This window comes from Thermobia domestica, chromosome 4, assembly GCF_964235325.1.
Source record: "Thermobia domestica chromosome 4, izTheDome1.hap1.1, whole genome shotgun sequence".
Taxonomy (NCBI): Eukaryota; Metazoa; Arthropoda; class Insecta; order Zygentoma; family Lepismatidae; genus Thermobia; species Thermobia domestica.
Genome location: NC_137457.1, coordinates 56,763,121 through 56,835,209, shown reverse-complemented (window position 1 = coordinate 56,835,209; position 72,089 = coordinate 56,763,121).

The following is a 72,089-nucleotide window of genomic DNA, read 5'->3' as shown; positions in this document are numbered from 1 at the left end:
GTACAATACACATTTTAATTTAATAAACAATACTCTTTTCGGATACAGTTCTATAAAGGTCTCGTGTAAGTCTTCAAACTCGTTTACAAGTGTTTCTTCCTTATGTCGTAAGTTTAATGTTTTTTGATCGGTAACGTGATAGTGTATTAAATAGACATCATTATAATATTTTGTGTATTTGTTTTTCTTAAGTACTTCTAGAACATCTTTTTTTGATAGTAAATCTTTTGGTATATCTCTAAATTCATCAATTAACAACTTGAACACATATTCGGGAATAATTTTATCCTGTAAGGCTTGCAAACGAGATAACTGTAACTTAAATCTTTTTGTAGTATCATACCATGGTTTTCTTGCACAACCAGCTTTCATTTCTTCATTAGTACTGTAAACCCAACCTCTCTCTACAGAACAATCATCACAAATGTATCTGCTCATACCTTTTGTTAAAGATTTACTACCACAATTACTGCAATTTTAATGGTGTAGAGCTATAAATTAACAACAACTCCTTTAAGGTAATTATTGGACGTAACTTTTCCAACTCTTCAACCGTGTACAAAAATTTAGGTATTAACTTTTTCGATAACTCAATAACATTATATACGTTGTTTTTATCTTTTAAGTCTATCTTACTAACATAGTTAAAATATTGAAAAAAAATATAACTATCTAGTGGATCTAGATCATTTCCATGCTCCTCAAAATAATCTAAAAATCTATTTTGTATAGCTTCCATATTTATCTTAGACAACCTTAAACCTTAAACAAACCTCTTAAATAAACCTTAAACAAAACTTTTATGGATATAAACCATAAAAGTACTTAAAGTTAATCATTTTTAATCATATACATAACGTTACTAAAAGAATACTCTTGATTTAGAAGATTTAAAACCTTAACACAAAGATGACCACATATAACTAAATTAGTCTTGTATTCGTTCGTCATTGTAAAATAAGTTTTTGGTACCAAAATATTGTACTAGTAGTTTAGGTGGAACACCACCATAAGAATCGAACACGTACTTTATGTTGTTATCTTTCCAATAGCACATCCAATGAGTACCAATGTTTTCTGATTTATCGAAGTTAAGTATACCGCACTCATTTTCATAGTGTTTTTGTGGAAGTTCGTCACTCATAAATACACCTCTAAATCGTTTTATTTTTAATTCTTTAACTAACCTCTCTATATCGAAGTTGGTCAATGGTTTTAGTTTTTGACTTCTTTGGTTTACCTGCTCCCTGCTTTTCTTCTATAGCAATATTGTGGCTTTTTTGTTCTTCAAGTTCTCGTTTATTTTTCTTAGCTTCAGGTATAGTTTTAGTAATCGCTGCTGCACCACCTGCTAATGAGTCAACTGTCCCTAAAGCTGCTAAAAAGGCCGGAATTGTAAAAATAAAACCACCCATACGCTCTTTCTTAATATTTTTCATTTGTTTAGTAGATAAAGTTAAATCCATTCCTTTACCTTCTTTAATTTTCTTAGATTTATCGCTAAGTTGTTTCTTTGTTAATACACGATCAATATTTAAATCCTTTAGTTCGTTGCAAGGAACACTAAACATACAACCTTTAATAGAACACGTCTTCCTATTTATTTAAGAGAAAATCTTGGTTTGTAAAAGTACAGTTGTTGTAGCTCCACCAAAATCAATTAAGAAATCATTCTGATCTGTTATCCTTATCTCAAAATTATCAACCATGTCTTTGGATATTGGAAAAATAATGGATAAGTAGGCTCGTAAATAATACTATGTTTAAACTCAGCATCTGTTTTAAATGATGCTATAATTTCTGTTTTTCTATGTGTATACTCAGTATCTTTAACAAACATACCATCTGCTATATTACAATGAACATTAATTGTATCGAACGGATGAAACTTTGGTATCTCATCTCCAACATGTTCTCTGTTTTTAGCCAAGTTTTTATCACTAAAACCTAACACAGTATTAATGGTATCTAAGGTTATATCACACGGTCCGCTAAATATTTTAACTCTATTTTTCTCTCTGTCCTCAGTAAATTTAATATTTTTAAAAGCATCGGCGGAGTATGCAAGAATTGATTTAATATGTTCTTCTAACTCTTTCAAACTAAATTGACCAGGTTGATCTATGAGTTGTTTTGTGAGATTAGGAAGAAGGTCACTGCAAAATGTTAATTTATTATTTTTTTCTGTAATGTTTGGTGTTAAGTATGTTGTGTAAAACCCGACTAGATCTATATTTAAATAGTTGATACTGTTGTCTAATTCGCAATGGAGTTTCTTCTTTAAAACAGAAGTATCACTCGTTAACTTAAATACCTTAGCCATTTATTATATAATAAATGAACGAGTTTGATTTACCTAAAGATATTCCAATAGAGAAAGTAATCAAGTTAATAGAAGATCTCATTCGAAAGTTAAAATACAGTTTAAAGAAGAAAAAGAGAAAACTACGAATTGTTAAATATGCATACCACACTTTGATTACGTTATCGGTTATAATTTCTGCAACAACTGGGTTTATTAATATTTTTATACCTGTAACAATTTAGTCAATATTAACAACATCTCTTGCAACTGGATGTGCTATTATAACAGGTTTGTCTTCTAAGTTAAACATAAGCCAAAGAAAAGATGAATATAAAACCATTGTCACTTGTATTAATTCATTTGAAGAACAGTAAGAGATGATAATAACATTAAATGGTGAAATGGATAACGCATATATAAAAGACACGTTGAATGAGATCAGACAACAACTTAAAGATATAAGGACCTAGCGATTTATTGAGTATGAATAAAAATTTTCTGTATAATAAATGAGTAAGAAAACTATTAATTGCGATGTAAAAGAGATGATAAAAGAAACAACAGTTAAGAAAAGAAATGGAGAACTTATACCTGATGATATCCGATGACTTATTGTGGGTCCATCTGGGTGTGGTAAACTTTTTTGTTATTTAACTTCTTATTACAGCCAGGTTGGTTAAACAATAATTAGTTTTACATATATTCTAAAAGCATGAATCAGCCAAAGTATGAGCAATTAAAATATCGAATTGAAAAAGCAGAAGTAAAATATGCCTTATAATAAATTTAAAGAGATATGTTCAAAATGTTGGCAAGAAGATTATAGTAATTGATATGAAGGGGAAAGTAAACAATGGTAAGTATAGGAACAAGATAAAACACTTTATAAACTTTTGATGTTTTTTTCACGTTTTTTCACGTTTTAACGTATGACATTGTTCGTTTTTCTATATAATAAATGGATGAGAAAGAAATTAATAAGAATGTCAAATTAAAGGAGTTCTTGATAAAGGGCTTCAAATCTTGGAAGAAAGAAAGAGCAGTTATATACGATAAATTTAAGACGCAAGAACAACCTGTAATTGATGCTAGTCAGAATTTAGGAAATGAGATCAAAGAAGTAGCAGAACAAAATAAAAATCTAATAACTGAACTTGTTCCACCTGTACATAACACGGCTTCAAAAGATCCTAGTCTACTAGGAACACCTAAAAAGATAACTTATGATAGTTCTCCAAATAGTAGTGATACGCCTATAACAGGAGAAATAAAACAAATGATAAAACAAATTAAAGACAAAGTCGAAGGAATAGAGCCTTTAACAACAGCACAATCATTTGGTAAGGTTGCAAGGAAATATTATAGTAAAATTAATGATAGTGTATTTGGAAAAAGAACTGTGCAAGATGGAAAAATAATAAATAAGATAGGAAATTCTGAAGTTAAAGTGAGTGGTGATGATTTGATAATTAATGGTAAAACTTATCAAGGAACAGAAGGTCTATGGGAATTGTTAACGACGAATACTAATAAAACCATTGAAGATTATGATGATGACGATTTTGAACAGTACAAGAAAATAATAATAGAATCAGATACTGCCTTCCAAAAATATAGTCGAGATAAAAAGTAGCATCTAAAAGAGGTTCTAAATACATTAATATTATCAAGCCTATTTGGGTTAATTATATTAAACCATCTTTACCTGCAACTCCTAAAAAGAACACGACACCTAAGAGGACTGATTAAGGAATTAAACAATATACCGTGATACCTAAAGAATATATATAGATGGATGATGTGACAAAGCTCATAGATAGGCTAATAGTTATAGATGGAGAAGAAAAGGCTGGTATTAATATCTTTTATAATGAGAAAGTAGTTATAGTGAGTATGATAAATAATAAGTTTTCACAATTTATTCCTCATAATCGGAAAGGTATAGGTAATTGATTAAGATCTTAAATACATTACCACCACGATTCTGGAATGATGAGAAGCTTGGGAAATGATTAGTAAATGATTTGATTAATAAACTCCAATTTCAATTACATTTTCCAGGATTTTCGTATTGTGGTCCGCGAACTAAGCTACAAGAAAGATTAGAAAGAGTTGATAAAGGTATTAACCCATTAGATGAGGCTTGTAAAGAACACGATATATACTACAGAGACAATAAAGATACAGAGTCAAGACATATTGCAGATAAGGAATTAGAAACTAAAGTATGGAAAAAAGCATTTAGTAGTGATGCATCAATTGGTGAACGATTAGTTGCTTTTGGGATTGTTACTTCTATGAATGCTAAGGTTAAGTTAGGATGAAGATTATAAGTTTTTAAATGTTATTATGTATGGTCTTTTATGGGTATATCCCATAGAAGCATTGCTTCAAGATTTTCTTAATAATAAATGGATAGTATTGAGAGTTACGAGTTACAAAGTTTTAAACCTAACACAAGAACATTTAATAATTTGAATGAAGTTAAAAAGATATTGAGTTTGATTTCGATGTGGGGGATGGGTTCATACATCCACACAAAGGAGATTGTCATATGACTTTTGAAGTTGTTGGTGCATCAGTTGCAGGAACATTTGGTGCAAATGATACTATAAAACTTGTAGATAACTTCTAACCATTTTTCTTTTCTCAAATTGAGGTTAGAAAGCATAGAGTTGTTATAGATAAGATTGAACTACCAAGAATAAGATCTACAGCTATCGGAACATTAAAGATTTACAAGCCAGAAGTTGAATATCTAAAACAAGCAGGATTTGAAACAGATGTTAAACTTCGTCTACGAAAAGACTTTAGTGTTTTGTATCCATTAAGATTAATTCCAGGCTTTTTAAGTCATTATAAAGAGGTTATGTGGAAAGGTGGATTGAGAATAACATTTACGAAAGCTAATAACAATAACGATGTCTTGTACAAATGGGCTGGAACAGAAACAGGTGCAACAGCTCCTCATGATTGAAAAATGACAATAAAGATAATGGAGATAAGAATGCCTATTGTTTTAATACGAATCTAATTAGGAAAACAAGTTAAAGTTGAATATTCTTAAAGAACCGAAAATCATGTTTTCATTCCGTACTTATCAGTGTGTTCAGAAGAGTGTTGTAGCCTCTTTCTTGGAGTTCGATGTTACTACACAATTTAATAGTAGACAATTTGATATGCCTGATTTCGTAGTTGTAATGTTCCAAACTGATAGAAGTGGCAAACAAACAGCAGATGCAAGTAAGTTCGATCATTGTAAGGTAAAGAATATCTATCTTAACAATGGAAGGAACGAGGCATTTCCAAAAAGAATCAAGAAACTTAGATATTGCTAACAGGGATTATTTTAAGATGTACGAAGATTATACTGCATTTAAGAGAATAACATTTGGCAACACTGAAACGTACTATAATCCTAAAGAGTTTATAGATAACAGACCCATGTATGTGATTAATTGTAGTAAGAGGAAGAATGTATCGGTAAATAAGAGAACAAACATAAAGATTGTAGTAGACTTTGCAGAAGCTGTGGCTGATAATACTATATGCTATGCGATTTTAATTGGTCAAAGGAACTTTACATATGATCCTAAGAATGAGAAAGTAGTAGAAGAGTTTTAGATAGTTACATGTATTTTTTTAATGTTTATGGAGAACCTCCATAAACGAAATTGACAAAAATAATTAGTAAGTTTATAGTTAAAGATAAGAAATTGAAGAGCGATTATTGATTTTCTATATAATAAATACGATGGCGAGTCATATTGAGGTTTTAAATAAACTTGGAAGTCTTGAGTAAAAACAAGTTACTGGATTAAGAGAATTAGAATTAAATACAGAATATAAGATTTTGAAAATGGAAAGGATTAAAACTAAGTTTGGGAAAAGCATTTTAGTTGAGTGCGAGGAGTTTAAGGTCTTTCTTCCACCTAGATTTCCAAAACACTTAACGGATAAAATGATTGATGGGATCGTTAAAGATGGAATAAAAATCAAATACACTGGTCTAAAAGATAATTATCGAACTGTTTAGTTCTGTATGTAAATTTCAAATGAGGATCGGTTTTGTGAATTTTTTTCATAAAACGAACATTTTCCTTATAACAAATAAGAAGTTACGGCTAATTATTTGAATAAGAAAATGACTTTAAAGCATTGAGATTCCTTTGCATAGATGTGTTAGAGAAAATAAAGCGTACGAGATAAAATTATGGAAATTGATTCAAACACAACGTTATGGACAAAGAGTTTTAGTACATTTAGATGAGAAGTATAAGACGTTATTACCACAAAGATATAATGATACTGAGCAAGTGTTCAAAAATATGAAAAAGTATAAGCTGTTTGTTAAGTACGAGAGTTTGAAAGATTTAGATAATTGTTATAAAATACATCAGTTTTACTTTAGAAAGGAATCCCAAAAATAACAAAAATGTTTAAAATATGTCTTCAGAAGTACAAAATGGGGTGGTTATTAGGAATCCTCAAAAGAAGTTTATTCTTACTAATAATTTCAATGTAATTGTGAAAAATGTGCAAACCGAAGTCAAGTAGTTTTTGAAAATAATGGCTGTCTATTCAGCTTGAATTATGATCAGTGGACAGACTTTAAGAAATCTTTGTTTCCCATAGAGAACGAAGTTAGCAGAAGATTCCATTATCAGTATCCGAACTTTTAATTTTAAGTATGTTGTAAGTGTTATAATTGTTTTTATGATTTCTAGATTATAAAAGCTAAGACCTTTGACTATACAGAACGCAATGTCATTTGAATTTTAAAGACACATGTATAAATAAGGGATTTATTTGAGTATTTTATAATTATATCCTTTGAGTTATGCAACCTGCATGACATTCGATAGATAGTAAATTTATTTCTCTATTGACTGCCGTTTCAATTTTAAAAATCTGTTTATATTTGACGGAGTTATAGCAAAATTTAAAAATTCGGGAATTTTACGGTTTTTTTGAGTTTTCGGGAAAAATGTTATTCTTTAAAAAAAGGTCTTAGAATTAAATGTAGAGTACGTTAATATTTTAATTTTTTCGATTTGCTGAAATTTTGTGGAGATATTGAAAAAGGGAGAAATATCCAGAGGGTGATACAACCATTTATGCACTTTATAAAATTGTTTATGTTATTAGTATTCATTTGTAGTTTTAATTTTTTTTAAATACGTTAATTAGGGACCGATCTATTTTATTTTAAAGTTAGTTTGGGGGTGAGGGATAGGGTGTTGCCAACTCACTTTTAATAATTATCATATTTATTAGTAATGGGGTGAATTCATCCCTATGTTTTAAAGCGATATCTTGAAAAATTAAAATCCTGGAACTATGCGAGAAAATATTGAGTTGGAAACACTGCATGGTAAAAACATTAGTTTTGTTTACGGTTTATATAAACAGTTTCTCGTTCATGCTAGCTAAGCAACACGGAAAGTTGTTTTTTAATTTGCATAGTTGAAGTTGTCCGATCAGAAATTTGTATGAACAACGATAGTCAATCAAGAAACGAAAGACAGATGCTCCGCCAAGAAAAGTGTCTGTAATAGTTCTTTCTCAAACTGACAGGAAGAGAAGCGTGAGATACATTTGGCTGAAGTCCAAGACTGCGGCTAAAAAGGAAGAATTAAAACATTTATGCAAAACACGTACATTTACAAGAAGCAATTCAACTGACGTACATATATGTAAGTGGGAGCTGGTTGCTTCGTATGTGTGTGTTTTCATTCGTAGCATATGGAGAGAGAAAAGAAATCGTCTTTATGTTTTAGTTAATAGCTTCAAAAGTATTTAACTTAGAAAGATATGTTAAAAAAACTTTTTAAAGAGCAAAAAATGGGCTTTCTAATGCACTATGAGCTGAACAATAGTTTATAGTGATTAGTTTTAGATGTAAGTTTTTTATGATTTAAAATGTCATAAAAGCATATTCAATCTCACTTTAGCATTGTAGTTAATGGGATACTTTGCGCTGTGTAACTTTGTATGATTAGCTATATCCTTCTGCGCATAATACAACTTCCTTAAGTTTTATGCCTAAATAATCTGATCACAAAAAATTCAAAATTGCGCTCGTAGTAACCATGTCCTACTACTATCATCAAAACTTACGAAAGACTCAAATGGCTCAAATGAGATACACAATACTTCTGCCCTGATGGAGAATAATTCAAACTTGTAAGAAGAAAAGGTATATACCAGTATTATATGTTAGTGTCTAGGATAAGTTTTGACAGAGAAGCATTCTTCTATAAACTTACCAACACATATATAAATTATGGGTTTTATGAACACGCAAAATAATAATCTAAAAAATAATCTAATATAATAATCTAAAGAATAATAATATAAAGTAAATTATCTCGGAAAATAATATGACCTATAATTAAAATCCGATGTGTTGTTATTAGCAGATGCGTTTGAGAACTATAGAGAGACAGGACTTAAAGCATATGGTCTTGATCTAGCATATTATATGACAGCACCCGGATTACCTTGGGATACAATGTTAAAGACGACAGATATAAAACTAAAGTTAGTTACAGATTACGGTATGGTCGTGATGATAGAGTAAGGTATAAGAGGTGGTATTAGTCAATGCTCGAGAAGATATGTAAAAGCAAACAATAAGTATATCGTAGATTACAATGAGAATGAAGAATATTCTTATATCATGTACTTAGATGTCAAAAATCTTTACATTGGGGCTATGAGTCAATATCTACCGTATATGGAATTAGATGGTGAAGAGAAATAATTTCTGAAATGTACCTGATAATTCCTATATTTCTTATATATTAGAAGTCGATCTTGAGTATCCAAAAGAAATACATGACTGTCCCAAAGACTATCCATTAGCTCCTGAAAATATGTGTACACCTGGCTCAAAACAATCAAAGCTATTAAGAAACTTATACGAAAAAATGATCCCCTATCGAAAGCTAAAATAATGTACATTACTTAGATTGAAACTTAGAATAATACATAAGGTAATAGAGTTTGAGCAGTAAGATTTGATAAAGAATTACATAGATTTAAACACACAGATGAGAACTAACAAATGATTTTGAGAAAGACTTTTTTAAGCTACTTAATAACTCAGTATTCAGGAAGATAAAGCAAAATACTAAAAAGAAATGCAAGCCTATAAAACTAGAATGCGACGCAGCAAGACTAGAAAAACTAATTTCTAAACCGAATTTTAAATATCCAACCATTTATACAGAGAATCTATGTGCAAAAATAATTAATATAACCTATTGACTTTCAATAAACAGATATATGTTAGAATGAGTAAATTAGACCTATCAAAGTATTTTATGTATGACTTCCATTATACTGTGATGAAGCCATAATATAAAAACAAATGTTATACAGTTACCAATAGCTACATTTACTATATTCAAAAAGATGTGAACGAAGACATGGAAAACTATATTGATTACTTCAGCACAAATGATTACTGTAATGATATCAAATTTAAAATACACCAGATCAATAACAAAATACATGGTATGATGAAGAACGTGATTAATGCTACCGTTATAGAGGAGCGAGTAGTCGTAAGGCCTCAAATATGCTCTATAAAAGCACCTCCAATAAACCTTTAAAAACGGTAAAGGTAAGTTCGATAAGGAAAATGTAAAAAGGCCAAAGATTTAAAAAAACGTTGTTTACATTTAAAGTTCGCTTGTCCAATCAAAGGGACTACTATAAAATGGATTAATTATAATTGGAGTTATAAATATGATATATAAAGTATAAAAGCAAATAAGTTTGCTTTAAATTGTGTAGATGATAAGACACGTGTTTAAGAAATGGGATAATTGCCCTACCATGGGGATATTACAAGATAGAAGAGTTGTAGATGTAGTTCTTGGATATAAGTTAGTTGGAGTAGTAGATATAAGTATACTTGATGGATTGTAACTATAAAGTACTGCAGATGCTGTATAACTTAACTAAAGTATTGAGATAAATAATATTGCTAGTGGCGGGGTCAGTCATTGGTTGTGGAGTCGCCCCGTAGTTAGTTAGTATGCTATTAATCTCAATTATTTTAAACATTCCTCGTTATCAAATATTACATTTACAATTATGATAAAAAAACACGAGGTCTGCAATTTTCCTTCTAGGAATTAAGTTATCACATTTAAACTCATTAATCATATTTTGGAGTGAAGTATTTTCTTTCTACGAGGACTTTTCCTACTTCTTATAATAGAGATGTGGTAAGAACTTGGTTTAAATTTCTCGATTTTCTTGATATAATGCTGGCAAAAGGGGTTCAATACTACAGAAACGTTCTAAAACTTACTTCTAATAACCACATTAAATAATGCTACTAAAGTCGTGTATTTTGTTAGATCTTTTGAATTCCTCAGAATAACAGAATTGTGTGTGATTCATTAACGCTTTTTCTATACGTGATTTCAAACTATGTTTATTATCTATTAATATGCCTATGTCTTTTATATAAGCTCTTGTGGTAAATAGTGTATTATTAACCTTATCCTCTTATTATGAACTTATCTTTTAGCTTTGCATTTTGATTTATGATGGAAAAATAGATAGCTTTTTTCCTATGGTTGAATTTAGTGTCATTTCGTTTTGTTGATATTCCATTGGATAATTAAAACATTGCTTCAAAAACGACCCGGGGGCAAACATATAAGCTTCGGCAAGAACAAAATACCTAAGTGGCTCGCTTAGACCCGGGGGATTATTGGCTTTAATTATATATTCAAAATTTTCAGTAGTACAGTATTAGATTACAAAACATTCATCAATATTGAAACTTAGCTTATTTCTTAAAGAACATTCTTAAATATTTATTGAAATCATTCTATAAATCTAAAAAACCAGATTAATTAGTTGTTTTCTTGTATAGGTTAAAGCCATAGGTAAACGAAGGACACATTGAAAACTTAAAAGCACTTGGAAAATCATTTCTAAGGAATACAAATATTAATATCCCTAAATTTACAGCCTTGAGATGTTACAGATTTTACTTTAGAAACAAGTGGTCTTATGTGTTTATATGAGACACATTGTTTAGAACCATTCAGACAAGAAGATATTAGCTTTAATAATCGATAAGTTATAACAATATTTGATACCTTTTGAAGCAAAATTGCATGACATATTTTATCAAACGCTTTACTAAATTCCCTATAAATTATATCCACGTAAAGACTATCATTAAATGAAACAGGTAGGTACTGAGTAAAAGTATGGACAATTTTGAGTTTTTAATACGAGGATGCATAAGTAACAATGATATGTGCAAACCACTCAGCGGAACCTTCAGATACATATGAACATAACTCATCAAAACCCGTGGAATTACTTGATTTTACCTTTCTTAGTGATTCATTACACTAATTTTTAATTCTTTTCCTAATATATAAACATTATGAATAAGAAAGTTAAAATCATTCTTTACAGATATTTCCAAGCACCTCATCAGATAAAAGCGAGAAATATACACGTTTAAAATGTTGGAAATTTGTCGGCAAATGTCTTATTAGAGTGAATTATATGGTCTTCATGTATCACTTAGTGTTTTATCGTATTGTTTATTTTTTTTTCATTAATGAAATTCTAAAATGATGTGGAATCTGCCCGGATATATTTCTGTATTGTATATACAAGTTATTTGTACGATGTTATGTACAATTTTTTTGAAAGTACATAAAGATCATAATACTTTTCAAGTTCCTACTTAATTCAACAAATTGTCTCTAACTGTAAAGCGAAATTTCTCTTCTTTTCTATAATTTTTTTCTCCTTTATAAGCTTCGCTCTTTCACAATATGGATAAGATCGTTTAAAATACAATTTATATTTAAGAACATTAATTTTGATTGCCTCTTTAAGCATTTTATTAAAGTAACTTACAACACCATTTTGGTTTTCGAAGACAAATATTTGCATTATATGAATCTTTGTATTAATTTCGAAAAGCAGATTTACAATAATTATACACTGAAATAACTTAGCATTATACTTAACATGGTATTCTAATAAAGTAGTAGAAAAATAGCGATTTTGCGCCACTGACGCTCTACCCACTTTCAGTCCCGCCTGAAGCAGACAACGAATTTCCCAGTGCCGCCTGACACACTATGCCGGGGGACATATGGTGGATACGAGAAATTGAACACCTTATACCGTGAACCCACGACCTTACACGACCTCCATTTTAGGGGTGAATTTATTCCCTTTTATGAGCACTCTTTAGGGGGTGTAGTCGTTCCCTATTATGACCTCCATTTTAGGGGTGTAATCGTTCCCTTTTATGAGCATATTTTTCAACCAATACGTAACATAACAGAAGATCAGATAACAGATAAGAATATGAAACATAGAAGGGGTGTATTCATTCTCTTTTATGAGCCTATTTTCCAACCCCTATTTTAACATAGCAGAAAGAGCATCAGACTACGTAACATAACAAAGGTGTACTCGTTCCCTTTTATGAGCATATTTTCCAACCCCTATGTTAATACGAACACATTGAAGAGCAGATAACACATAAGACTATGTAGCACACAGCAGAACAGATAACACATAAGAGTACGTAACATAACAAGGGTGTACTCGTTTCAACCCCTATTTTAACATAGGAGATAACACATAAAATTACGAACACATAGAAGAGCAGATAACACATAAGACTATGTAACACACAGCAGAACAGATAACACATAAGAGTACGTAACATAACAAGGGTGTACTCGTTTCAACCCTATTTTAACATAGGAGATAACACATAAGATTACGAACACATAGAAGAGCACATAAGACTACGTAACATCGCAAGGGTGTACTCGTTTCCTTTTATGAGCATATTTTTCAACCCCTATTTTAACATAGGAGATAACACATAAGATTACGAACACATAGAAGAGCACATAAGACTACGTAACATAGCAAGGGTGTACTCGTTTCCTTTTATGAGCATATTTTCCAATCCCTATTTTAACATAGCAGAACTAGTAAAAGAGTATGACTTAGTTTTCAACCCTTAATTGAACATAGCGCATCAGACATAGACTACAAAACATAGTGAAGATTAAAGGGTGAACTCGTTCCCTTTTATGAGCACTTTTTCAACCCCTATTTTAACATAGCAGATAATACAAAAGACTGCGTACTTTTTCCACCCCATATGTTACCACAGCAGAGAATACATGGACACTACGAACACATAAGAGAACAGATAATCTTTTAAGATCACATTTCCACCCCTGTTTTTACCATGGCAGATAATACATAAGACTACGTAACATAGCAGGGGTGTACTCGTTCCAACCCTTCTTTAACATAGACAATGAGCACATTATAGCAAAGATTACTGAACCGTCCACCCACGGTCTACAGATAGTCATTTTAAGGGGTGTATTCATTCTCTTTGATGATCACTTTTCCACCCTTATTTGAACGTAGCAAATTCATTCCACCCCTAATTGAACATAGTCCATAATCTTCACTATGTTTTGTAGTCTCTGTCTGATGCGCTATGTTCAATTAAGGGTTGAAAACTAAGTCATACTCTTTTACTAGTGCTGCTATGTTAAAATAGGGATTGGAAAATATGCTCATAAAAGGAAACGAGTACACCCTTGCGATGTTACGTAGTCTTATGTGCTCTTCTATGTGTTCGTAATCTTATGTGTTATATCCTATGTTAAAATAGGGGTTGAAACGAGTACACCCTTGTTATGTTACGTACTCTTATGTGTTATCTGTTCTGATGTGTGTCACATAGTCTTATGTGTTATCTGCTCTTCTATGTGTTCGTAATTTTATGTGTTATCTCCTATGTTAAAATAGGGGTTGAAACGAGTACACCCTTGTTATGTTACGTACTCTTATGTGTTATCTGTTCTGCTGTGTTACATAGTCTTATTTGTTGTTTGCTCTTCTATGTGTTCGTATTAACATAGGGGTTGGAAAATAGGCTCATAAAAGAGAATGAATACACCCCTTCTATGTTTCATATTCTTATCTGTTATCTGATCTTCTGTTATGTGTTCGTAATCTCCATGTATTATCTGCTGTGTTAAAATAGGGGTTGGAAAATAAGTCATAGCGGGTTGGAGTAGTTTTATGTATTCTCTGCAAAGTTCGAATAGTGGTTGGAAAATATGCTCATAAAAGAGAACGAGTACACCCCTAAAATGGACTATGTTCAAATAGGGGTGGAAAAGTATATCATGCTCTTTTACTACTTCTGCTATGTTACAATAGGGTTTGAAAAACGAGTACACCCCTAAAAGGTAACGAGTTCAAATAGGGGTGGAATACACCCCCGTAGTCTTATGTAATTTGTACTATGTTCAAATAGGGGTTGGAAAAGTGAACGAGTTCAAATAGGGTTTGGAAAATGTGATCATAAATGGACTATGCTTAATCTTCACTATATTTCTGCTATCTTCAATTAGGGATTGAAAAACAAGCCATACTCTTTTACTAGTTCTGCTATATTAAAATAGGGGTTGAAAACGAGTATACCCTTGTTATGTTATGTGTTCGTAGGGGTTGGAAAATATGCTCATAAAAGAAAATGTATACACCCTCATATTCTTATCTGTTATCTGATGTTCTGCTATGTGTTTGTAATCTCCATGTGTTATCTGCTATGTTAAAATAGGGGTTGAAAAATATGCTCATAAAAGGGAACGAGTATACCCCTAAAATGGAGGTCATAAAAGGGAACGAGTACAACCCCTAAAAGTGCTCATAAAGGGGAATGAATTCACCCCTAAAATGGAGGTTGTAAAAGACCGTGGGTGGACGGTTCAAGGTGCTCGATTTCTCGTATCCCCCTGTTTCCCCCGGCATAGTGTGTTAGGCGGCATTGGGAAATTCGTTGTCTGCTTCAGGCGGGACTGAGAAAGTGGGTAGAGGGTCAGTGGGTCAGAACCGCTATTTTTCTACTACTTAATAAGAATAAGTAACTCAAACAATAATGGGGGCTGATGTATATCTTTAGTAACTAGAGTAATCAAGTAGATAGTTATTAGGTAATAGTTTATTAAGTAAAGTGTTCTTTCAATTTTATTTTTTGGATTACTAACTGGTTGTAAGTTGATCAGATTAAAAAGAAAATGCATAGAGCTCCACACATAAGATCTCCTTTCATGTTACGTTGAACTTACTCCGTTATTACTATGTTTTAGATTGAAAATGTAGAACATCCTCGAAACTTTTTAAAAATGTAGTATGTGTCAATTTTAGGTTGTGTTCGGAAGTATACTCTAATTATAATGTATGAACTCATGCTAAAACTATGTTAACACGAACAGTTTGTGCATGCTATACGTTTATCTTAATTTATTCTATTTTATATTTTTGGACACTGCAATTAGCGACCCGTCACCATTCATTTGGATTAAGTTGCCTAAAACTTTTACACGTATAATCAAAAAAGTCGTTGTCGTATAGCCACTTAGCCAGGTTTCTGTTAATAACATGAAATCATAATTTGTAGCAAGAGTGATGTTAAACAATTCACGTAATTTCGTATTTATACCTTTTACATTCGGGTAATAAATTGAAATGCAATAATCGAAAATACTTATATCTTTATAATAAAGCTCTAACATCATTTGTAGTACTAACACTATTCACAATAATATCACCAACTTGCTCCTTTCCTTATTCTTGTATTACTTGACTAGTGAATCCATAAGTATTATTTATTCCCTTTTAATCTTTCGGGCCTTATTACACAATTGTTTTCTTTGTACCGAAAGGCTCTGATTGACATAAATGGTACCACGAAAGGAAAACACAACATCTAAAAGTTTCAAATTACGGTTCACCTTTCTCTTTTTCAAAACTGTATATTTGTCTACTCTTATTACAAACTTTGTAATTATACCTGATGAATTTGAATCTTGGTATATTTAATCTATTATTTGCATCTATCATTTGACTTAGATGTTTATGCAGTGCACATCCTACATATTTTACAGTAGGTAGGTAGTCTTCATTTGGTATTTCGGATTATCATAGAGTTATATACGTATTATGTCTACTATATTGGTCCAAATAATCTTTGTTCTTTGCTTCGTATTTTGTTTTCTGTAATTTTGCATTTTCATCCTTAAATTATAAATTGTTTCCATAGAAGATTGTAGATATTACAGTACTTTTCAATTGCCATTTAACTTTTCATGGCATACATTCAATGATTTCCCTTCTTCTTTCTCAGTTTGTTTATTCGATTTTTTAAGATTATTTAATCATTCCTTTATAGACATTAATATTTTTTACACATCACTTAGAGCAATACTGTGGATATGGGTGAATAGCTTTCTCAATACCCATATTTCGTCGTCGTACTTTCTCATAATTCTTAGAACGTTAAGTTTGATTGATTGAGAGAAGATACTTTACATAATCTTCCTTTAAATCTTCGCAAGTAGTATTATATATACTGTGCCATATTTTACATTGAAGTTTCTGATTAATTTCCTCCCAGGCTACTGGTGTAGAGAATTTAATACAATTTCCAATTTCGTGATTTAAAAACGGAAGAAGTAAGAACAGTGTGGTGAATATGTACCCTCAAATATTACATTTTAATATCACTGAATGATATATTAATGCATATATATTAAGATATTGCACTTTTTTTCGTTCTATTTGAAGCGTAAAATGACTTGACTAACAATTAGCAGCACCATCAGTAATCTATTCGATGGACGGTGATGTGATTCAGAATATTATGCACTATCAATAGTTTAACTAAAATTTCCAACACTGACTGCTAAATTTGTTTACATTTGTTGATACTGCACATCCAAGTAAAATTGCAGTTTAATGGAGATACATTCTATATGTTTATATATAAATTAAACCATGTCGTTCCAAAGTAAATACAATTTATTATACGTCAGTGAAACTCCACCAGTAATATCAAGAATCTAATTAAAGAGCAGTATTGATTAACACGTAAAGTACAGCACACTACACTAGATACATGGTTGGAACTCCACGAGATACGTGCTTGTTGAGGACTGCTTCATGTACAATTTGTTCCAAACAAGGCTAAAAGCAGTGATAGCAGCGCATTAGTTCAGCGCTATTTTGAGACAAAACTTCAGACAAAATCCAACTTCAGGTGTCATCGCAAAAGCACTAAATCAAAGATGCGAGGTTATAATCTCCTAGCCAACCTTCGTAATAGGGATAAGTAGTACAGATATTCCTTTAGAATAGTAAGACCTATTACTAATTTTAGAAAAAGTAAAGTTGATCGAGATGCTTAATGTTTCAACATTTCGAAACTACATTAATGTCGTCACATGCTCGTTTGTCATTAGGATTTTATAAGTAAAACAACATTTCATGATTCAAACGAACGTTTCCAATTAAAAAGAAAACAGCAAACGAAGTTCTCTCATCCGTAGTAAAATAAAGGAAGAAAGAGGAATCAAAAGAGAATTTGTTAAAATATGAATGTCATTCTCTTGGAGATCCGTTACACCTTTTAGAATAAACTCCCACGTTAAATCACATATGAACCATCGAGATTTAATTTGGTTCCCGTTTGCTTGAAACTTTTTTCTGATATTCTCCTTTCGTCATTGCATTGGTTATGTAAAAGATTTACTTTAAATTACATCAATTGTATGTATATCAAATAATCATTTCAGGACATTACAAGTTACTATATTCATAATAAATCATCTGAGATGCAGCAGGTGTTTATAGAACGACAATATATTATATGAGAATATTAAATAGAAGTTAAGAAAATCCTGTAAAAGCAAGTAATTATTGTATTTATCTGTAGGTATTTGCCATATGCAGGTAACGTCTCCATATTTGCAATGCAACATCTGATTTACGTTTTCGTAATGTAGAGAGAGACATAGAAAACATCCAAGGCCGACCGTGGTTCCAGACAAAAATCTCTCTAGCCCCAAACCGTCATAATAAATTCACTGCCCCAATTGTCACGTGAAGAGAATGAACTTGCGCTTTAGAAAGCAAGCCAGAACTGAACTTCTTTACACAGTGCTTCAATTCTATATTCTGACATGATTTTGTATATGGAAGTGGTGATGCCTTGAACTCTTTCGCTCTCTCTCTTTCTCTTATTTCTATTTATATATATGGAGACGTTATAAATCAGCATGTATGAAAGTGTGAGTGTGTGTTCCATCATAATTCTGGTATCTGTAGACTAATTTTCTAGAAATTCCTCACAGTCCGGAAAAGATATATGTACGCTTAGCTGTGGCGAATGCTAGGAGGATATATATAAAAATGATAGAAGAAGATCGATATTAGTGACGAATCTATAGTTTCTGGGGTCGCTTAGAAATAATTGCCACCACCAATTGAGTTTAACTATAATTAAGCTCCCATTATACCGAAGGGTTCATAGTGAATTACAAGATAGCTAAGTTAATTACAAGATAGCGACTAATATCAGTTTCAAATCGTAAGTTATCAGCGTCGCTTAATTGACAACAGTTGCAAATCCGTCTAAGTCGAAATTCAGCGGTGGTAATAACCTTAATTTTCCTAGGGAGAGGCTAACATAAAAGGCTAAATAAACATCGATTTTATTGCCAAATCCAAAAGTTTACGGGTCGCTTAGATAATGTTACCACACTCCTGCTGCAATTTAGGTTCAGCCACCATTAGCACTCTAGAGATGTGTGTGAAATTGTATCATGAAAAATATAGTATTGGAAATTATCAATGTTGTTGTATGCAAACATTTCAGGGTCCCTGAGTTTATTGCGAACATTCCTTAAGAAATTTATGCGATATAATATTTGTATAATGTTACGGACTAGAGTTCATTTGTTAATCCTATGACTGCAGCCCTTTATGGTATACCTTAATGCCAACATAGGGCTTAAGCCAAGTAATAATATTGTTAGAAGGTACATTCCAGCTTCCAATTCTTTATATATGTAAATATTGTTAATTACTTTTATTTAATATAATATAGTTCAAGAAAGTACATTTTATACTTATATATACATATACATACATACAAACAAACACACACATATATACATGCACACACACACACACACACACACACACATATATATATATATATATATATATATATATATATATATATATATATATATATATATACTACAATGGATGAAAAGAAAAATTAAAGTGTATTACTAAGAAAATTTCACATGAACACATCGCAGTACGCAAATGTCTCATTATATATATATATATATATATATATATATATATATATATATATATATATATATATATAGCCCTATATAATGAGACATTTGTGTACTGCGATGTGTTAATGTGAAATTTTCTTTGTGATACACTTTAATTGTTCTTTACATCCATTGTAGTATAACACTTTACTTCAGAATTCATATATTGCACAAGCAATATATTACACAGATTTCTCAGATAGTTCAGCAAAGCTGGATTATCGCAATTGGTACATCGTCGTCTCTGTTTTTCCTCGTGGACTGTTTCATAGCATCATTTAATGTCTTTCAAGATACCAATCGCAATAATAGATGTGCGACTTTAGTTTGTATTGACTGTGGATTTTGAAGATGCCTCTGGATTTCATCTACAAATTGACGACCATGATTCTTCAGGAATATTCTTATCTTTTGAGTCATGGTAGCATCGTATTGGCACATATGTCATCGTGTTGGAACCGTAGGCAAATATTTCACTTTTCAAATTTCCCATCTATAGAATCTCCAGAGGCTGTCGAGTGTATGCACACCCGACCTAGTCTAATTATATGTCACGATGATGACATCCGGTTTGCTTTTTTGGGACCTATAGTCTTATCATGATACACTAAAGACTACAACAGGATCGATCTGTTCTTCGAGACATAGATCACATTGGTCAACTTTTCATCAAATCAGAAGAGTGACGTATCATTTTATCGCTCGCGGATTTTAATAATTTTCCTAAGGATTCCCTGCCTTTTTTATTTTCTCATTGTAAGACAACTGTTGCTGTCTGAAGAAACCACTCTTCTGTAAGCTCCGTGCTGGTGAAATATTTGTCCATTTTTATATTTCTTACTTTGTTTAACCATGAATTTGCAAATCACTTCACCAGATCTTCGGTTATGTTCTACTTACTAACCAACATATATTCTTTTTTCATATATTTAACCGTCAGCGTCATATAAGAGCACGTAAAAACGTGGGGTCGACAAGAACCCCAAGTGTGCTAAATACTTTTTGGTTCTTAAATCTTTTTATCATTTCTAAACGAATTAAAATACAAGAAGTTAACTGTTAAGAATGGATTGAAGATATCCTAACAAGAGATGCCCTGAGTCGTAGACAAGCCTGAAGTTCCACGAACTACAGGTGATCATCATAAGGTTAACTTGTGCAGGACTCCTTAAAAGTTCTTCGTTCGGGAGCAATTTTGTGTAAGGATAACGTCGATGTGTAATTATATATAGTAATCCTTAAATCAAAATTGCTTCAAAATGTTGATTAACCAGAAGAGAAAGAGATAGAAAAATAGTTTAAAATGCGACAATTAATAATGAGTTTTGTGCTGATTATTCAAGGTTTTATGTTGATTCCTGTAGTTTACTTGTCGTTCTTGCAAAGGATCTTTATTGATTCCTGTTACAAGGGGATAGTATACTATATATAAAGATATAACGGATTAGAACACCAAATTAGAAAAGGGTATGTAAGTTATACTTATATATATGTTAGGTAGTTATAATATATTCAACATTAATTGTACCACATGAAGTAGTACTTATTTAAGTGTTTAATGGCCTATAATAATGACAGAGATAACAAAATAGTGTACAAACAGATAACGAAACAATCATTATACAACGTTTTAGTCAAGATTGTGTAATACTCCTGCACGGGTCAAAATCTAGTGTCCTACTTGTAAAGTGCAGACGCAAATGCTTTCGTGTCGTATTTTCTGGATTCATCGGCTCTGCAAACTACTCATAACTTAGACATCTTCAGGTGCCTTTCTTGAAGGTTTCGCGCAACTATGTCAAAATTGTAAATATCCTACAGTACTTCGGGTTCGATCTCCTCCAGGAACAACAGTGCATACGCCGCCTAGTTTTTCTAAAACGAGGAAAATTTCCAAAATTCATGGTAATATTGGGAATTGAAGCAAACAAACAACCGACAACAATGGTGTGAGTATTCAATGAAACCTTACATAATATATATTTTTCCAATTTTCTAATTAAATATATTAAAATTATATAAAACACATTTGATATCAGGATCATATTTGTACAGAATATTCAATATTTACAAAACCTTTATCATACATACGGAAACAATGAAAGTTATAAAAACATACCAAACGCAAGTAAGATTATTAGTTACAAATATATCTTGTTAGTGATTTCAAAGTGAAAGCTTGTATATTTACTTGCTTGCTGAAATATGCATTCTCAACTCAATTCAAGATTACTGAGGAGAGTTTAACTTCTGTTCTCAAGTTTACTTTTACAGTAAACTTCATTTAACTTTAGATTAGGCCTCAAATAATAATAATAACTTAGTTACTATTATTCTTTATTCTTTATTATTATTATTACTAACTAAGTTTCCATGTAATATGTGTGTTTTCAAATCATTATTAGTGTGTATTATTTTTTTCACAATGTTTCGCAGCAACTGATCTTCTATTCCTACACAGATAAGTACTATGTCTCATCTTTATAAAGTAATTAATTATACATTATACATTTGTACCGTTACTACTCTTTTCCTGTTCCTTTTCACCTCCATTTTTCTATGATATTACTATTCATATTTAATTTATTTCTTTACTGTTAATTTCTTTTCATTATATCATACTAATAAAATATTTTCTTCCTTCTTGCAGAATCGTAACAGAAATACCAACACAGAGAAACTCTTGATTACGACTGATTATGACTCATTGTTCCATCCTGACCAAAATGACAGTCTATGTCACATTATATTACAACAGATAGTAATCGAAAAACACATGTACAAGTATACTTTTGTTCCAGAATATCTCATTTACTTCTTTAGGTTTATTTTCTCTTGCCTAGCACGTACAAAATTTAAATTTGAAAGTAACTGCATTCTGGATGCATTTTTCACGTAATAAAACTTGTAATTTACAAGACGTACATTTTGTTATATAATGGAATTTTTGTTATTCCATAATTTATAATGGTGGCAGAAGAACCTGGGAGAGAGCAGTAGATTTCTCCCAATCTGAAGTTGCCTAATGATTCATGTTTTATATAATTGGTTATATATTACGTACCTGGTGTAGTACTTCCCCGTAGGTAGAAGCCCACTTTTTGCTTTATGTTTATAGTGTCGATATAATATCAACGGTAATGATGATTGTAAATTATCTATAACTAACTTTAAATTTAATTTAAAAATTAGAAAAGATCTTGCGTAGTAACATTTGACGAATGGACGCCATGTTGATTTCCTTTTACGTTGTACTGGGTATGTGCGCACAAAAGTAGCGGAAGTTGTATTTCTCGAGTGTGGCGGAACACTTAAAATGGTAAATAGTTCGTTCCATCATGCAGAAAATTAGAAAGCATTGATTACGTTTTGTTGAATTTTAAATATTAAATCGTTGTGCGTGTTGTGAAGTATAAGATCCTGATTTCTTTAAAATTATTTTATAACGTGTAATTGCATTCAGTACTTTGAGTGGCCTTGTCGTATGCATTTATTATTTTCTGAAAAGTTATGCAGCATTGTTGTATGCTGGATGTATAATTCTTCACTGAACTAGTTAGTATCACGCATGTAATTGGTGAACTGTGTCTTAGGTTCAATTCCCTTTCAAGTAGAATTGTACATTCTACAGAGATACCTGGCGGTTTTATGATTTTTTTAACAAACTAACACTTCCCTTCAACAAAAGTATATGAGGCTAGCCCTAGAGCTTAAATGGGATTTGAATCACATGTACATGAATCGAATTTTTGTGTCTTGCACCAAACGCGACAAGGTTAACCATTTAGTGATAAGAGATTATTATTATTATTTATGATCATTATTATTGTTGTGTAACAATTCATTTCTTATTTGTGTGGTGTATGTGTGAACCTCGTGGATATCTCGTACAGTTTCAGTCATATGTTGGACGAGATGTAAATACACTTAAAGACACTGGCTTGGGAGAATGTGCTGCAATGCAGTTGACAAATTGCCTTTCAAAATATATGTATTTCAACATATACGCCGATAGACTATTTTCATCACTTTCATTAGCAAGTGAGTTAGCCGAATTGGGTATTGGTGTCACTGGAACTCTTGTGAAGAGACGAATAGAGAATTGCCCACTGAAAGATCCACAGGAAGGAAAGAAAGAAGTAGGGGACATTTGATCAAAAAACCGACGCAGCTAGCAAATGCGTGGTGGTGGAATGGAATGAGAATTGCGTAGTTCATTTGTTAACTACATGCAACGCTGTGGAGCCTGTTGGTACTGCAAAGAGATCGATTGCTAGGGAGAAAAAATACCAGATCCACAACCTAATACTGTTTCAAAGTATAACAAATTCATGGGAAGAATGGATATGTTGAATGGAAACATTGAAAGTTACAGAATTTCAAGCATATCCTGAAAACGGTAGTGGCCTGCTTTTGCGATCTGTATGGATACCACTTTCCACAATGGTTGGCAAATCTACAGGAAAACAGAAACCAACCCATCATTAGATTATCTCGGCTTCAGAAGAAGTATGTTCCAAACATATTTTGAAAAATATAATTTTCCACCATCTTCAAGCGGAAGGGCGAAAAAAGCAAGTAATTTCTGTCACGCATCAGTAGAGGTCTAAGAAATGACATTTGTGATCACTGGATAACTACAGCTTCAAAGTTTAACACACTCAAATGCAATTCCTGTTCTTGAATTGGTCAGATTTAGCGGAAAGAAAGTCAAACGTTATTTCCTAAATATCAATCTATATTGACTACGCACAAACCTGAAAATTAAACGTGTTATTTAAGGCAGCCCCCACCCTTTTCAAAGTCAATCGGAAATGGTCTCAATCGTTTGTACAGAAATGTGCCAACCCAATTTTCGTTTGTACACAATTAGAGGCGTCGCCAGAACGAAAAATGTGTGGGGGGTTAATGGTCCCCCCACCATGTCTAATTCAAGTACAAATTCTCGCAATCGTTTGCACATCATTTGTAGAGAAATGTGGAGGCAAAATTTTCGTTTGACATAATTAGGGGCGACGCCAGAACAAAAACAAAGTATGGGCTATCTAATTGGTAGCCCCTCACCATCTCCAATTCAATCACAAACTGTCGCAATCGTTTGTACATCGTTTGTACAGAAATGTGCAGGCCGAACTGTTGTTTGTACACAATTAGAGGCGCCGCCAGAACGAAAACAAAGTGGGGGCTGTGTAAGTGAGTCCCACCATGTCCAATTGAATCACAGATTGTCGCAATCATTTGTACATCGTTTGTACAGAAATGTGAAAGCAAAATTTTCGTTTGTGCACAATAAGGGGCGCAGCCAGAATACAAAAATTGGGGCTTTTTAAATGGTAGCCCCTCCAACATGTCCAATGCATGTCCAAGTGTATCCATCACAGCACAGACATTATTACAATACACTAAATCATTTTCTTGAGAATAGTATAAATAGTTTCAAAAAATACACACTTTAGTGTGACGATGGAGCAGATTCCAGCCTTCAAGTCTACAAGCAAGAAGTTCTGTCTGTATTTTGGAGAGTTTTCAATCCCGTACGAAGTCAATTAGTTCACCCTGAGTTATCAGATGGGGATCCAATGTGGATGTGCTTCCTACATAAGTAGGATCATCTTCATTTAGAAGTTAAGTAGTTGCCTCAAGCACGTAATCCTCATTTACCGTAAGATGAGGAGGAGGTACTGGTGCAGGTAATTCTGCACTGTGTGGAACTGGCCTAAGTGCTGATGGCAAATTAGGGTACTTTACTGTGTGGTTAGATTTTCTGGTTATTTCTTTTATCTGTGTCATACAAAATTAGCAGTCTGAAAAATTATCTTTTGGTTTTCTCCAGTTCATGTTTCGTTCACTATTTGCCCACCCAGTCAGACGTTTCCCGCAAGTACAGCCAATGAAGTGATGATCGAAATTCTTACCTTGGACTCCTACACAGCAACCAAAATATAACTGATAACACTTCCCCACAAGTGGAGTAAAACATCGTCGTTGCGATTTAAATGTCAGCTCCCCACATACATAACAGAAATTGTCCGGTTTGTTTACACACTTAACCGGCATCGTGTATCCTATAAGGTATCACACACACATACACATATGAATCTACACTCCATCAAAATTCTCACAAAATCCCTCTAGAAACTCCCCCATACAAAAATGGTGACATGGTGTACACATGATTGAAAATATTTTATTGGAAGTCCAATGAGGTATAAACCGTGATATATATTTAATTTTCGTGAAAATTATATGTGTTTAACACCGACCCGATGCGACCCGTGACCCGAGTTGACTGACCCGACACGAATAACCCGACCCGATTGACTCGACCCGACAACACAACCCGAGCTGGCCCGATTGGCTCGAACCAAAGTGACTCGACCCGACAATCGACCCGAGCTGATCCGACCCGAAGTGGCCCTAGTGACCCGACCCGAGGTGACTTAACCCGACAACCGACCCGAGTGACCCGACCTTACAATCTAACCAGTTAGAGAGCTAGAACCTTACAAAGCTGCCGTCAGAAAAAATGCTGGCCAATTCGTATGCATAAACCATTGTTTCGGCTTTTTTATTTGAAGTAAAATTATCCTCCTCCTACTGCTCCTCCTCAGTGTTATGCCATTAATGACAGGCCAGTTTCCGTGAACTAGGTAAGAAGCTTCCATTTTTGCGATTTCCCGCAAATATCTTCCTCGCAACCCAACATATTGTTTCACCCTCCTTATTACAATCTATCAATTGCAACCTTCTTACACACTCTCGCTCTCCTGATTCACCCCCTTTACTGCATCTCTCAGAATGCAATCCCTTAGCAAGATCGAACCTTCTGATCAGTGCGTTTCTTCGCTTCCTTATATCTTCCAATATTGCTCTCGTCTTTTGCATTTTTCAGCATTTTCTAATTTCATTTTCCTCTCTACCCTGCTAACCTTCTCTATTTTCCTCCACATAAAAATTTCCAAGGTTAAAATTTAGGCAATCAACTTCTAAAGTAAAATAAAATTTGAAGTTCTGAAGACAACATGATTTTCTAGTAAGGAATGTATATAGAACTTATTTTAATATTTTTTGCTGTGTAATAAAAAAAATCATCACGTGAACATTCCGATTTTTCCATTTAAAAACAGCGTAAAAAAATCGAACGCCCTAACGACCTCTAGTTTAGGGGGTGTATTCGTTTTCTATTTTAACATAACAGAAATCGCAAAGACTACCAACATAATAAGGGGATGTACTCGTTTCCAACAGCACAGCTAATTAAAAGAGTATGGGTTATTGTTTTTCAACCCCTATTTGAACATAATAGAGATTATTTTCTTTTACGGGGGTAGCAACCCCCAAGGTATAAGTTTGTACTAACCAGAAAAAAGCGAAGGAGAACAATTTTAACTAAAATAGAATTTTATACCTTTTGTAGTACTCAAATAAACGAAGGAATAAATTTGTGTGATCTATTCAGTTTTGTAACAAGCAGAAAAAAGAAGGAAGTACCATTTTGTACTAATCAATTAAACGAAGGAATTAATTTGCGTGTCTCATTTAGTTTTGTACCAATCCCGAAAAAAAGCGAAAAGGCCCATTTAAACACTAGAGTGCTCGCGCGTATTACTATTGTAGTCCAGTGGGTTTCAGTTTTCTAGCATCTGAGGGTTGGCAACACTTATGACCTTGAGCGGTCGTCTACCTTCCTCCCCTATTTGTATAACACCATTAGTCGAGTGTTACCTCCCAAAGCATTGTTGTTATGCGGATTGTTATTTTCTCATGGACTACTATTGTAATCCGTACGAGTACTGACGTGACAGTTTGTTTTCTGCCTAAAGTTTTAACTGTTCTTGTTTTGAACGTATTATTTCATATTATTCGCTCAAATATATGTGATATATGTTAGTTTAAAATGTCCGAGCAAGAACGAGAACAGATACGACAGTGGCTAAGAAAAACTGAGAGTGACGACGAAAGTGTTTTGGGTATAGAAGTCAAAGACGAAATAGAGGAAGATGTTGTCGAAGGACATCATAGTGACTCTGAAGAAAGTGGTAGTGACGTTCTGGAAGAAATAGAAGATGAAGAAAGGAACGAGGTTACCCAGGAAGACAGGTTTCACGATGAATTTTATATTGGCAAGGACAGAATTACCAGATTGTATATAGATCCAGTGCAACCAAGAAATACGCGAACACAGCGTCATAATATCATACCTACACTGCATAGACCTGGTTCTCGAAATGAAGGTAAAACTGCAAATACTCACCTAAAAGCGCTTGAATGCTTTCTGGACACTGAAATAATACAGAAAATAGTCGACAGCACTAACATTTACATAGATAAAATAAGCCAAAAGTATTTGCGTGACAGAGACGCAAATCCACATGATGAATTAGAGATAAGAACACTCATTCGTATTTTTTACTTGTGTGGGGCACTACATGGAGGTAGAAGAAATACTAAGAGTATGTGGAACATAAGTGCAGGGACTGGAGTAGATGCCTGTTATGTAACGATGAGTGAAAACCGTTTCAGGTTTCTAATGCGATGTTTACGCTTTGATGACATATGACACAGGCAGAACCGAAGACGTATTGACAAATTTGCACCATTTACGGATGTTTTTGATAAGTTTGTGCGTAATTGTCAAGAAAAGTACAAACCTTCAGATTACCTTACCGTAGATGAACTGCTTGTCTCTTTCAGGGGTAGATGCCCATTTCGGCAATATATGCCCAAACAGCCAGCCAAATATGGGATCAAAGTTAATTTTAGCTGGAGGCGAAATATTGTGAAACAACATACACAAACTCATTCTCCTTATCTGGAACAAGGAGGAATTACCACAAGAGTGGAAAGAATCAGTCATTGTTACAATTCACAAGAAAGGCGACAAAACTGACTGTAATAATTATCGAGGCATCTCTCTTCTGTCAACATCCTGTAAAATTCTTTCAAATATTCTACTAGCAAGACTGACCCCATACGCAGATGAAATTATTGGAGATTATCAATGCGGATTTAGGCGAAATCGATCAACTATCGACCAAATATTTACCATTCGCCAAATACCAAAAAAAATGGGAATACAATACCCCGGTACATCAAATAATTATTGATTTTAGAAAGGCGTACGACTCGGTTAGGAGAGAAACATTATACAATGTCCTTACAGAACATGGAATACCGAGAAAAAGCTAATTAGATTAATTAAGATATGTTTAAATGAATCCCAAAGTAAAGTCCGGGTAGGAAAATTTTTGTCCACGAGCTTTCACGTCGAAAATGGCCTGAAACAAGGAGATGCATTATCGCCACTATTATTTAACTTCGTTCTGGAATACGCTATAAGGAAAATGAAAGATAGCAACCAGGGCCCACAGTTGAACTTTATTCACCAGGTTATGGCATATGCTGATGATGTAAATTTAATAGGTGATAATAGGAGAACAATAGAAAGAAATGCAGACATCTTATGAAACGCTTGCAGGAACATGGGTTTAGAAGTAAATGCAGAGAAAAGTAAATACATGGAAGTGCGTCGGGACCGGAATACAGCAAACTGGACGCGTTAAAATATTAAATAATACTTTTGAAAAAGTGGATAGTTTCAAATACCTAGGATCAATACTAACAGAGGAAAATCATATCCACGGAGAAATTAAATGTCGACTAAAAGCAGGGAATTCGTGTTACTATTCGGTTCAAAATCTCTTGTCGTCGCGGATTCTGTCGAGAAATTAGAAGCTTAAAATATACAAAACTGTAACCATGCCTGTTGTTTTGTATGGCTGTGAAACATGGTAACTTACTCTGAGGGAAGAACATAGACTGAAAGTATTTGAGAACAAGATCCTGAGACGAATATTCGGACCCAAGAGGAACGGGAATGGGGAATGGCGGAAACTTCATAACGAGGAACAACATAATTTATATGGTTTACCCAACATTGTTAGGGTCGTGAAGTCTAGGAGGCTTAGGTGGGCGGGTCATGTACTTAGAATGGAAGAAAGTAGAAACGTTGTCAAAGTCTTTACAGGAAGAACAATCGGAAAACGATCATTACGAAGACCTAGGCGCAGATGGGAGGACAATATTAAGATGAATCTAGCAGAGATTGGAATACAGAGTAGAAACTGGATGCAGTTAGCTAAGGATAGAAGTCAGTGGAGAGCTTTTGTGAACGCGGCATTGAACCTTCGGGTTCCATAGGCCATAGAGTTAGTTAGTTATATTTAATCAGGAGAAATTTTTACTGAATGGTGTACAACTGCGTTTTAAACTAATTCCAGCTAAATCTTTATTTTGTCTAATGGGAGACACAGATGCTGATGGAAAATTTGTAATTACAGATGCAACATTGCTTGTGAAAAATGTTGATGTATCACCAGCAGTTGGAATAGCACAAAATAAAGTATTAGAAAATCCTAAATTTAGAATAAAATATTCTACAACAAAAGTGCAAGTGAAGACAGAAACTCTGTCACAAGGAATTATGGATAGTACACTTCCATATCTGTTTTCCGCTATAGTGCCTAAACGTATTATTATTGGGTTTGTTACTAATACTGCTTTCAATGGTACTTATCAAACAAATCTGTTCAATTTTCAACATTTTAGTATGTCATTTTTTACACTGTATGTTGATAGAACGCCTGTAAAATCCAAACCACTACAACCTGATATTGATAATAAGCTATTTATATACAGGCATATTCCACGTTATTTACAGGTTCAAGTATTTATTATTCTAATGAAGGTAATGATATGTCACTTGCCGAATATCCTAACGTTTATACTCTGCCAGTGTTTGATTTAACCCCCGATCCTAGTGCTAGTTCTGCATTTCATACTAGTCCAGAACGGCAAGGAAGTGTACGTTTAGAGGTTCATTTTAAAGAATCACTGCCATCTTCTGTAACAGCAATTATTTATTGTGAATTCTCCTCAGAATTAGAAATTGATTACCAGAGAAATATATATATTAACTAATTAAAAAATAATGTTAAATACAATTGAACTTTATGAGGCACTACAACAAAATCTGCCTAAAATCATTTTGTTGGTGTATGTGCTGCAGATGAGCTACCTCTGTTTATTCATACATTTCCAGCCGCCATCATCATAAATACACATTTTAGTAATAAGTCTGGTGAACATCGGGTTGCTGTTTATATATCTAATGTGCGTGTGGGAGAGTATTTCGGTAGCAATGGTATACCTCCCTATATACAATATCACATAAAGTTTTTAAAACGAAACTGTCTGTATTATACATGGAATAATAGACGTATTCAAGGTGATTTATCTCATTTTGTGGACGTTATTGTTTTCTATATCTAGCATGTCGTGCGTCTGGTTATTCACTACGCGGTTTCTTAAACAGATTCTCACTCACCACTATTGATGCTAACGATAATATGCTTTATTCATTTATGAGAGTATGATGATGATGATAGGAACTGGCGCGAGATTAAGTTCTCCGAAATCAGACTTGTTAAATGTTGTTGTTATTTTTTTAAACTCTGCTAAATAGGCTAATATTTAACACCGCCATTGCCGAACCCAAGAGTGTTGGGGTAGCTACCGCCATAAAGAGAAATGTGGGTTTTTTCTATGTTATGTTAAAGAGAACGGTTCTTATGTAATCTGTACTATGTTATATAGTCCATATTCTTTACTAAATGTGGAAACACCACCTCAATATGTGGCTCAGTGTTCGAGTTTGACCTTTGAGCTCGATGGTCAACACTTTCGGGACATGTGCTCTTTCATGACCAAACAGTACTTCAATATGTTGCTTCGTTTACGAGTTTGACCTTTGTTCACGATAGTCAGTAGTTTGGGACATGCTTGTGTCATTTCTGTTATGTTAAATTAGGGGTGGAGAATGTGTTAATACATTTCTGCTATGTTAGAATAAGGAGTTGAACAAATACAGCCCTGCTATGTTACGTAGTCTTATGTATTATCTGCTCTGCTATGTGTTTGGTATTCTAAAATTGCTATGGTAAAATAAGGGGTTGATAATAAGCCATGCTCTTTTATTAGCTCTGGTATGTTAAATAGGCGGTTGGAGAATGTGTTATCGATCTGCTATGTTCATAGTCTCTGTGTAATTCTGCTATTATAAAATATGGGTTGAGAAAAGTGCTCATAAAAAGTAACGAGTACACCCCTTAAAGATTATCTTCTCTACTATATGTTCGTAGTCTCCACTTCAATGTTAAAATAGGGGTTGATAATAAGCCATGCTCTTTTATTAGCTCTGCTATGTTAAATAGGCGGTTGGAGAATGTGTTACCGATCTTCTATGCTCATAGTCTCCGTGTAATTTCTACTATATTAAAATATGGGTTGGAACGAATACATCCCTGCTATGTTACGTAGTCTTATGTATTATCTGCTCTGCTATGTGTTTGTCGTCTTATGTATTATCTGTTCTGCTATGTGTTCGTAGTCTTATGTACTCTCGGCTATGGTAAAATAAGGGGCGGAAAATGTGATCATAAAAGGGAACGAGTCCACCCCCTAAAATGTGCTCATAGAAAGGAACAAATACACTCCTAAAATGGAGGTCGTAAAAGACCATGGTGTACAGTTCAAGGTGTTTGATTTGCCACCCGTGGGCGTGGCCGTGGTCGTGACCAGTGGGCGGAGGCGTGACCAGGGGGCAGGGTCACGTGACCGGCGCCAGCCAATCAGCGTGAAGGGGCGTGGCTTGTATGTGCATGCTCAGTAAGAAAAACAGCCCAAGGTGACCCCTCCCTACTGACAACAGTAGATTTAAAAAAACACACGAGAATTTGAGGAGAGCGATATGGTTGTGTTCGTTGTATGACTTTATTACCTAATTTATGGCTTGCCCTTCTGAGATCGGGAGTTTGTTGAAGGAGTAAATATAAAAGAGATTTCTGTTATTTTTTCCTCACCCTCCAGGTTTCTTTAATGATACATTGCAGGACGTATCCAAAACATATCCATGCATCGTATCATTGAAGCGTTTTGTGTTTTGTATATTAAAGTTTTCAAAAATATTTACCATATTCGCATTTGTTCGTATGATACCTGGTTCAATTCTCGGTAGGAACATACATTAGAAAATTGAAAGCTGAAACAATATGAAAATAGTATTTAAAAGCCAGGATATTGATATTAAAACTTTAGCTATCTATTGGGACTGTAAGGCTGTAGTTAAATTAACCTACACGTGTCGTGAAGATATATTACGTCGTTATTGTTTATTTACTATCAGCTACCAGATACATCCTCAGAGGCCACTTTACACCGTAGTAATCAACAGAAGAAAACATTGGAAAAGGAATGGAAGGAATGTCTCCAGAGTCTTAGATCAAAGTACTAACCTAGCGTTTGCCCAGTATAACTGAGGACCAACCCTGGAAAATCCTCAGTCAGGATGGCTGGTCTCCGTATTCAAACCCAGTATTATCCAATTGCGAAGCAAGAATAATAACAAGTAGCTTGAGCTAGCTCCGTATTATTATTATTATTTAATTAACGTAATGTTTTAAAATTAGTGCAAATTCTACTTTCTTTATTGCTGATAATATAGTTAATAAGCCTACATGAGACATCAGTCCCCCATCAAGAAAGAATACTTGAACTTGAATTCAGGAAGCGGGGGTGAAGAGATTAATGAGCATGAAAAAACTATATACGATGCAAAAACAGAGTAATTATGACTTCATCACAGATATATTCACTTACATACGTCAATTAATATTTCTCTGATACAAGACTCTCTTACTTTCTATAGTGGCAGGAAAATGGCCCGCTTTTGTACGCGAACACACTAAGCACATGCGTATAGGCGCCATGTCCGTGCAAAGAAACATAGGTAAAACTAGAAAAAATAGGGAAAGCGATAGGAAAATGATAAACCGCCCTTTATCTTTAAAAAAAAAAGCTAAAAATAACGAAACTTACAGCTACGAAAGACGTGAGACGAATTTTATTGAAAAGATTATTTTTCCTTAGTGATTAGTTGTGCTAACTATAAACATGAATTAAAAAGAAAACAAGTATCTATCTCTGAGTTTCGCAAAATAGTTGAAAAGATAATATTGGATAAAATTTAATAATAAAGAAGGCATTTATGATAATTAAAACAAACTAAATACTTGGCACGACAGTCCTTTGGTCCTTTGGCTTACCTTGAAAGTGGGTATGTGTAGTCAATGCATCGACACCCGAAGTCCCTAATGCCGGCTTTTCAGACAGCAGTCCGCTGCCTCTTACTTAAGATAACTCCCCAATTGTCCTCACTATGCTGGGACAACATCGAAATTGTTGAGTACATCTCCGGAAATTGAACCCATGACCACGGGCACCGAAGGCACGAGCTAACCACTGTCTTTTTATATAAAAAGGTAACAGCTTTTTATTAGATTATTTAACCTGTTGAACGCTTTGCACGGATTACACTGTAACCATTATGACACCACACAGACATAGAAGTAAACGAGTACAATTAAAAATATGTATGCCCGAAGCGGGATTTGAATCTAAGACACTCACAGCAAACGATCCACAGCCTAGTGCCGCAGACCACTCGACTATGGCTATCGGGTTTTCTCAGCTCATCCGTAGCACATTTAAAGTAAGTGATTATTTTAAAAGTTGCTCCTAAATACTGACAATCTAAGTCTTATGCATCAAATACTTCCTGCGATAATACCATATACTCTCTATAGACGAAAGGCTATAGTTACCAACATTATCTAATACAGAAATAAGCTCTGATTCTCTAATTGCTGCTGATGGTGAAAGTCAAGGATCAGCGAAGCATGATCCCAAACACAAACTGAGATATTGATGTCACTGGACGCCTGAAAAGTCATTGTGGGTAAGTGAATTTCCCAGTTGTCAGGATGAAGGGCGATGGTGATGTGAAATGCGGAACTGTCAGAGATACTACTTATGATAAGTGGATTTATAATATTCTATGTTAAAATAAACCTCTTCAAGAACATAACTGTTAATCTTAGCTTTGAAAATGTTACATAAGGAGTTTTATTGGTATCATTAGGTTGGAATAGGAATTATCGGATTTATTTTAACGCTTAACTTGTACATCTCTTCTGATTTACGAATATTTAAATCGCGAATATGCTCTTAAGGTCAATTAGTGATATTTTAAATCATTTCGATTCAACTTTATATATGGTTAGTCTTGTTATATGGGAATAATTCAGACCAGAAGCAGTCTACAGAGTTCAAAAGAATCTTGGCCGAACTTCTGATAAACCACGTCTTTCCGCAAGGTGAATTTGGGCAATCCGATACACACATGAGGAAATCTTCGGTTCAGTGTGAAAGCTTCCATAAGATCCAGCATTCTAATCAGTGGAATGTGCTTTGCTAATTTTTCCTCAATGTGAAAGTACCTAACTTCATTGCTAAAAAAGTAAAGGTATTTATTTCAAACAAGTCGCCATTACAGTTTTCGTATTTGAACCCAACACTCATGGAAAGTCATGTAAAAGCGCGACTTGCACCCTGAAAAAGAATATTTCTCTGTTTTTAGTTTATCGTGTTCCCCAAAGTGCATGCGGAATTAGTGCAAGTGCCTTCCGCTCGCAATAAATAGGTACAAACGGCTACCATCTTGGTACTAGCACATGTGTCGGTTTCCAGATCTCAAATATTTATCTTTCCGCCTGATTCTATGCATAAATCCGAAATTTCAAATCTAGATAAGGGGCGCCAAAACTCATAGTTTATTCTCGATGCTCCTATTGTGATTTACTAAATAATTATTAAATATAAATGTAAGTATATTTGATATTTTGAGAAGACTAAGCAAGATAAATATACGTAAAAACTACTAAAACTTGTTATAACTTTTTATGTTTTCTTAACTGTCAATGAAATAGGTGCATTGAGAACTTTTAAATATTCGAGTTTTGTATTCCGGTTTCAAATATAAATATGTGTGTATTTCATCTCATTCCTGCAACCGGGTGGACCTAGATTCGACATTCGAACTCTCATCCGGACCAAATCAGATTTCTTTAGTAAGGCAAGCATTTGATCTTTAGCGTAGAATGAAGGAGACAAATAGACTTGTCAATATTCGTCTTAATTTTCTGTTTTTTCTCTTCAGTGTCAGGACTTAGTAAAATTACTTTCGGCGAATTTTAGATATTCAAGTTTATCCCAATTTGGGTGGAATGTGGGTCTGGATAAGAATTAAGATCTGAGATCCAGATTTCGGATCCAGATCCGAATTTTGAACCCAGATCCGAGATCCGTATCCAGATCCGAAATCCGAGATCCTGATCGAGATCCGAAATCCGAGATCTGGACCCAGATCCGAGATCCGGATCCAAAGTGTCCGGATATTCGGATTCAGCCATGCCTAGTATAGATTTGAAGCGCAATAAATTTAAAATTGAAAGGAAAATTTCATTCAGTATAATTACTACATCGACATGCATAAACGAAAAAAAAAATCAGCAAATAACGCTAAACTAAACCATATACGTGATACACAACACAATACGTATACACAATACTAATATAGTCATTTAGAGATGTATCCAGCAAGTTATTCTAGGGGACATGAATGTTTTACCGGATGCAGGCTTGTCACAAACAAAAAAGAAACCAAAAGTTTCTGTCAAGATTTTGAAAGCATTAATAACAGAAAGATACATACATGTTGTAGGATTACTTGCGTACATATTATTATTAGTAGTACTTGTATAGTAATAGTAGTAGTAGCAGCAGTAGCAGTAGTATATTTGAAATATGCTACTTTTTTGAGACGAATAGGTAAAGTTAGAAACACAGGTTATGTCACGTGAGCAGTGTTGTAAAAGAACGTTTTTTTCTGTGAAGTTTTTTTCAATAAAAAACACCGTTCTTTTCATGTTTTTTTTCAAATATTTGTTTTTTTCTGGCAACTATTATTTATTGTTTTATGTTGCAGATTATTCAAATAATCAACACAACTTGAGCCGAACCCCTCGTAATTTACAAATCCTTTGTTTCTTTGGGGAATGGCGGAAGCTTCATAACGAGGAACTACATATTTTATACGGTTTACCCAACATTGTTAGGGTCGTCAAGTCTAGGAGGCTTAGGTGGGCAGGTCATGTAGCTAGAATGGAAGAAAGTAGAAACGCTTTCAAAGTCTTGACTGGTAGACCCATAGGAAAACGACCATTAGGAAGACCTAGGCGCAGATGGGAGGATAATATTAAGATGGATCTCGCAGAGATAGGAATACAAAGTAGAAACTGGATCCTATTAGCTAAGGATAGAAGTCAGTGGAGAGCTTTTGTGAACGCTGCACTGAACCTCCGGGTTCCATAGGCCATAGAGTTAGTTAGTTTGTTTGTTTGTTTCTTTGTACCTATATACTAGCAAAATTGTGATTATTAATTTCGGACCCAGGTCATTTTTGGTGTTTTCCTACATTTTCAGTTAGTGGCTTATTGCTCAAAAACCGTTTATTCGATTGATATGCTTAAGGCTCTGTTTTTTACAAAATGGATGTGGCTATTTTTTGTGTAAATTACATTCCAGTCTTGCCAACGAGTGGGAAATTACTGATTGAAATGTAGGGGTAAAAAATTACAAAAATTCCCTAACCAAATTTAATTTTTTTTGTATCTAGCACCACTGCTGCCATATGGGTTGAAGTCACCTAAAATAATTCTTTGGTGTGTTGACAAGATACAGTGAAGTCGTGAAGTCGGTTGCTTCCATTCAAAGAGGGAAACAAAAAATTCTCTTTCATAATACACATGAAATTTTGACACTTTTTACGCCTCAGAAACAAAAATCAACAGATATGCCAGAGCTACAGCTTCTCTAATTATCCTATTGAAAGTTTTTATGGTGCGTTCTGTAGGCCAAAGAAAAAGCTTTCAGGTAATGGTACGTTTATTTAAATGTAGAGAGCAAGAGATAAATAGTAGAGGGATAAGTGAGCTTTTCCGAAATTTTCACTTAAAATCGGGAATTAATTGTTTTGGCTGGAAACACTGCCACCTTACTAACAAAAGCTATCTAAAAATAAACCTTGGTATCCCAGGAATATATCCTACAAGTATCATGGCGATATCGAACAAAGTAAGCATGAAATTAAAAAGAATTCTCATTCTACCTCAGAAATTCATCTTTATCTTGCAATTTACAGAACATGGTTTATTGTAAACCTCAACTGTATTTTCTCTAATTATTCGAGTGAAATCTTTTTATGGTGCGCTGTGTAGGCTAACGGCAAGGCTTTTCAACACTGGTACGTTTGTTCGAATGTAGCCAACAAGACGGAAATAATAGAGACAAAAAGAAATTTTTCAAAATGTCCACATAAAATCTGGTATTAAAATTTTCTATTGCTGGCCACACTGCTATCAGACATACAAAAACTATCTTAAAAATAAGCTTTTTATCCATCCTACATATACTACAATTATCGTGACCGTATCTAATAAAGTAAGCATGTAATTTAAAAGAATCTCATTCTACCTAAAAAAAATCACGGTTATCTTTCCACTTAGAGAACAAGGTCTACTGTAAACCTCAACTCTACTTCCCCTAATTATTCTATTAAACCTTTGTATAGTGCGTTTTGTAGGGCAAAGACGAGACTTTCAGATGCTGATAAGTTTGTCTCGATGTAGATAGCAAGAGGGAAATAATAGAGACAAATAATTTTCTCAAAATTGCCTCCTAAAATCTGGAATTATTTTTTCTAGCTTGCAACACTGCTACCAGACAGACGTAATCTTATATCAAACATTCGTACACCACTAATATATCCTACAAGTTTCGTGCCGATATTTAAGTAACAAAGCTTCTAATTGCCAAAAATATATTAAGGTAAACAGAAAAGTAGGGATAAACTAGAAAAATCAAGGGTTAGAACGGAAATACTAATTTTCCGTGCGCCCCCTAATTACCCCATTGTAACGATCTGTACCCGCGTTTGGTAAGTAAGGACAAACGTTCGACTGGCGTAAGTTGACTTGTTATCGGACGTGTAGATACGGATTTATAAACAAAAATTTCGATTTTTTTGTCCAAATTTAGGGAAACTTTAATTTACCTAATTGGCAACAATACACACAGGCCCGTCTAATTGATGTAAACATTTAGGTATATATCCGAGGTCTCTTGGCAAGTCTTAAGGAGGTCTCTCTACAATGAAGGAAGCTACAGGAAAAAAAGTAAAGGAAATTCGAAAATTCTCAAATTTTTGACTGGGCTGACATTTGGGAAGGAAATTGGACCCCGAGAAGAAAGATCAAATTAATATGATAAACTATTGTCCAACCATATTTGACAAAAATAATATCTCGTTACCTTAAGTAGTGTCCACAGAGGAGCGGATTAAAAAAAGTGACACACTCGTGTGTGCCACATTGGCCACCTGGGTTCGAAAGGGTTTCGAGTGTACATTTGATTACATTTTTTTGACTACCAACTCGTGTTGTTGTAGTGGTTATTGTCCCGACTAATAATAATATCATTGCTGTAAACAATAACTTTATAAGGAAAATTTTCTCTACTTTTAACATCTTAGTTCCAATATTGCTGTTGAGAAATGCAAAGTGTTTCAAAATGAATATTGGGGTTTTAAGTTATCGTAGTACTTATTACATGTTACTTACAATTATAAACAATACATCAAGTAAAAGATCAACTCAAACAGTCTTTGCTACAAGTGTTCGATGTGAGCATCATTCGTCACACGGCACACATCGGGTCGATAGGCGAGAAAGACCCATAAATTTTCCGCCATATGGCACAAAACACCTTCAATTTATTGGAGTTTCGTTTCAGCTGTATCATCTGCCGAGGATTTGCTGACCGCCAGATGCGAACATTATGGGTATTCACATTAGCTCTTAGATGAAATGTTGATTTATCACTGAAGACGACACAATCTAGAAAATCTTGATTTTTGTGCAGCAATATTTCATTTGCGAAATTGGCACGTAAACTGTAGTTTGTAGGCTTTAGACCTTTAGCATCTGCAAACGATAAGGACATAGTTGCAAGCGTCTCGTTAATATTCTTCACACAGAAGGTTGCACTTTAACTACAGATTCAGTCTTTATTAAAACAAAAACAGCTTTTTGCCCTCTAGTCTCCATCTTTGCTACTAGATCTTTCTAACGGCAGACAGAGAGAACAATGCATGTGCATGCGTGCGTACAAAACTGTTTGAGTTTCTCTTTTATTTGATAATATTTATAATTGTAAATTAATTGTAATATATACTACAAATTTCAAAACCCTATATTAATTCTGAAACACCCTGCATTACTTCAAATTGCTTCATCCTATATTCATGTATTGTATATACATATCATTAGGGTCAGCCCTAGGCAATTTGTTGCCCTGTGCAATGGCATAATTTGCCGCCTCCCCCTTTCTCCAGAAGGAACAAATTTTAAAACTCACGATTTTAAGTACGCTACTCTAGCATGAACCACGAAGGGGATGGTAAGTGCAGTTGCACTCAAAAAGGCTTAAATACTTACTTAAAGTACAATCTCCTTGTGATTGCTTTTTCTTTAAATATTAATCTGTAATTTTAGTGAAAGACAAAGGAAACTCACCTGCAAAGGAAAGATGGTAAACATTTTTATAGAATTCAATATCGAGCTTCAATCTCAATGTATCAGTTCGCAATTCCAGTGCAACTAGCTCTTTTATCTTTATTTCTAGATTTTTCTTCTATATCTGTTAACATATTTCTTTTTTTTAAAAAAAAACTTGTTCTTTCTTCAATGATGAGGAACTTGTTTGCGACAAAAACAAGACTAGTTGTCATATCAAAACTGTGATAACTAACTAAATGGAACAGATATTCGCCACTATTCGAGAATTAAGTTCTTGCATTTGACAACAATCAAGCAATTTGTGTTTTGATCTATTTGACCATTTGCTTTAGCATTGTCCATGTGACAAACTAATGCGACCTAAACATAATTTATGAATGTAGTTGCTACTTGTAATTGGTGGAATGGAAGTGAATTTGGGCCCTAAGTCATTAGATGACTTATACAAAAAGCTAGAAGAAATGGACTCAAAGATGAATGGAATATACAGTGTGACTAATGACCTAAATAATCAGCTGCAAGTAGTGGTGAATGAACTCAATGCTGTTAAAAAGGAGAACGAAGAACTGAAAATTCAGTTGGCTGCTAACAGTGAACTCTTGGACAAATTAGAAAATCATTCAAGAAGAAATAATCTAATATTTCGAAACATTGGCGAGTGCGAAGGTGCGGAAACTTGGGAAGAATCGGAGAAACGTGTTATAAAGTTCGTCACAGAGCAATTGAAAGTGGATCTAAACGCAAGTGAAATAGAAAGAGCCCATCGTCTAGGCCGCGAACATAACAGACCCATCATTGTAAAGTTCTCTTCCTAAAAGAAGAAGAATCTAATATTAAAAAATGCTTATCATGCTAAGGGAACCCCTGTCTCAATTACCGAAGATTTCTCTGCCTCAGTTCGTAAATTCGCAAAGGACTAACTGTCTTCATGTGGGATGCCCGTTCCGAAGGTGACCATGCCAAGCTTCAATATAATAGGTTAATTATAAATAATAAGGCATTTACTCTTGAAGAGCTGCAACAAAATACTGCGACACCATCAAAGCAGGAGGAAATTCCGAAGAACGTAAATACAGAATTTGCAACACTACCAGTGGTTAACCAAACCCCGATGTCAGTGAGTGCATCCACCTGTGCAGAAATGCCATCGTCCGATAACAAAAGAGGAAGGAAGATCACCCGGGCGACCTTGCCACCCCCCCACAGAAGCAGAGTGTGACTAACAAAGGAATGCAATGAAACATGTGGTGAGTTATCTACATCTGATCTCGAAGAAATGTGTTTGTGTAGTTCAAAAATAGCAACTGGTTTTACAAATAATAAATACTCTCTAAAAATATTCTATCAAAATGCTCGTAGCTTACGTGGTCGAACATATGAATTCTTTTGTTGTGTGTTAACTAACAATTACGATCTAATTGCAATCACTGAGACATGGATTAACGAATCTCATTATGATGCTGAGTTATTTGAAAAGAGATATACTATGTTGAGGCAAGACAGAAACTCTGTCAAAACCTGTAAAACAAGGGGTAGGGGTGTTCTTATTGCAGCCCTAAGTAAACATTGCATGTTCTTATTGCACAGGTGTGATGATAATTATGACTGCTTGATTGCCAAAATAAACAGTGAGGGGAAAACCATATATAATTGTGTTGTGTATTTCTCACCGGGATCTAATATTGAATTGTATAATGATTTATTTACTCGCCTTGAAATTAATTGTCCTCAAGGTTGTCCTGTTCTCCTGATTGGTGATTTCAATTTATCGGAAATAAACGGTACCGAAATTAATTTTGAAACAAGCTCTTCTAAATGTAAGAATTTATATGAATTTATGTCTTATTATAATTTGCAATCATTAAATAATGTGACGAACGAAAATAATCCTACATTAGATCTGGTCCTGTCTAATATAACGAATATAGAAGTCAGTAGGGAATATTGTCCACTAATTCCAGAAGATGTACACCATCCATCCTTAGTAATAAACGTGATGCAGCAGGGGACCGCGAAGATTAAAAAGAAAACTAATATATCAGGATATAATTTTAGGAAAGCAAATTTCTTAGAGTTGTATCTTGAATTCTCATCTATTTACTGGAACTGCCTAAAGAAATATGAAAACGCCAATGACCTAGTTGATAATCTCTATTATATTATTTATAGTGTATTTGACAAGTGCGTGCCACTTAAAAACAACTCAAGAACAGCTTATCCATGCTGGTTTACAAATGAAATTATCAAAAAAATCAAAACTAAAGCAAGGTATCATAAAACATATAAATGGAATAAAGAAGTAAATTATCTCAATAAATTCAATGAATTGCGTAGGGAAATAAATAAAGAAATTAAGCTAGCATACAGAGCTTTCATACAAGATTCTGAAAATAACATTAATAACAATGCTAATGAATTGTGAAATTTTATAAAAAATAAGACTAAGCATCTTCTTGGGGGGAAATTAAATTATGAGGGACGCGAACTTTATAATAATGATTAAATAGCCAATGCTTTTGCACAGTATTTCTCGTCAGTATATGTGCCAGATACAGGCTTCACTGACATTCCTACGAACACTTTATTAACTTACGTAAGTAACAAACTAGAGTCACTTACCATTGAGGAAATCACTCAATCTGAAGTAGAAATGGCAATCAAAAAATTAAAGCCCAGAACTGCTGTTGGCCCTGATGGAATACCTCCATATATCGTAAAGGGCTGTATAGATGTGTTTACATATCCGCTAAGCATTGCATTCAATCTCGCTTTAAAAACATGCATTTTTCCGGATAAATGGAAATTATCTATAGTTTGCCCAATACCAAAAACCAATGATAAACATGAAATAAATAACTACCGGCCTATATCAATTTTACCTACTTTTGCAAAGATATTTGAACAAATCCTATACCGACGGATAATTGACCACATCCAACCCGTAATCTCACCATATCAACATGACTTTATCCCACACAAATCAACAACAACAAACCTTGCACTTATCACAGACTTTATAGCAAATTCGTTAGATGTAGGATGTCAGGTTGATGTAATATATATATATATATATATTTTGAAAAGGCATTTGACAGAGTCAATCACAAGGTACTATTACATAAGCTAGGCGAATATAAATTCTCTTCTCCCTTGATCAAGTTCTTTTCATCATATTTAAATAATCGAAAACAAACTGCTATCTACAAGGAATATAAATCATCTGATTATATTGCATATTCTGGAATTCCCCAGGGCTCTAATCTAGGTCCGTTATTGTTCCTTTTATTCATTAACGATCTCCCTGATCATATATTATGATCATCTCCCTGATCATATAAAAGTAACAAATTGCTTTTTGCTAATGACCTCAAAATATACGGTAGGATAAAGAACATCCATGGCTGTCTCGATTTACAACGTGACATGGAAAATATTCACTTAACAAACTTAATGTAAACATAAACAAATGTAAAATTTTATCGTTTACCAGAAACAAAAGTCAAATAGAGTTTGATTACTCAATGAATCAGATCTTACTAAATAGATTAAATTCAGTCAAAGATCTTGGAGTTATATTTGATACGAAACTGACATTTAATAACCATATAGAGAACATAGTTAACGAATCTTTTAAGATGTTAGGGTTCATAATTAGAATTGGAAAGGAATTTAACAATAGTACTACACCAACAAATTATTATGCCTATATGCGATCGAAACTGCAATATGCTGCTGTGATTTTGAACCCATCACAACAGCAATACAGACACCGACTGGAAAAGGTCGAATCTAAATTTATCAAATACTTGACGCACAAGACAACTTGAATTTATCCATATTATGAAAATTATCTAACATTAATAGGCAACTTCTGTATCCCTACACTTGAATAAATGCGAAATGTGACAGATTTGATTTTCTCCATAAAATAGTACAAAACGAATTTAACTGTACAGATCTCATATCAACATTAAATTTTCATGTCCCGACACTTAAAACTCGTGCTAATAACTCTGGTCTGTTTTACTGCAAAAAAGCAAGGACCAACGTATTATTGAAATAACCAATTTGGAGAATGGGTTCTACTTATAACAAAATATGTATCAAACACAAAGAAATTGATATCTGCAATATGAACTCTATGTTTAAGAAAACTATTGTAAATGTATTATGTAATACACCAACACTATAATTGGGCTTATGCCTGTTGTGTTGATGGCAAATAAATAAATGTAACTACCATCATCTTGAAGTCTGTTTCAAACAAGACATATTTAATTTAAATAATATACTTATGACAGATTTTTCCGGACCCCTAAACTTGCCTCACCATGCAAATGCACGTGTTGCACATATGGTAGAGCCGGCTCTGCATATCATATATATCTAGTCGACAAATTATTTATATACGATATTTAGAAAAATACTAGTAGGGAAATTAGTATAGGCTTTTACCTTTAGACAAGTTATTTGAATTTTATACTGTTCGCGACATTATTTTTATACTTATTAAAGACGTGCTTTCACGAAAAAACAAAATTTCATTTCTACTTTAATTTCATACTTAATATTGATGAAAACTGCTGAAACTCAAATTGTTAGTAGATATGCTACTCATATAAATTTTGAAATATATGTAGCGTATTATTATCTAGCCTTTAATTTATGTTGCATTTTACGGTCATTACACCTACATAAAAATTATCCATATTTAAATAGACGAAAGATGCATTACAAATGACTATTTAAAAGAAACAAAATTTAGGAAAAACGGGAGGCAATGATTTTTCTAGAAAAAAAACGTACATTTCTCAAAAAAATACGAACTTTTTTTTTTCATTTACAACACTATACGTGAGGCACATGATGAATTAACACCCGAAATAAACTCCTTTCTCCCCAATTGAGTGTTAGTGTGTTTTATGTTTATTAAACTTGCTACATCAACTTTATTCTTATTAGAATTATACAAATTAAGAATGTTTATAATAGAATGTAAAAAAGATAGAACTTCATATCAACATGCTAAAATAATTAATACAACCTAATTAATCATCCACTTTGTACTCTCTGCTTAACTGGATTAACCCAGTCCTAAATATAGAACAGTTTTCTGCACAAATTTCATATTGGGAAATTTTAATATTATAAATTAAATTGCATATTATAATTAAAAAATGAAATTGTATATTATAATTTTATTTTGCTAAGATTACCCTGAAATAGAAAGTATTTTGCACAGCGTTATACAGCAGCCGTTATGCGCAATATGCTAACATGCATCATCAGGAATAAGCACCATTTGTTGTTTCCAAAGAGAAAGAAATGTTTTCGCACGTGGGGTATCTCTCTGTTCGTATATGCAGGGGGCGCGGTGGCTCAGTGGTAGAGCGTTCACCTCCGGTGCTTGGGGTGCCTGGTTCGATCTCAGCTCGTGCCGTGTGGACTTTGTGGTGGACAAACACCGTGCTCGTGGGTTTTCTAGGGGTTCTCCCGTTTCCTCCCACTTTATTCATTCCCCCATTTCATTCATCAATCATCATCACCGTCTCCTTTAGCCTAACCGGCATAATCGTGGGACTTAAAACTTAAATATTTAATTTTCAATTTTCTGTTGGTATATGCATCAATATATTTATTTGTAAAAATACAGCCCATTTACTTGATTCACAACGCGGTCTAATTATAAAAAATATTATAAAACGCAAAATACATGAATGTGGAGACTTAAATGTACAGTAACGAATGTTTGTGACCGTAGTGTTTATCAAAGACTCTCTGGATTTTTTTTTGTTTCATTTCAAACATATTGAAACAATTTCATAGTTACACTGATTCTTCTTCATAATTACTTCCTTGATATTTTAGCACATGATTTGCTGAATTTTCACACTCATCTCCACACTGACACAATTCCGTGCAAGGCACTTTGCGGTTTTTGCAATGGCACGCATTGCCTCCAGTATTACAGACACAGTGAACATTCAACAAAATTGCGTCCGGTGTCGGTGGCTGCAAACACAGAATAGGCTGGAATTTAAACGGTGTTGTTCTTCTCTTAATCCATAGTTGGTGGGGGTTGGAACTTCAGGATGGGAAAGGTGACCGTTTCTCCACACAAGGCATACATAATGGGCTCTCCAGATGTGAGTTTTTGAACTTGCGCATGTTGGTGGAAGTCGTTCCCCTTCGGAATTTTTGCATGAGAAGAGTTGCCATCGCAACTATGAGAGGTCGCTAGTCACTGTTTCGATAGATTTTAAATGCTGTTTTTTATCATCCAGCAATTTTTCAGAAACATCTGTGCCAGTGAATGCATGGAAGCCTAATAGTCCTCTACACAAATCAGTCCCGAGAGCTGAATAGAGATCCCAAAGGTGAATTATGCGTCTTCCCTGGAGATCACCGACAAAGGTGACTTGCGGGCAAATGTTTTCAATGTAATGTAACAGAAGCAGTGCTACGTCTGTATCTGGTGAATATATTGTCAAGTGAACGTCAGGGTATTTTCTTCGAGCATGGATTGAATAGAGTGTATCCGCTTCTTCATGACTGTGTTTTTCAAGTCGTCTTCCAGCCTGATGCTTCTTCTGCACAATCCTCCCACACAATGGTGACCTGTTTCTGTGAAGATATATTTCGGAAGTAATCGATGTCTCTTTCGCTAAGAATGCTGCTAAATTTCGTTTTGTGCTGGAATGTGTAAGAAAATAGCTCATAGATGCATTAGTGTTGTTTGTGGAAGCACACACACGGAACTCGATTGATGTACCTTTACTTCGCTTAGCTCGGATTTTTTCTAGGAATGTTTATGTACTTATCGAATACAATGCAAATTTCGTCTAATGATCGCGAGAACCAATTTTCCTTTTTCCAAATTGGGTTCACCGCAGGTTTTCACCTTCAGGGTCTTCTTCATTCTTTGTACAACTGACATTCCATCAATTATCATGATCTTTTTTTTTATTTTGTACACTTCTGTTCGAGTTTTCATCAATTTCTGGCCCGGTACTGTTGCGTGAATCTAGCATTCCTTCCAAAGTGCGAATAATAGTGCCTTTAACTGTGCCCAATAGGAGCGAACCATCTGCAGCAAAGAGTGCTCGAGGGATTGTAGACAGCTTAAACTCTCCAATCACTTTTTTATGTCATTGCGTGTACAACAGATGATTACAAAACGCACTAACAAACTTCTCTCTTCATTCAATTTCATGATTTTACAGGCTATAGTTTTGTTAGCTTCTTCGCCAGATGTTTGAATTACCCAAATTAGCTTCCTCATTTTATCACAGTCTGCGCAGAACTGTGTAGTCGAGATTTCACGAACTGGTCTGCTTGCTCTGTCTCCTTGTCATCACAGAGAAGAATATCTGTTTTTACTTTCTTGGGAACAACTGCTTTGGTTGTGATGTTTACGAGCTCTCCTGTTTCAGCAAAAGGATTACCATAGTGAATTAAAATCGTTATTAACTCGTCTGCATTTTGCAGCATTCGACTTTTTGAAGTTAAAACGAGAAGATGATGATTATGTGACTGCAGGTATTCCTTTGAACCATATAACATTTCAAATTCTTGGAGGAGTTGAGTTACAAAGGGTGCCGACCAAAGATAGCGATCTAGAGCTGATTCATTTTGTGTGGATCCAGTGATGCATCCTATTAATTTCAGTGGTGTAGAGAATTTTGCGCCCGGGAAATTTACGCCCTACCCTGAAAAGAGGGAAAGTTGCCCCCGTGATGTACATGAATCGGAAAGTTTCCGCCCAGCGAGATGAAAGAACCTATTCGAGCTCACCCACTGTTCATTACAGAGTAAAGAATCCTCGCCCACACCTGTGATTTATTTTTATTGGCTGATTGTGATAGCTTGGGACTACATAAGAAGAGAATAAACCTCAATTATAAACCCAATGAACAGAACGGATTAATGCAACGGTGTGTTTGAAGTGAAAAACTCCAGCAAGTAAACATATTGCATATAGATCGATTTTCTGAGAATATTACTCAAATAATTTTACGTTCACTTTACATTTACTTTTCTATATTTTGTGTCCAAAAAATCCAAACAACTCGTAAGGATTGTGGACAGATGTTTGGGAAGTGCCAAACAGCCTTGTGTAGATTAAATTACACTCGCATGGTTAGTTTAGTTAATTATATTAATCCACGTATATATTATATAGTTTATATAGTTTATAGATATAGTTTATGTAGTTTATAGATATCATTAAGTACACCTTTATTGTATATATTGTAGTATAATGAAAAACTGTATTCATATGAATTGCCCTTTAGTGAACTAAAATATATTATTATTATTATTATTATTATTATTATTATTATTATTATTATTATTATCGTTTTGTTCAGATTTTAGAATGGATGAAGTGACAACTTCTGAGACGACGAAAGCCAAGCCCTTTGCTGTGTATTGAAGATTCAAGTATCATGTGAAGAAGCAGATAATAACTGAGAACTGAGACAACAACTTGGCTGTGTGTGAGTGAAGAAAGATAAGTGCAGAAAACAGTTAGCAGCACAGGGAAAAGTAAGAAGTCAACGGAACACAATTGTCAACGAGACATCGCTAAAGCAGAAGTTCGAGTTCAACGGATTGCAACAAAGAAGAGAGCCAGAGAAAATGACGAACCTCTATCGAAGATCTACCACAAAGAAATGGGTACAGTGTTTAATCGTGGATTGGATTTCGTGATGGAAGTTCCCGAGTACAACAGCTTCAATAGAAACATTAATTACATGTGAGGCGACAAGAGCGAGATCTTCAAGACCCAGATTCAAGACTGTAGTCGCTAAAGCTCTCGCCTTTAGTGCAAGCGGTCCCGGTGGGGACACTCGGTAGAAAATGTGTAACTGCTTTTCTAGACGAGCCATCTTGAGTGAGGCTTTTCCTGGATTTCCCTCATTCATACTAGGCAAATGCCAGGATGGTGTCTAGCATAATAATCCCAGGCTTCTTCCTTCATTTCCCAATCCTTTCTTCCTTCTTTTGCTGGAAAATTCAAGCTTTCTTTTGCTGGATGAAGGGCACGATTGCAGCATTAAAAGAAAAACTTCTTTTTGAATGGAACGCAAATTGTGCAGTAAGCAATTCGCCCAACTGTATACGTTTTACGCAGAAGCCGGCAGTATGAAGGCATGAAATAAATATCATATCGGTAGCTTTTGCCTTCCTGCTGAACAATAAACTAGAACTTACGACTTCCTTTTCAATAAATCAAAGGAGTGTATACCGGGTTGGGCTCCACAAAAGATCATGCATGACTTTGAAGAGGTGTGTATTTTTGCGCTTGTTTCCAATTCCTGGATTGTACGATTAAGGGTTGCAATTTTCATCTGAGCCACTGCTTGTGGCGTAAAGTGGGAGAACTAGGTTTGGCAGAGCGTTCATCTCCGGTGCTTGGGGTCCCTGGTTGGATCCGTGTGGACTTTGTGGTGGACAAACACCGTGCTCGTGGTTTTTCTCGTGGGTCTCACGTTTCCTCCCACTTTCTTCATTCCACCATTTCATTCATATCTCATCGTCACTGTCTCCTTTAGCCTAACCGGCATAAGCGTGGATCGTAAAACTACGCATGAGCTGTGAGTAATTTAAATTTTTGTAACCTCCCTTTAACGAGTAGATCCTATTTAAGGACAAGTTTTCATTTCCTTTTGGCGTCCATTATTATTAGTTTAACGTATAATCTATGCTTATTTGAGATTCCCAATTATCGTGATACGGGCCATTCCATCGTCACGGACGGGACATATACAGTACATGTTTGATACTTTAAAGTGGTATATTTCTAAAAGTACGACATAAATTCTGCTAATTGTATGATATATGAGCAGTGCAGACTTAGGAGTATATGTAGCTGATGTTTTCAGTTTTTTTTTCCTGTTTAGAGTAGAAAATATTAATTCGTAAACGTCTGTCACGGGCGGGGACAAAAAAGAGAAGTGACTTTCGACACACCAAGCGAGTGTTACAAAACTCTGTGAATTCTTAGCTCAAAATGTTCTTATTTAAACGGAAATTTATAAATGATAAAATTTTCCAACAAACTTTACATAAGAGAAATTTGCCAAATATTTATATTAATAAAAAAAACAAACTTTATTGTGTCATCGTGTGAATCAACACATAAAATCTCAGTAAGAATTATTTGAAAGATGAAAGAAAATCGAAAATAAGTCAAATTCTGCTGTTTTGTTGTAGTATTATACACAAATAATTATATTTACTTTACTTGAGGCTCGCTTTTATCACATAAAAATGATAATCTGTAGTACACTTATTTCTCACCACATACTCTTTAGGAAATGTTTTTAGTTGCCCATTTACACCTATGTTGTAAGGAAATTCGTAAAAAGAAAAAGCACTGTGTCTAACAGTGTATTAAAAAATGCTGGTATCCAGTGATATTCCGTGCCGTGCCGTGGATAATCAGCGTCCGGGGCAAGAGTATACTACTGCAAGAGTGTATAAATATGAGGCCAACAGGCCAGCCGCAAAACGTCACCATGGTTGGAGAGACGTGAAAAAAAATTTAAAAATAAACCCTGCTTTTCCTTGATTTTGAGCGATTTTAATACTTTATTCCTTCCAATATATATATATATATATATATATATATATATATATATATATATATATATATATATATATTCCTCCTGAATTTTGCGTCCCCTTACTTTGACGCCCGGGTCCCTCGCTCCTCTCCCCATGGCACGGCACTGATGGTTTCACAGAGACTATTTTACCGAAATGCATGTAAGACACATCTTCACCATTCTTAAAAAAAATAACTGCAATCTTTTATGGTCTTAATACAAATTTCCTTGACTTTTTCGTCCTTTTCGACTGGGCTTTGCACGATAGTTGCACGCCTGTCTGCTTTTTTCTTCTGTCCACTAGAGAAAAGTTCCATCAACAAAAATGTTCCTTGTGTTATATTTTCAACAGCCGGCCTAACACAAGCCTTGTTAACATGGAAACCTAAGTCGTCGCTCAGGATAGCTTCAGGGCTTTCGGAATCATCATTTTCAGAATCTGCTGGCAGAAATGTAAAGATTTTGCACGAATGAGGCTCTGATTTAAAAGTTCGGCGAATCACCAAATTTTCGCTGTCAGATTGCAGGAAAAAGTGTTTTGCTTGGAGACATTCAATTGACAGGACTTTTTTCCACCTCTTATTTAAAGCGTCTTTTTTTCAATTTCTGCTGATGATAGTAGTAAAACAGATATATTTTGAAACGAAGTGCTTAAAGCTTGCTACGAAATCAGCAGCGCATTTTACAGTTACTTTCTTTTCTTTCACAAAGTTCCATACTGGCCTTTTTGTACGTACTCCAATCCCATCCCATCCCATCCAATCCCATCCAATCCAATCCCATCCACTGCTCCCTTTAAAAGAGCAAAAAGGTGACGCTAATGATAATATTTATATCACACTTATTTTAAGTTAAAACATTATACTGACACTAATAGACAATTATCTATTTAAGCAAATAATATTTTACTGTTTTCTTACATATTATCACATAGCTTTGCTCAGTGTATTATTGTGTATAAGTAAATAATGTTTATGCTTAGAAAACAATATTTTATTACACATGGAATCTTTTTCTATCATGAATAACGAATGTAAACAAACTTTCCCACCAGTGGCATCCGCACTGTTACGGACAGGGCAAGATTTCAAATTCAAATAAATCGAAATATATTATTAGCATTAGTCCAAAATTTGGTAAATGTGAAGCACACGTGCAAATTTTTACTTCTACTAAGTATGAACCATATTCTCAAATTTGGTAATTCACTACAATAACTTTTGTTAGTTTTCTGTCACGGGCAGGACATTCAAGTTGACGTTTATATCTTTAATGATATTATAAACAATTTTTATCCTGTAAACACTTTTTCAACTGCAACTTGTAGCAAAAGAAAGCATCTTTAAGAGCTCGAAGTTACTTCAGCCAAACATGCTCAATATACCGTTAAATGTTGCCGATAACAAGAATAAAAAAAATCCTCGCAGCTGACGTGTTACAAATACACAACTTAGACTTAAACTTTTACGTGAATTCTAAGTATAAATATGTTTTTCATTGTGAAAAATAAATTTCGTTCTGTTTACTTCATATAAATGTAAAAATGCATTGGTTTTGACAGTTTTCGAAAATTTGGATTTAGGCTCATTTTCACGTGGAATGACTCATACACAACTGATCTGCATTTTATTTCCATTCTCTTTTTTGGTTCAACTAAGGGAACCTCGAAAACTACTTGAGATCTGTAAACCACAGTTTAACAAACGTTTAATTACGTTACGGTAAAAGTGGTTCAAAAATGTTTGAAAAATGTCTGTACTATGGAGAACACTTTTGTCAATATGGTGCGTAGATTAATGAGCAGTTATAGAGATGTGGAAAGTATAAATGTTCTACAATAGACGTTGTACGATTATAAGCTCTATAGTGAAACATCTTTCTGTCAGAACTACGATAAACAAAAACACGTCCAATCCCTCAAACTAGTCCAATGCCTCAAGCATTATTTTAATGTCGTTTAAAAACTTCACTACCAGCACTTTACAGTCGTAAGAGAAAAAAGAATAACGCTTCCCTACGAGTTAAGGAAAATGAGATCTATGCTATAAGAAACCTCTGATCAATGTAATCAAGGGAATGCAAGACAACCGAATTAAGTTCTTTAATCATGTGACAGTGCCACGTACACATCACCTGAAGAAATTAGGTCTTTAAGGCAAGATATGTACTCAATCAATATAGGAACTGAGCATGCCTATATATTAGATATATGTGTTTCTATCAATTTCGCAAGTCTAACCAACGACCCAAAACAGTGTTGTCATATCACCATAAATTCAGTCTCCAATTTCAACAAAATGCCCGAACAGACTCTCCGATTATGAATGTCCTGAAGGTAAACTTTGAAACTTCACTATCCTTTACTGCTAACAAGGGATTCGTCCTTTAATTTCTAGGATGATATTCATCCAATATACATGTACCGGTATACGAGTATGTTAAAAGCCCTACAGAAGTATGTGTGTGTAGAAACAGGAACTCACCATCGACAAACCAAACTATATCTACTAATGAATACTCCATATATATTATTTCCTGCATTCACTACGACGTATTTTTGTTATAGGCTATGCTTGGATAGAATTTAAGCACGACATTCTCTCCTAGTAATGTCTAGGTTCTTTATTGTATAACCAATAGTTAGGTTTTTCACTACAGAGCCAAATTCGCATCCAAGCAAAAGCAATTAAACATGGTTCTGATAACACAAGTATATAACCTATCTAACTTTTAACAATATTTTGTCTACGTGGTTAGTTTCGTTGTACAGCTGTATAACTTTTTTCATCTTTAAGAATACTTTTCCGGGTGACTGTTATCTTTTGTATAAGTGAATACGGTAACCTTTGTAACTCTTGGGAACATTTTCCAGATGCTTAAAGATGACTTACGAAAGTGACACTCACCGATTTGAATGAAATTTTGCATACCTGAAAACGTCGACAAATTATCAAGGCAGAATGAAGGGTAGAAACCACATTTTGAACCTTAGTGGTTGTCTCATTTAGTGTAGGAGAAAAATACTGCCAAGGGGGTTTAGGATAGCTTATCCGGAATCTGACTTCTGCATTACAAAATTGAAAATGGGCGATCCAATATGGTGATTACAATTAACAAAATATCTTCTGGTTTGAAATGCTCTGCAGCTAGCCAAGAACAATTACAATCTGCAAGGGTTAATGTAAAAAGGTCGTAGATCGATTTGAAACTAATTTCTGTACTTATTGTAATGGGATACTTGACTGAAACTGAATTTCTGTACTTTTCACTACTGGGGTGCTTATTTACAGTGAGTACCCTCGCCTTTCACTAATCGGGTTGCTTATTTACACTGAGTCTTCTCGCCTCTCATTATGTCAGGAATTCATATATCCAGAATTCTTATATATTAATTTATTGAAAATATAGTTTACAGTTATGATATTTCATAAGTGTGTGTGGTGCATGATCATTATTTATACCTTACAAACCTAATTACTGCTATAACTGTGCACAAACCGCAAAATGCTGGACAATCTTTGAAATAAAATGTTACGGGGTTTTCAAATGCAGGTGGGTTTTCTTTTTAACCTATTTTGTAACATGCATACGTAAAAAGATATGTAAATCTTGGAGAAGACAACTGATTATTAATGACTGATTGGTTGGATCTTGATAATATTATTACGTAGATGTACAGTTCATTTATGTTATAGTTGTACAGAATAAAAGTCAGAGAAAATATCTCAATAGTCTAAAGAACTCATCAAGCAGTCTAAAGAACTCATCAAGAGCCTTAATTCTACGCCTACTACATTTATCAAAGTTTAACACAGGTCATAAATATACTACAAATCATTAAAAATAAGTACATCGACTAGTGAGGGGCGAATTGACTACCTTTCAATAAACATCCCGAATACTGAGAGGTAGGAACACACTGTCAGAAAGCACTCCGGATAATAACAGGCTACAGGACTCACTTTAAATGTACACCCCGAGTAGTGAGGGGACACACTTTAATAAAACATTCCGCTACAATAAGAACAGAGAAGCGTTTCAAATCGATCTTCAACTTTCTTGCAGTAACCTCTGCCAACTATAATTGTTTTTGGCCAACTGAAGAGCACTTCAAGGTTCTTAAAATTTTAACCACAATATCACATTCGCCATTTTGATCTTTGTAATTTTGACACCCGATTAGGAATCTGCTGTTCTAAAAACTCCAGACAATACGTTTTCTACTACATTAAATGATTGTGTCTGTCTGTTCTTGGAGACCAACCCTAACGTTCAATGGGTGCTTTTTACCCTTAAACCTGCATCATTGCCGAAGAAGAAACGGTAACAGTAGTGTATTTATTCTGTCGCTAAAGCGTACACAAAATAACTTTCTTTTATACACAAGCCACTTTTAAAATTCTGAAACGGCTTATATAGTCAATATTTATAAAATGTTTAATAGAACGTAGCTCTCCATAGCAACACCCCATTCTAACCTAACTTTTAACTGTTTTGCCTCTAGATCAAAGGCACACGCCTATTGGTATACAAGCCTTAAGCTTGATATATAAAAGATACTCCAAGGTATACTTGTTGAATTTATAGATATTGAATATATATATATATATATATATATATATATATATATATATATATATACAGTGTATTTATTATAACAACGAAAAACATTTATTCAATTTGTAAACTATCCAATTCTTACTAAATTCTATGCTTATTAACTCCTAAGTAACATTGCAATATTAATCTTACAAAATTGTGACTTGTTAATAATAATTTGAAATAGTATGTGATGTATTGTGATCTTCCTTCAGAGAATAATAAAATTATTTTTCTCAGTTTAGTAAACAGTTGTATATTCAGTTTAAAAGCAAATACGAATTTAAGGTATTTACTAATAAAAGGTCAAGAAATAGATATAATACGAGGTATTGGTTGTGTGTAATAATGTAAGTTGGTATAGTATAACAGTTTTTACTTTCCTTCTGTTACTGTAAGGACCGCAATCATTGTTCAATTACACAGTAACTTAACAGTTATGTAAATTCTTTCGTTTGACCATGTTCTTTAATCAATTACGTTTTTCCATAAATAAATATCTAGTAATCAGAGGTCAAAAAATTTACGCAATATTGGTTTATGTTAATATGTAAATTGGTATAATTAATTATTTCCCTTTTGTCACAATTGTGCGGATGAATATCACTGTTGAATTACCCATTAATGTAACTGTTATCTAAACACTAAACTCATCAAGTTTATAAGAACACCTAAAGAAAACTCATTGTAACCACATAACAAAAATATATAATACAATGATGACTACGTACCTTCATCTGGAAACAAAAGAGAAAGAAAAAAGGAATAGATACTCTTGATATTTAAAAAAATATTAGATTGTTAAAAAGTAACTAATTGTAAGGTCTCTTATCAGACAATTTTATTCCAATATTTCAATAATATTGTCTCTTTAAAAATCAATGCATTTTCTTATAAAAAAGAAAAAATCAGGTAGTAATTAGCATGCATTGTGTACTTAATAAGTCAAAGTGAATTTTGCTTAATAATTATTAATTATGTAAACTCTTAAAACAAAATTTGTGAGCGTGTGTCCGCCCTCACTCCCATTCCATTTGTTTAAATTCCCCAGTCAGCCCCATCTGAAGTGGAATAAGGCTCTATGCACTATTGACGCAAACCTTGCAAAATGGTGCTGTTCTTTAACGCGTTGGCAACACTTTACAGTGATGACTTGCCTTACGTGCTCAGGAAACAAAGTGATGTGAAGTGTTTTAAAAAGTAGGTCCATAAAACTTGATGTCATCGACGTTTACTTCTATTGTTTTTGGTATTTGGATTACTTTCATTAAATGGTAAGTAAGTATAAATTCAATGGTATACTTATTACCTACAAATGAATGCTTTCTAGTAATATTTTAATATTACGCACTGTCAATAACAGGCGTAGGAAGACGAACATTTTGTGTCGAAAGCGCGAAAGGTTGACATTGCAAAGCCATCACAAACTCAACGAACAACCAGGTAGATCAACTGTACAGGAAATCTGTGACAAAATCTGTCATCTTTCACGATGTTATGAAATTAACTTTATAAACAGTTTCAAGAGTGAACGTAGTTTCAATGCGTAAATATTACAGTGACAGTTTGTGAGTACATTAGAAAATGATATAATTTTGTTTGAAACCATGTGAACACTCATCGTTAAAATCTATTGCATACAATTCTGGTCAACCAGAAAATATATTCTTCGCAGTTCATTACGTCAATATTTATTCTAAAAGAGTAAAAGTTATGTGAAAGACAAATCCATCTGTTGTACTATTAATTTATCGTATATTAAGGCATTTTACCATAAACTTCACAATGTGAAGATGTAAGTTGAAGTGACACAGATAGAGCCTGGAAATCGTCGTCGGAATAAGAGGAAAAAATCAAAAGGATTTCTTTATGGAATTTCATTAAATCCCTCCCAAAATCCCCTGTGATCCCCTGTGTGTGAGGAGTGGTGAAGTGTTCCGTGAACCAACGTGTGCTTAGTGGTCGTGCACCACTAATCTTAATATCGGCCGGCAATGAAAATATAATTCCATCTTAAATTAATTTTTCGCTTTTTTATTTTTTTATTCTATATTAAATGGGCTAGAAGGTTCTGAAAATATATTGAAATAATAAATGTACCAATAGAATTATACCAGTAAACATTACACGTAAGTAAGTGTGAATGTAAATTACCTTCTGACCAAGTAAAATTTTTCCTATGCATTTATTTTGTTTTCAGTTATGTTTTCCCCGTTTCTCACATAAATCATTACAGGAAACCTTAGTATTTGTGTTGGTATTCGTACATACTCTGTACGCCTCTGTAATGACTAAGGGAAATGTTTTAAGTTTTAGGACTTGAAGCCTTCAATGTCAGATTTCCGACTTCTGATGTAGAGGTCCGGCACCTTAGAGGAACACAGAGAGGGAAATATTTGAAATAAAAGAAAAATAAATATTTAATCTGAATCTAGAATTATTATAACGATTTCTTTGGTCCAGGAACTTCTAGAGCCTCTAGTGGTTATCATGAGTTACAGCACTATGCAGAATTTAAGATAAACCTTTATTTTACTACAATTTAAAACCATACTGAAAGTAAGCTAAACTCATTGTTCAAGCAATCCGGCAATTGATGTCAGAGGCAAGAGATGAAAAGTGCCTCCAATTGACTTACCCTAATTCCTTCTCCGAGGCTGGTGTGTAGGACATAGCAGTTTAGAGACGATGCCGAATGTGGCCCTTAAATCTTCTTCAAAAAAAAATCAACTCTTTAGCTCAAGAAGGCAGACCTTGAGCAACAGTAGTGGCCACAAGACAGAGAGTAGAAAAGAACTTAAAATTTCTAGTTTTTAAAAATGTATGAAGTGGAACTTAGAGAGACTTGCCGGAAGGAAACATCCTCATGCGTCGTGAGGGCTATGTGTCTTAACATCAACTTAATAATCTACTCAAGACAAGATTATTTCTAGAGGATTTATTAGTCAAGGCAACGAATATCACGACTTTTTCTGTAGTAATCTGTGCCAAATTTTTCAGTGTTAATTTCAGAGTTTTTCTCTTATGTAATTTCAGGACATTTTCTGTTTAACAATTATAATAGACATAATCAATTTTTCTTTACTGGTTATTACGAAATTATACATTCCTTCTGTCAAATTATATTCTAAGCTCTAGAGCCTTCAATAAAGAATATAACAATCAAGGAGGTACTGATGCTGAATTTAAGGTAGAAACTCGTTTCTGAAGCTTACCATCCCGCGACAGTTCTCTCTCCGTACTATTTAACTCAGCCAATCTCAAACGATGAAGCTAACAGAAACGTTCCTGAAGGTAATACGAGTTATAATGGAACCTATTTGTAGGAAGAAGGAGAGGGAGAAGTAGTAGCTTGCTAAACCTCTAGGTCTAATTAAAAGTATCAGCCATATAAAGACTCAAATTTCTTATCCCAAATACTTTATAAGTCAGATACTCTTGGATTCTAAGTAACAATACTATACTGTTTTCTCTGAATTAGGAGTACGCATAAAAACACATAAAGAGCCTACGCTCGCTTCATATCTTAACACTAGAACTGCCAGGAAATTAATTATGCAAGAACTACCAAAGGGGTCATTTTGACTCCTTGTGCTTTAGAGGTTTTCTAGATTGAAATTTAACGTTCCTTTGACAACCAATGCTTGATGTAACTTGATATAAAAATTAATAAGCTTTAGAATCCACACTAGCTTTAACCAGGTATCAAACCATGGTCTCCCACGCCCAAAATGTTGGACATTATCTCAATAAATGTGCACTTGAAATCTTTTTAAAGATAAAATTAGGAAAATTTATTATACCAATAGGTTTCGCATTTATTTTAAAAATATAAGATGTGAGCATATAAGCGAGTATAAGTTTCAAGAGTAAATCAACATTTTAGTAATAGTATTATATTGAGGCATATAGATATAAATTTCAATGCACTGATTCCGTTACATGTTCCGATTTGGCACTTGTTACTTTTTCCGGGAGATGTTTGATGCTGCTGGCAAATTTTTCGAAACACGCTTTTGTCTCACTTTCTCAGAATGTTCCTTTGTCAACTTGAGAAGACAGAACTTCTCCATTTTCCTGTCTACTAATATGCCTATTTGTAATACACTTGTGTAAGATATAAGAGTTTATGGCGGCCAAACCAAGTATGTTATATAAAAGCTATACTGGCCATTTTCTTCTAACAGCCTCCATAGAATATTTACTATCCATCTGGTCTATAATGTCTACATCAATTTCCTGCTGATTGTAAAACAAAACTTTCAGTTCACTTATTTTCGTGACCATTCATTACATGTACGTTATTGGGAAGGGTGCTCAATATCAGTAATCTTTTCTTTTTCTTACATTGATATCTGGTGAGTGTGATATCGTCCACGGTTTTAAGTAGTTTGTGGTATACAAATCTTTATTATGGAAATGTACAGAAGCAGGAACTTTTCTCTTGTTGCTTCGGAAATTTATTCCGTAATTTTTTTAGTTCCTTTGCAAGATGTGGAGACGTAAAAATGTTGTCTCAAGTTACATACAATCCTGAGTTTCAAAAGATGTAAAACTACATGTTCAGCAAGACGATATTCGTCGCTCTCTTCTCATCTTTTCGTTGATATGGAAAACTACTTACTATATATTTGTTCTTCACTTCAAGAGGTATCCAAAATTTTTCGCCATATTTACCCAGCTTGCTACACATGAACTGAATAAATACCCCGCGATATTTCATTTAAAAAAAAACTACTCACCAATAGCGCAATAAGTATGGGGATTGTAGCACCTTCGAGAATTTTCAATCCACTGACACCAAATATCAGAAAATAAGCAAAACCTGTTAGTTTTTCGTCTTTTCCTCTTCTTAGATTTGAGATATATCTTATAAATCTCATTACTTCTTCAAACCTGTTTCTGAGCATAACATTCCGAAAGAAGCTGCAACCCTAGCTTTCCAGACAAGAGACACTTTACACTTAACGCTCTTCATCCTCATTGCTCCACGGAAATGCAGCAAGACAATAATTGCATCAAACTCATCGAGAGAAACTGACAAGTTAGGATAATCTAAAAATCGACGGGCCTCAACTTCTTTTAACTTCACAGTAGAGTATTGGTTGCAATCAGTCTGAATGCACTTACACAAGCATCATCCATATTACGCGTAATGAGTGATGTGGGTTCTGGTTTGATACGAACTATATTATGCTTTTGTAATATTCCGCATGTCTTGTTGTTTACGTCCACTATCGTCCACACAGTCTGATCTGGAGTTCGCTAGGCCTACCAGTAATTTTAGTAGAGTGCCCTTGCTCAGACTCTTCACTTGATCAGTATTACTAGAATCAGAATCAGTATATTTGACTTCTTTGTCATAACTACTGGAAAAATCTTATTTTTCAAGGTCTTTAACATCTTTCTTTTCAATCCAGCTCTTATTGTCATTACCAGAAGCACTATCGTCAATATCCTGTAACTGTGCTAGAAACTCTGCTGCTACATGTCGTTTACTACCTGAACACTCCATCATTCGCAAACAGTGAAACACATTCTTCAAAATAACCAACACAAATCAACTGTTGTTCACAATTATTTCGGGTGCATCAATAATACACCATGATAAAAAGTATAAACAAGAATCAAAAAAGCAATTTTTTTATCCAGGGTAAAATAAATAGGAAGTGAAATCTGTGGTGGACAAACACAGTCTGCTTCGATTTTATCTAGGTTTACTCCTTTCCTTCCACTTTGTTCATTGCACCATTCCATTCATTTCTCATCACCACTGTCTCCTTTAGCCGAGCCGGCATATCCGTGGGACGTGAAAGTCAAAGATTTCACATTCACTTTCTAAGTAAATAGGTAGGTGTCAAAATGACCCCCGTGGTAGTTCTAGGTAAATCATAATTTTAAAAGAAAACCAAAAATAATTGAAATGTGGTATTTAGGATATAATCACACTGGTTAGAGAGAAGAAAAGTGGTGCCATATGTTTTGCATATTTTAATTAAAGTTCAAATTAAAGGATGATGAACGACGGTCAGGGGTCAAAATGACCCCTTTGGTAGTTCGTGTGTTAACTATATATATATATATATATATATATATATATGGTTCTAGGTTAATACAGTAACGGCGCAAACAGTAACAGCGATGGACAAAAACAGCGCATACAAATCCCGCGTGTACAAAAACCGCGTATGCAAATACCGGGAGGCCAAAAAATTGCGCATGGACATAAACTGCGCAAGGACAAAAACAGCGCAAGTAAATTCCGCGTGAACAAAAGCCGCGCAAGGACAAAAACCCAGCCCAGTTGAGGGAATTCATCGCGAGCTCGAGCCATGTTGATGGAAATTAGCGCGAGCCCGAGTGAGCGCGAACCAAGTTAAGAGTAGTGAGCCCAGTCGAGAGAGGTGAGCTCAAGCCCAAGTATTCTCGAGCGCGAGTGATTGCGAGAACAGTCGTGGGAAATTTTCGGAAGCGCGAGCCCGCGGGCCCGAGTAAGTACGAGCCCAGTTGAAAAGAATGAGCTCGAGCGCGAGCGAGCTTAGTGTAAAATGATTTTTGTCCATGGGCTATTTTCGCTCACGAGTATTTGAATGCGGTGCTTTTGTCATTGTGCGGTTTTTGTTTATGCGCTGTTTTTCTGCTTGGGTGTTTTTTGTCCATGCGCTGTTTCTGTCCTTATACATATTTAACTGGGAAGAGTGCCTGTCAATTATATAACCTGAACCACAGTAAAGACATTTGGGTTGTCAAACCTAACATACTTCTATATGAAAATTATTATATAAATTTGTTCAATTATGATATATTGTATGCATAAAAATATTATATTACGTACTTTATATTGTGCTTTTGTAAATAGTATATTAATATTATGTATATAAATAGTATATAAATAATTAAATAGTAATTAATATATAAATAGTAATTAATAGTATATAAATAGTATATGGTATATTAATTTGGGGTGCTGCTTAACCTATTCATTTAAAACCTTTGATGGTTCAAGAAAATAATATTGTAAGAATATGTTTAAAACAAGGACTAAAGTAGAGTAGATTAGGGTTGCCAAACGTGTCGGTTTTCCGGGACAGTCCCGGTTTCCAATGATAGAATTAACTGTTCCGAGAAAGACTTTGGGGACACCTGTTTGTCTCGGTTTTCGTTCATCAGATTGAAAACAATTAACATGCCAGAATTAGTATGTCTCAGTTAAAAACGAAAGGTTTTCGAAAGATTTGAGTAGCCAATTAATTTTGCTAAACAAAAAACCAAAAGGTTGAAATTCACGTCCATTCATTTGTCCTATAAGTTGTCGAGCTTCAAAAGGGGAAGAAATGGATTTTTAAAAATATTCAAGAGGTACAATATGTTATGGCAGTAATTTCTTGAATATTACTTTCAATAGAAAAAAAATCATGTATTTTTTTTTCTGGTGACAGACTTTAACTACTAGTTAGTTTATATTTCAATTGCCAGCGAAGAACCGCTTCATTGGTGGAACTTTAGTAAACAATGGAAATACCTGCTGCTCTTAGTCGCTGCTTGTTAACCGCATTTAAAATATTTCGTCCTGTCTGCTGTCTTCTGAAGCCCAATTTTACAACAGTGACGACGCCAACCTTAATTTCTTAGGGGGCGAAAGAGAGATAGAGATATTTTTGGTGGGGCAGCTATTTTTGCATACCAAAAATGAGTTTTATGTTTGTCTTAAATTACAGTGCAATGTGTATTATGTTGTTGTTTTCATATTATATAATTATAAATTAAATTTATTTTAAAAATATGCAATTTGCAAATATGCTAATACAGGGTGGCGCGTATTGTATCTACCAACTTCAAATGAAAATACAAAGGTGTGTTATGCAAGTTTTAATGCAAAACTGTTATGGAATATAAGTATATGGACTGGCAATTTGTACACTGTACAACACTTGTCGAAGGAGCTCACTAAACTTTAAAAATAACGTCCTGTAAATGTCCGCCTTTTTCCTGGATGCACTGCTGCAGGCGACGTGGGAAGGCATTCATCACACGCATTAACGTATCCTGTGGAATGGAACTTATCACATGACGAATGGCAGTCTTCAGTTCGTCAATTGTCTTCACGCGATTGGCAAAGACCCTTTCCTTAACATATCCCCAGAGGAAGTAATCAGGAGCTGTTAAATCTGGGGAACGGGATGGCCATGAGACATCGCCAAATCGGGATATCACGCGGTTTGGAAATGTTTCTCTGAGTATAGACATACTTTGGCGTGCCGTGTGTGCCGTAGCACCGTCTTGCTGGAAATAAACGTTATTGATCACACCCCTTTCCTGCAATTCCGGAATGAGAAACGTCTGTAACATATGGCAGTAGCGGTCGGAATTTACAGTTGTTGCATGTCCGGCGTCATCCTCAAAAAAATAGGGACCAATAATGCCACACATTCCAACTGCACACCATACCACAACTTTTGGGCTACCTTGAGGCTTTTCATGTAATGAACGAGGATTCTCCTGAGACCAATACCGGAAGTTTTGCTTATTAACATACCCAGTCAGGTGGAAGATTGCTTCATCGGACATCAAAAGTTGTTGGAGGAACAGTGGATCTCGGTTAATCAACTCAAGAATGTTCTGGCAGTTATTGAGTCTGTTTTCCTTATCAATGGCTCTCAACTCTTGTACCACCTGCAGTTTATACGGATGGAACTTCAAATCACCCAGCAAACGACCCAATGAACGTCGTGTCAAATGTAATGTTCGTGCATGTTGCCGTGCTGAACGTTTGGGACTGCGTTCCATCGCTACGCGCACTCGTTCCAAGTTTACATTTGTTCGAACACTTCGTCCACGACCTGGTGATTTCCGGTTCACAACACTACCTGTGGCCCGCCACTGTCTCACCCATCTCAGAATACTGTGTCTCTCGGGTATAGCAACATGGCGATCATCACTGTTTCGTCGCAGTGCCCGCTGAGCCTCACTGACAGAACCGGTTCGGATAAAGGCTTCCACCGCCGCAATTCGCGTCTGCACAGACCACCGCTCCATGGTAAACTAATTGCCAGAGGCCCTGCTATTCAGTGCCGTAAGCATGCGCAGCATTCGTACGCGCATTTGATCAGGGTTGCCAACTGCAACTGGTAGATACAATACGCGCCACCCTGTATGTACATATAAAATATTCGATTCTTGGTGGAAAAATATTGACATTTGAACCAGGGTCGGACTAAGAAGGGCTTAAGGGACTATAGCCGCAAGTGAGAAGTTGCTTCCGCTCCGATCAAAATTTCAACTGGCTGTCCTGAAACAATCATGGAGATACAATCATCATCATAAAATAAAATGTGACCAAAAATATGAAACATATTCCCTTAACTTCCCTACTGTACAGTCATGTACAAAATTATGTCGCATGTCTATAAATGTGTTGTAGGAATATAATTTGATAACAAACTCCCCAGGTATTTGTTACAATGTTAGTATGTATATAATTGGAAAAGACATGTATGTGACAAATTTCATTTTAAAAGGGCAGTAAATAAGAACAATAAAACGAAAATAAAACTTTGTTGTCCATTTAGAAACATTTTGTTTTATTCATTCTAATTTTCGTATTTATAATTCTTTTCCTATAAAATTTACCACAAATATACATTTCCCGATTATACAATTGCATCAGTATTAAAAGTACCCTAGAAAATCATTATCAAATTATATTCTTACAAGAAGACAAATATAGATATACGACAATCATTTTGGACATGAGTATACCTTTACAGAAATGTATTAGGTGAAACCAACAGTGCGTGCCTATTTTTTTTTCTAGCTCCAGACCTCCAGATAGGTGGGATATGGGTACGAGACAATATTTGTGGCTGTCCGGTCTCGAAAATGTACTGTAAAAGTGATGCCTCGACTTGAAAAATGTATATTTCTCTATTGGAAGAGCCGTGTCTCAACTCGAATTTTGTCAGGAAAACCCTGTCTCGACTCGTCTCGTGCAGAGTTAGGTTAATCCAGCCCTGATTTTAACCTATTACAGTGGTTCGAATTCCGAGTTAAATGGTCCGTATGAAATTTATGTAGCCTTGGTTTTGAGAAAGACACTAAACTCCTATCTCACAAACTTAATTGAAAAAAACATAGTGAACTTATATTTAACTGATCACTAGCTATCACAGTTCGTAATACTCTTTCGGATAAAATTTACGTATTATACCCTTAGAACACGAATCTGCAATTAAAATAATGGAGTTCCCACATGATTTTTCAGTTTCGCCCTTAAGTGGAGAAGCAGAGGTTAATTTTAGCATACGTAAATTTCTCCCTGCAAAATATTAACATTTTAATTCGTACAGTTTTTATCGTCCGATGCTTGTTTTTCAAGATATTTTGCAATGTGAAATAACACAATTCACCCCAGTGTGGCATATTAAATCTTACCTCATCATATTTTCCCTCAACAACTCAGCTTCTGGAGTATCCATACGTTACCAACCATCACGAACTATTCTTGTGAAAGTGTCCAACATTTAGTGCTTCTTTTAATGCAAGCAAAATCGACCTGTTTCTATCTGACATTTTGAAGTTGGCCGCCCACAATATAGGTATTCACGAGAAACTACTGTTTTCGAAAATTGCACCGTTTGTTTCCTCATATTCACTTTTTTACTTCGCTTTAGTTTCAAACAATTATTTATTATCCGCGCATTGAAGTATAAATGAACTCGTGTAGCTCTCAAACGGAAAGACACATGACAAATTGTTTCCTCTCAAATTTCTTCAAAATTTAGTGATTCTTTCAATAAGGGCAAAATAAATCCCTGTTTCTATTTAAAATTTTGAACTTGTCCCCTCATAGAAGAATTCCTGAGTGGCTCGAGATGTCAGAAACATCATCATACGAATTCAACATATGCATTTTAGTATTTTTTCAAAGATATCTGTACACTAGAACCTCAGTTAAGGTCCTGTTACGGATTTCGTGTATCATCCTGTATAGCCTGATATTGATGTCCCGGTTTTTCGTTTACAAAATCTGGCAACTAGATAGACTCTATGATCAATTTTCAGTGTTACTACTTTCAACATTATATTCGCAGAACATATTGACATATGTCAAAAAGAATAGAAACAAATGGGACGGAATAAAACATGTACATAACCAGAAATATGACAAACAAAAATTTAGAAATTAAAGCAACGAGTAAATCTATAACTCAATATCAAACATATAACAAAGCTCAGATGATCTATAATGAACTCCCCCTCCGAATCAAAGAGGAAAGTGATTTTAAAGTATATAAAAGGTTAATTTTACAGTGGTTGAAATAATCCAAAAGTATTTTTTAAAAAACTATTGTTAACTAAAAGTAAGAATTATAAACCTTATATGTTGCGGTAAGAAAATAAAATACTAGAATCAGGCTCACATACAAGCTTTTGATTATGTGAGCCATTTTCTATCTTTTCTTTCTTCTTTACTCAAGAAATTCAAATATTTTCGCAATATAGAAATAGGTGCACTGAATTAATCTGCCCGACAGCGGAAAATAGACATGACTTCTGGAAGTCCAAGGTCTTGTCATCTCTGAATACCAGGTATGTTAAACTCTATTAATAAAGGGAATCTAGGAAGACCGATTTTCTTTTGGAGAATTAATAACACTTACAAGTAGGAAGTTTGACTTGTTGATTTCTGTAGCAAAATACTATTACTTATTCTTTTACTTTATTCCATTAATATTTTGTACATTGTTATTTTTTAATTTAATATGATTATGTATTTTTAAGTATATGCTTTAGTATATTGGATAAACAGAATATATAAAATTTTCTATTTTCCTTAAATAAATAAAATATAAATAAAATTTCTTTCTTTTCCTGTTGTAATTGTTCCTGACTCCTCTTGCTAAGGATGTCTATACAATTGTAAACAGTCAGTAGCAATGGTTGTCAACCTAATTCCTGTCTTGACCCGCTCGTGTGAGTGCAAGTTCGAGTAAGTACGAGCCCAGCCAGGTGAGGGCGAGCCCCATTGCCCGCGAGCATGAGTGTTTGTGAAAACAGTCGAGGAAAACTTCGGAAGCGTGAGCCCAATTGAGGTAAGCGATCTCGAGCCCAAGTGAGCGCGAGCCCTGTTGAAAAAAGTGAGCTCGAGCGCGAGCGAGCTTAGTACAAAAACTTCATCTGTCGTTTTTTACATGGGCTGTTTTCGCTCACGCGGTATTTGCATGTGCTATTTTTGCCCTTGCGCTGTTTTTGTCCTTATACCGATTTAACTACGAAGAGTGCCTGTCAATTATGCCAAATGAAACACAGTAAAACATTTGGGTTGTCAAACGTACGGGACTTATGCTGTAATTGTTCCCGACTCCTCTTTCCTAAGGATGTCTATAAAAATTGTAAACTATGTGGCAGTAGTTCTCAACCTAATTTCTATGTTGTCCGATCGTGTGAATGCAAGCCCGAGTGAGTACGAGCCCAGTCCAGAGAGGTGAGCGCGAGCTCAAGTGACCGCGAGCGCGAATGATTGCGAGAACAGTCGAGGAAATGGTCAGAAGCGCGAGCCCAATTGAAATAAGTGTTCGCAAGCGTGAGACAGCGAGAGTTCAATTAAAAGGAGTCAGCTCGAGTGCGCGCGAGGTTAGTGTAAAATGTTTATCCATGGTTTTTGTCCATGGCTATTGGCTGTTTTCGCTCACGCGGTGTTTCTCTATGCTCTGTTTTTGTTCATGCTCTGTTTTGACCGGATACCATATATACAGTATATATATATATATATATATATATATATATATATATGTATGTATGTATACAGATAGATAGATAGATAGATATAGATAGATAGATGCATGAGATTTATTCAGGCCAAAAGGACCCGTTCAGACGAGTTTTTTCCGAGCACCCAAATACCTATGAGGTCTATGCCAAAGTTTCCTGGTCTATTTCGGTCCTCGAAAGGTGTGACGCGCCTCGTGAGGTTTAGATAGGTCCTTTGAGGTCTAGATATAATTTCAGGGCTGCCAACATACTTTAAAGGAACGTCAAGAATCAAAATGAAATATGACGTTTTAAATTGTTTCTTCATTTTACACAAACAAAAATCGCTGAAATTTCGTACCGTACAGGGTGATATTGTTTGATTTATTATTTAGTGCAACAATATTAAAAATGTTGCAAACTCAATAAGAAGATTTTTCAAATAACACTAGGCAATGTTTTTCTATATTTCAAATTTGCATGTTAAACGAAAACTTATTGGATTTATTTTTCAGTGCTGCAAACCAAAGGCGTTGCAGTGTCGAAAACAATCAAATTTCAAAGGTCTCTACTACAATAATATGGCAAGCGAATTGCACGGAAAAATGCATATTGGAAGTACCGTAGTGTTGAATGCTACAGATGGATTACAGTGCGACTTCTTTCGAAGAAATGGGAACATGATTATGAAATCTTTTTTTTTTTTTTGAAAAAGGTACTAAATATAACAACCAACTGCATAATGGTTTTTAATAGACACAAATATTACAACGCCGTTTACAACAATTTGATAAATCGATCCGTACTTACATATGAAGAAAAAGTTGTTAAAGATTGTTGTACTGCATAAAATGGCGTATCTGTAGAAACCTTTAAAACACTGTTGGTTTCCTTTGCTTCCATGACATATCGATTGTTTTTGAAAACTCTCTTTATAACAAATTGAGCAAGAAGATGATGCTCGCCAGATGTGCACACGAGCTTAAAACTCGTACTTTTTAAAAAGTTTTATAGTTTCTAACTATTTCAATGTTTGATTTTTTTTTACTTTGGTATGATCTTTAAGCTATTTAGAAAAAAATCAAAGTATTTGGCGTCATCGACAAGGTTTATTTACTACAAATTCGTATCTTAAACTTAAGACAAAGCTATTCCGATCTATGCCCAGGCAATTTTGTTAACGGTTTATGTTGTAGCTATTGAAGCTCTCATATCAAAAGCAATTGCATTATAAGAATCTTAGTGATAAAGTTTACTTGGCAATAAGGCTTCGTCTATTATTATTATTATTATTATTATTATTATTATTATTATTATTATTATTATTATTATTATTATTATTATTATTATTATTATAACGCGAACGGGTTAAAACGAACTACATAAAATTTTCGGAATTGCATAATTCTCACCATTGTTGTAAGCTTATACATTGTTTAATATATGTCCGGAACAATTTTAGATATCAAATTACTTTATACTACACTATGATATTTATTTTCATTTATAAACAAAATATGATTGAACGTAGTATTTTCCAAATCGGCTTTAAGAAATAAAACATGTTTGATATATTGTCGCATAATAGTGTACTTTGAACATGAATTCCATTCATTTAACATTGCAACGAAACGATATTGCATTTCGTAATTTTCCACGACTTCATTTTGTGCGTAGTAAACAACATAAACGTTTAAATTATTGGTTGAAACCAGCATTCGATCCAATTCTTCCATAACATCGATGTTATAAAAAGTTACAAGTTACAAACACACTTAATACAAACGGCAAAACTTTCTTGTATTTTCATGTAGCATAGACTGCAAGAACAAAAGGAAATCTAGGAGAAGACAGACAAAATCAAAACTTGGAGAATATATTCTCTATTCACCTAGAGTCGTGTATTTTTTTTAAATAATGTATCTTGCTTTTTCCCTTCCTTGTAACTTGTTCTTATTTTAGAGTTGACTGCGTGATACGAATTAAAGCTTTCTCTTTCCCAGAATGTGTTGGGGAAAGGATTTCTTGTTTCCGAAAATGTACTATTTTCATGTGGAGGAATGCTGTTTCGTCTCGTATCTCAGCCACGAAAACTGTATTGTCACGCCTCTTGAGTAACCCTAATTGCATGAAGATTCAAGTTAAAATGTGTTAACACATACATAATTGAGTGTTTCAGCACAAACCTAAAATTTTTGTATATTCAAAAAAAGTTAGTAATGAGGGCCTCAATGGTAAGTGGTAGAGCGCTCAGTTCCGGTGTATGAAATTTCAAGTTCGATCATAGTTCGTAGCCTAGTGGTAATTGTAGAAGAAAAGTTTTGTGTATGAGTTTTTTCGGTGTTCTTCCGTTTTCTGCTAATTTCTTCATTTCACAAGTTTGTTTGTTCTCGTCGCTACTGTCTCCTGTAGACTCGTCTGGGACGTTCAAGCCAGAAAGAAGGGGAAAAATTACAAATAAAGGAAGGAAGAGCTGCGGCATTCAAGACCTATATCTTAATAATACTTAGGAGACATCACTATTCTTGCTCAATGGTTGAAGTTGAGCACCCTATTCAACAGCGAGCCTGTTTGAGACAAAGACTACAGTTTTATCTAAACTCTGAAGAGCAAGAGCTCCCGCCAGGGCTTTACACCCCAAAGAGCGTTAGCTAACTATATACCATTTTGTGAGATACTCACAAGTAATGTTCCCAAATGTTCGAGTGAAGTATTGAATGTGTCTAACAAAATATGTACAATGTCAGACATATGCAAATTCATAAACGACTTCGTTAAAACAGTTAAAATAACATTGTCATACAAATTCACTTACGATGAAAGACTGAGGAATTTAAGAATACAGTTACAAGTGACAACTACAAGGACTATAAAATACTTCAAGTAGGAGACGATAAAAAATAGAGAATATAGTAACCTGTAGTTAGTTTTGAGTATAAAATTAGAAGTCGAAAGTTTACGTATTCGGTTCTGAAATACAACTATCAGATTAAAAATATATGACAAAACAAAACCATTGGAATATTTTCGAATTTGAAACCACTAAACACGGTTTGAGGCGGGAGGAGAGCAAACATTCTTTCAAGGGATGTTTCAGCTAGTACCTTTAAAGATCATTCAAATGTGATTGAGGGGGAATATCTCTCTCGTTCTCCAGTAATTTGCACAATAGTTATAAGTATTAGGGTAGTCTTTATTTTTCGACTTCCGATTTCCTTTTTTAAGTCTCACCTAGGATGGTTCTATTACAAACTAAAGCAACTCATGAGAAAAATTAGTTCAGATGAATAATACTAAATGGTTCCAAAACCGATCTCAAGTTTCGAATGTAATTACAACACACAATATGAGAAAAAAATATCCTACCTTATAAATTTGGAAAGACAATTGTAAGTTAACAACCATATATTATGAAAGTTATAAGTGTTAATGTTTATAGATAAGAAGGAAATAACATCAGACAGGTGTTCTGGTTAAACGCACCCCAAAACATATCATATGATACTTTTCAATTAAAAACTTTGCATTTGAATCTACAAATGGTGGACTTCAAGATGGCAACTATGATGGTACTATACAGTAATAAATGCGATTCTACCTTATATATCCTTAAGATATAAGTTATTGTAACCGTTAGAAACTTACAAGGTACTTTTGCCTCGCAGTGTATATTGTAAATAATTGAAAATTTGGGGTCAATTTAGGCACACTTTAATATTGTTTAATTGAGCTTATTTTCCTCAAGGGTTACTTTGGTATAACATAATATGAAATCATTTTAGGAGGTGAGACTCAAAGAACCTCAGAAGTTCAAAAATAAGGAAATAAGTAAAATAATATATACAGAGTGTTAATGAAATATTCCTACAAACTGTAAGAGGTGATTCTTCACATCAAAAAAGTCAAAATGTTCTCATTATTCCTGTGTGAAAAGGACACAGTTTCAGAGCTACAGAATTCCAAAATAGCGAAAAAGCAAATTTCAAGAGGC